At 46.8% G+C, this 72,089-nt stretch overlaps 1 long non-coding RNA gene across 1 annotated transcript; it reads right to left on the bottom strand.

The window, feature by feature from the left end:
- Positions 1-3,449: 3,449 nt before the first annotated feature.
- Positions 3,450-53,129, bottom strand: LOC109283907 (uncharacterized). The gene is made up of 5 exons (XR_009460508.1): positions 53,020-53,129; positions 48,634-48,667; positions 13,052-13,137; positions 4,742-5,278; positions 3,450-4,559 (listed from the first exon to the last, which is right to left on the bottom strand). It is a non-coding gene; the product is annotated as an uncharacterized LOC109283907 (long non-coding RNA).
- Positions 53,130-72,089: the final 18,960 nt, after the last annotated feature.

The following is a 72,089-nucleotide window of genomic DNA, read 5'->3' on the forward strand; positions in this document are numbered from 1 at the left end:
CCTCCCTGAACCTAGGCCTAGCGAAGTTTCTCCTGAGTCTGTCCTGAATCTCGGTAGGGGAGTCCTGGTCCCTGCACAAGAAAATGGAGGCAAAGAAATTGTTAAAGAGGTCTGCTTTTTCCTCTGGTACAACCACCAGATTGCCAAGCATATCCTGCAGGGGCCCCACATTACCCGGTGCCTTCTTCATGTATGTATGAAAGGATTTCATACGTGTATTTAAAAAAGGACTTTTTGTTATCCTTGATGCTAGCCCTAGTTCCGTATCTGCCTTAGCTTTCCTAACAGCCCCCCCTACAGACCCGAGTGGCGGAGGTATTTTCCTTTTTGGTGATGGCCCCTCCCTTCCACTGGGTGTACGCCTCCTTTTTGGCAACCAGGCATTCCCGAATGAGGAGGGGTGGATGTCGTATACCTGGACTTCAGGAAGGCCTTCGATACGGTATCCCACCCCATACTGGTGAACAAATTAAGAGGCTGTGATGTGGATGACTGCACAGTCCGGTGGGTGGCGAATTGGCTAGAGGGTCACACCCAAAGAGTCGTGGTAGATGGGTCGGTCTCGACCTGGAAGGGTGTGGGCAGTGGGGTCCCGCAGGGTTCGGTCCTTGGACCGATACTCTTTAATGTCTTCATCAGCGACTTGGACGTGGGAGTGAAATGTACTCTGTCCAAGTTTGCAGATGACACAAAGCTATGGGGAGAAGTGGACACGCCGGAGGGCAGGGAACAGCTGCAGGCAGACCTGGATAGGCTGGACAAGTGGGCAGAAAACAACAGGATGCAGTTCAAAAAGGAGAAATGCAAAGTGCTGCACCTAGGGAGGAAAAATGTCCAGCACACCTACAGCCTAGGGAATGACCTGCTGGGTGGCACGGAGGTGGAAAGGGATCTTGGAGTCCTAGTGGACTCCAAGTTGAACATGAGCCGGCAGTGTGACGAAGCCATCAGAAAAGCCAATGGCACTTTATCGTGCATCAGCAGATGCATGACAAATAGGTCCAGGGAGGTGATACTTCCCCTCTATAGGGCGTTGGTCAGACCACAGTTGGAGTACTGCGTGCAATTCTGGGCGCCACACTTCAAGAAGGATGCCGATAACCTGGAGAGGGTACAGCAAAGGGCAACTCGTATGGTCAAGGGCCTGCAGACCAAGCCCTACGAGGAGAGACTAGAGAAACTGGACCTTTTCAGCCTCCGCAAGAGAAGGTTGAGAGGCGACCTTGTGGCTGCCTATAAGTTCATCACGGGGGCACAGAAGGGAATTGGTGAGGATTTATTCACCAAGGCGCCCCCGGGGGTTACAAGAAACAATGGCCACAAGCTAGCAGAGAGCAGATTCAGGCTGGACATTAGGAAGAACTTCTTCACAGTTCGAGTGGCCAAGGTCTGGAACGGGATCCCAAGGGAGGTGGTGCTCTCCCCTACCCTGGGGGTCTTCAAGAGGAGGTTAGACGAGTATCTAGCTGGGGTCATTTAGACCCAGCACTCTTTCCTGCTTATGCAGGGGGTCGGACTTGATGATCTATTGAGGTCCCTTCCGACCCTAACATCTATGAATCTATGAATCTATGAATGCCCTTGGTGAGCCAGGGGGGCTTTTGGGCACTCTTGCCCCCTTTGCTTCTTGTTGGGATTGTCACCCCTTGGGATCTGAGTATTGTCTCCTTAAGGAATGACCACTCATCTTGGGCACCCAGTTCCCCTACTCTCCAGGACCCCAGTGCCTCTCCCACTAATCTCCTCAACTCATTGAAGTTGGCCCTCTTGATGTCAAGGGCTCCTGCCTTGCTGCAGGCCCTTGACACCCTGTGGTGAATGGTGAATTCCAGCAAGCGATGATCGCTATTGCCCAGGTGGTCGAGGACCTGTAGTCCCTTCACCAGGTCGCCACCTGTGGCCAGGACCAGGTCCAGCAGGGCATTCCCCCTGGTGGGACTGTGCACTTCCTGGGTTAAGTGGAGGTCCTGTATTTCAGCAAGGAATCTTCATGAGCAGCCAGATCTGGCTGACTGCTCCTCCGAGCAGATGTTCAGGTAATTTAGATCACCCATGACAACTACATCCCTTGCCTTAAGTGCCTCCACCAGCTGACCCGAGAATTTGCAATCCAGCTCTTCCCCTTGGTTGGGAGGTCTATAGTAGATCCCCACCGTTAAGTCCCTTTCCCCATGATCCCCCTGTATCCTGACCCAGAGCACTTCAGCCTTCCCCTCCTCAGACCCCATCCTGCTGGTTGAGGATGTATATTGGAACAGGAAGAGATCACCAAAGATGAATATACCTCCTCTGCTCGTGCTTGTAGGGAGGCAGTTAGACGGGCCAAAGCTACCATGGAGCTGAGGATGGCAACCCAAGTAAAAGACAACAAGAAATTGTTTTTTAGATATATAGGGAGTAAAAGGAAGGCCCAGGGAGGAATAGGACCCCTGCTAAATGGGCAGAAACAATTGGTGACAGACAGGGGAGACAAGGCTGAACTCCTCAACGAGTTCTTTGCCTCAGTGTTCCTAAGTGAGGGGCACGACAAGTCTCTCACTGGGGTTGTAGAGAGGCAGCAGCAAGGCGCCAGACTTCCATGCATAGACCCTGAGATGGTGCAGAGTCACTTGGAAGAACTGGATGCCTTTAAGTCGGCAGGCCCGGATGAGCTCCATCCGAGGGTGCTGAAGGCACTGGCCGACATCATTGCAGAGCCACTGGTGGGAATATTTGAAAGCTCGTGGCGCACGGGCCAAGTCCCGGAGGACTGGAAAAGGGCCAACGTGGTCCCCATTTTCAAAAAGGGGAGGAAGGGGGACCCGGGCAACTATAGGCCAGTCAGTCTCACCTCCATCCTTGGCAAAGTCTTTGAAAAAATTATCAAGACTCACATTTGTGAGAGCCCGGCAGGACAAATTATGCTGAGGGGAAATCAGCACGGGTTTGTGGCAGGCAGATCGTGCCTGACCAATCTAGTTTCTTTTTATGACCAGGTTACGAAATGCCTGGACACAGGAGTAGGGGTGGATGTCGTATACTTAGACTTCAGGAAGGCCTTGGATACGGTATCCCACCCCATACTGGTGAACAAGTTAAGAGGCTGTGACTTGGATGACTCCACAGTCCGGTGGGTGGTGAATTGGCTGGATGGTCGCACCCAGAGAGTCGTGGTGGATGGGTCGGTTTCGACCTGGAAGGGTGTGGGCAGTGGGGTCCCGCAGGGTTCGGTCCTTGGACCGATACTCTTTAATGTCTTCATCAGCGACTTGGACGAGGGAGTGAAATGTACTCTGTCCAAGTTTGCAGATGACACAAAGCTATGGGGAGATGTGGACATGCCGGAGGGCAGGGAACAGCTGCAAGCAGATCTGGACAGGTTGGACAAGTGGGCAGAAAACAACAGAATGCAGTTCAACAAGGAGAAATGCAAAGTGCTGCACCTAGGGAGGAAAAATGTCCAGCACACCTACAGCCTAGGGAATGACCTGCTGGGTGGCACAGAGGTGGAAAGGGATCTTGGAGTCCTAGTGGACTTCAAGATGAACATGAGCCGGCAGAAGCCATCAGAAAAGCCAATGGCACTTTATCGTGCATCAGCAGATGCATGACGAATAGGTCCAAGGAGGTGATACTTCCCCTCTATCGGGCGCTGGTCAGACCGCAGTTGGAGTACTGTGTGCAATTCTGGGCACCGCAATTCAAGAGGGATGCGGATAACCTGGAGAGGGTCCAGAGAAGGGCCACTTGTATGGTTAAGGGCCTACAGACCAAGCCCTACGAGGAGAGACTAGAGAAACTGGATCTTTTCAGCCTCCGCAAGAGAAGGCTGAGAGGCGACCTTGTGGCCGCCTATAAGTTCATCACGGGGGCACAGAGGGCAATTGGTGAGTATTTATTCACCAAGGTGCCCCCGGGGGTTACAAGAAATAATGGCCACAAGCTAGCAGAGAGCAGATTTAGATTGGACATTAGGAAGAACTTCTTCACAGTTCGAGTGGCCAGGGTCTGGAACGGGCTCCCAAGGGAGGTGGTGCTCTCCCCTACCCTGGGGGGGTCTTCAAGAGGAGGTTAGATGAGCATCTAGCTGGGGTCATCTAGACCCAGCACTCTTTCCTGCTTATGCAGGGGGTTGGACTCGATCTATTGAGGTCCCTTCCGACCCTAACATCTATGAATCTATGAATCTATGAATTGCTCTTTGATGTAACACATCCACCCTTCCTCCCCATTCTATCCGGCCTGTATAGTCTATAGCCCCTAATGTTAACTGCCCTGTTGCGGGATGAATCCCACCAGGTTTCTGTGAGCCCTACTGTGTCCGGGTTTGAACTAGCTATCTGGAGGGCAAGTTCTTCCTGCTTATTCCCCATACTATGAGCATTGGTGTAGAGGCATTTAAGGCCTTGAATTGGTGCGTGTGCCACCCCCTGATTCCCAGGACTATCTGGACCCCTGTTGCTTACCTGGGTACCCCTTGTGCATGTCACCTGTCTTGGTTGGAAGGTGTCCTCAAGTCCTCCTGTGGCCCAACCCCCTGGCGAAGCTAGTTTAAAGCATGCCACACAAGATCAGCCAACCTGGAAGAGAAGACACGCTCGCCTTTAGGAGAGAGGTGTAGCCCATCCCACCCAAGTAAGTACCCTGCATGAAAGTATGAGTCGTTATCCAGGAACCCGAGGCCTGCCTGGTGGCACCAACTTTATAACCACTGGTTGACCTTTCCAATGCAGGCCTCATGTTGCCGTCCACACCTACTCACCGGGAGATTAGAGGAGAATACCACCTGTGCCCTCGTCTCCTTGAGCTTGGCCCCCAAGGCCTCAAAGTCCTTCATGATGCAGTCTGGGTTGCCTCTGGCCACGTCATTTGTTCCCACATGGATGAGAACCATAAGGTACTGGTCTGACGGTCGAATGTAGGCCAGGATCCTCTCTGTGATGTCCTGAATCGGAGCCCCAGGCATGAAGCAGACCTGTCGTGCCATGGGGTTGGGTCGGCAGATGGGTCCCTCTGTTCCCCTTAGGATGGAGTTCCCAATGATGAGGACCCAGCATTTCTTCCTCCTGATAGTCCCTCTATGCACCGTCTGTGTCTTACATAGAGTGGCATCATCCCCGCTGGAGGCATCCCCTTTGTCCTTCTCTGCCACAGCTGCCAGGGCCTCGTATCTGTTCCCCACTTGTACCTGGGGAGCCTCCACCATGCTAGCCTGAGCAGCCCTGGATCTGGTGGACACCTTCTGCCACTCCTGTGTTGAACACATCTCCTGGGAGGACTGTACACTGGATGACTGGTCCTGCAGTGAACAGAAATATGAGTCAATTTTGTCCTCTGTAGCCTGCTCACCTCAGCCTGGAGCTCCTGTACCTGCTCCTCCAGAGCCCTAAGTTGGGCACAGGAGGGACAGGCAAGGGAACCACCAGGCCCACCCCCCTCCCACCGGCTCTGGAACCCCACCAAGCCTCCCCCATAGACATGGGAGCAAGGGGCTACCGACCCTACCAGGAGCTCCGTCTGGGTGGAGGCCTCAGAAGAGCCCAGGGCAGGTGGTGCTGCTGGGGTGGGGCCCCTAGCAGCTGTGTTCTGCGTCCGCATCATGTCCACAGAGCTGAGTCTACTACTCTCACTTGTTGAAGGCACCCTTCTGGGCTGCTACCGCTCAGGCTTGGTGGGCTTCTACCACTCCGTGCACCATTCCTGCCACTTTCTCCCACCACCAGCACACCCAGTTGCCATCCTGCAACCTTGTGACTCTGCTCCAGGGGTAAGCTAGCTATTTCTGGGGGTCCCAGGCCACAGGAAGGCGGTGGGGATGGTGCACGAGATTTTGGAGCTTACCTGCCTCTCCTGTGGGGGGGTGGGGCAAGCTTCCAGGACTGCTCAGCCTGCTGGCAGCTCACCCCCTCTCCCACTGTGAGAGAGGCAGGTAAGCCCACTGTTTCAATTTAAGGAGAACTAAACCAAATTAAACCCCTGTCGCATGTACAAGCACCCAAGACTTTTGTCTCTTTATCCTGTGCCTTGTCCCCTAGCACAAACTCTCCTGGTAACTTTCTTGGCTTTTTGAAGGAAAACTGTGGGCTGTAGCAATTTTTATTAGAACTTTCTCAATTACTAACTTTGCTATCTCCAAGGACTTCAGGGAACAATAGTGCACAAGCAAGAAGGTGGATTGAGTGCTCTGACACATCCTTGCTATCTGTAGTAATTTCTGTAGGTTTATTTGTTTCTTAAGTTTACCCTCCACCTCATTACACAAACTAATATTCACCAGTGAAATCTTTAAACGTGCTCTTTCAGAGAGTGCCATCTTTGATTTTATGGTATTTCCTATAAATTCTCAGCTGTGTTCCTTGTGAGACAGGGACATACTCAGCCAAAATGCGAGTAATAAATTATTCCCACTCCTTTTCATTTCCTTGAGTTTAATTTAACAGTTTGGCTAATACTTTTACAGAGAACATATATATCGAGACCCCTTTGTCTGTGAAATCTGTGCTGTGTAGGTTTTATTCAAATATTTCCAAACCAGAAGGGACCATTAAGTCATCTAGTCGTATCTCCTGTATTCCACAGGCCATAGAATATCATCCAGTTACTCCTGTATTGAGCCCAAAATGTTTATCTGAGTCACATATCTTCCAGATAGGTATCCAGTCTTGATTTGAAGACTACAAGAAATAGAGATAAGCCCCACTTCCCTTGTTGTAATAGTGAATTAGCATTACTGTTATCAAGGTGAGCTTTCCCCCCATGATTTGAATTTGTCTGGCTTTTTATCTTCCAGCCATTGGCTTCTGTTATGCCTTTCTCTGCTAGATTAGAGTTTTTAGTACCTGTTAATTTCTGCTTGAGGTGGTACTAATTCATGATTGTCAAGCCACTTTATAATCTTCCCTTTGATAATCAGATAAACAGATTGAGTTCTTGAAGTCTCTCACTATAAGGTATTTATCATCCCTCAAATCCTTTCTGCAGCTCCCCTCTGCACCTTCTTGTCTAATATGTGAGTACCAGAACTCCATGCAGCATTCCATTATACCACACTACTTGGATTATTGTATCAGGGTAGTTCTCCACATGCTTAGCTCACAGCAAGTTGCCAAATTAAAAACCAACTGCTCAGGTGGCTGTTGCAGTTTTTAATTCAAAGGACCCCTTTTCCATTAGTTGGAGTACCTCATTGTTCCCTCACAGTTTGTTGTGGCTGTATATGCCACCGGCTACTTCGCAAGTCCTCATCTTTGCAAGGTTTAAGGGTATCTGGGTGTTGTTGTACAAAGTTAAAATCATCTCCCTACTCCTAATCACTGCTTCCTTGTTTATACACCCAAAAGATCACATCAGCTATTTTTGGCATGTCTATTTTAGAAACCTTAATCTGCAGAGGTGGCACCATCTGTTTTTCATACAGATGGGCAAAAGCCATGAAATATAACATACAAAGTCTTATCGTTTCCATGTTGCCCTATACAGGATATTTTAGGTATGTAGAATGAGAAATGTTTTTATACAACTCTGGTTAAAAATTAGATCTGATGATCCCATCAGTGCAAGCAGTCTGCACAGGCATGCTCTTCAGACCCAGAATCTGTGCCCTGGACTGTTAAAGGGCTTTGGTGACATCACAGAAGTAGTTACAAGGGAGTAGGGGCTGAGAGTCCTCAGAGCACTCTGAGGAAGGCCTCAGCTGACGTGGGCAACTGGTGGGTGCTGCCTTAGTCAGGGGGGGCACATGCCCCCCCTACAACCAGTCCCGCCAACCAGGGGGTATGCCCCCCAGGCGATCTCTCTACCAGGGTGGGGGGGGGGGGGAGAAGCAGTCCCCCATGGCCAATCCTGCAATGCCTGATCACTGCAGCCACTTCTGTGAGTGGCAGCGATCGGCCAGCATTCGATGGGAGGGCACCGGTGTTCCCTCCTGCCCCCACTGCCCATAACCTAAGTGGAAAGCATGGCTGGTCAGGGGGTGCACTGGCGCTCTCAGGGGGTGTACACGCACCGCCTGTGCATCACCACTGTGGGCTGAGACTCTCATGTCTCCTTTCCCCAAACACCTGCTGGTTTTCTAGCTGTCCTTCTCAGTGAGACCTCTTCTCCATCTTCTCTCCATTCTTCTAAGTGCCACCACCTCTTTCAATCCAAGAACCAGTGGCAAGTTATGAGGGATCTTGCTGGAATCTAAGACATCCTGCTAGCTATTTGGTCTATAGAGGATCTATGCTGAAGGCTGAGATCAAGACATGATTCAGTTTCTTTCAAAATGGCCAGATAGAGGGATAGCCGCCTTCTTAAGAGGGAGACATCTTAGAGTGGGTCATGGACTGAATTTTGGAGAGAGATAGTACCATCCCAGAGGCCCACTTTGTAAATGGGAAAACAGAATCCTAAAGCAATTAAGCAAGTTGCCCACAGTCACAGAGGATCTGTGGCATAGCTGAGGAATGAATCCCAATGTCTTGATTCTCAGTCTAGTGCCTTAAACATAAGATGAGCCTTTGCCTGAGATATACAGACTCCAGTTTTACAATGACTGTAGATGCGAATTGTGCACCCCATACGCACATCTGAAGTTCCTAATTAATAGCTCCATTCAGGGATAACAGCTGTGATTTTTGTAATTGCTGGGGGGAGGCGGGGGGAGGGGGGCAAGAAGAACCCTGGAACACCAAATCTTGTCCTTATTGTAACAAGACATAATAGAAAAAATGCAAGATTACTTAGAATATGTCATAGATTAGTATGCTTGCCAAGAACTGAAAAATATTTCTGTGTACGGAAATTAAAGCTCATTTGAAGTTTTTTTGTTTATAAATTAAATGTGTGTGCTGACGATAACCAAAGGGAATGGGATGTCTGTGAATTTAGTTATGGTGCGAGAATCTGCTTCTGTTCCTTTCTCTCATTTAAATATTTATTATTATATTTCCTGAAACCAGCACATAAAAAATTACTGTGGGATTTATTGCACTGAAGTGAAAAGGGAATGAACAAAATGCTGCAGGGCAGCCATGGAAGATTGTCTCAGTGTCACTAAGAGTTAACATGTTTATTTTAATTTTATTGATGATTTTTCTCTTGCCTAAATGTCAAGAATAATATTAACTGCCTCACTTCAGGCACCAGATTTTGCAAGCTAAGAAGAGGCCTCCTTCTCCCTCTGCTCATACAAACTCACTTTTAGGCATTGCTCTCTAATTCTGTTACACTTCTCAGCGCATATCTTCATGTAGTATAAGTTGGTGTCACCCAGTGAAGCTTCTCTTAGTTATGCCAACTGAAAATTTCGCCCTATGAATCTAATTTACCAGGACTGATTTTTGGATGGCTACATTAAATGAATGCTGTGTATGATTGGACTATGCGTTATTACATTGAATCCACTACAAGAAAACCACAAGATACCAGGATTTGTATCTGGCTGCATTTAAGAGTGTGTGTTGATTAGGGTGACCATATGGGACAATGTGAAATCTGGGACACTGTCCCTCCCCCGCCCCCCGCCCAAGTCAGCAGGGCTGCTGCCAGCAGAGGTGGGGATGGGACAGGTGGTGCAGCTATTATATTACTATTCAGACAGCTAAAGGAGTCAATGGCCTATTAATGACCAATTGTTCTTTACTTCACAGGTGTTAACAATCATTTCCCCTTTTTAATGGTGATTCCACTAATCAAACTAACCCATTTTAGGGCAATTTTGCTGTCTGCTACGTCTTCTTATTTCAAAGCTTATCCCTCTCCATCTCTCTGCCCCGCATACCATGCCTAGGATGCTCATTTTAATTTTCACTGGCCAGCCAGGACCAGCCTCCAAAATCTGGGACTGCCCTGGCCAAACTGGGACATATGGTCACCTTAGTGTTGATTATCAGCAAAACTCTATATCAGCAAATTCCGTTTTACTATAAAGGGACTGTGTGAATCATGTTTGACTTTATTTACTAATGAACAAATGAAGGCCATTCTATTAGGCTGACAGGTAGCCAAGCCATACAAACAGACTGTAGCAGGCTGGGTGACATCCAGGATGTATTCACACAAGAATGTAACTTCCTAAGCACTATGACATTTGTTAGAATATTATAGGCCACAGGTATTGCATCTAAATTTGTTGTTGCAGATGACAGCCCAAAGCACACTTCTAAAACATAATAGTTGCTATAAGTATAGCAATGATGGTGGGACAAGCAAAAGATAGTACTTTGTAGTAGAACCACTATAAAGGTCTATTAAATACCAGTATTTCAAACCTCTGCACCATTTCTAGAGAATGATAGATCTCAGTCTATCAGTCAGTCTTAAGTGTCTGTAAGACGCACTCAGTAACATAACATTGAAACACATAGGGTGTCTTTACATGTCAGGGGGTCAGGGTGTGGTTTGGTGTGCTTTAATTAGAGTGGCTCTCTGGAGCTACTCTAATTAAAGCACCATCAGCATTTTATGTATTCAGTGTCCTGTGCTTCAAAATAGCACCAGGGACATTTTAACTAAAGCTCATTCAACAAGCTTTAGTTAAAGTGCTCCTGCCACCATTTTGAAGTGTGGGGATGCTGAATACAAGAGACTCCAAGGCTGCTGGAGCATGCGAATTAGTATGCTCGAGCAGACTTGATTAATGGAGTCTGCTCTGTATAATGCCTAACATTTATACAGTACTTTTCATCTGCAGTTCTCATTGTGTTTTATAAAATAGGTAAATAGCACCTTTTTTTTACAGATGAGGAAAATGCCTTGCAAGGACATCAAGTGACTTACCAAAGATCATGCAGACATAATAAAGGTAAAGACAAAAGAAACATGCAGCTCAATGAAGTTCAAGTCCAGGACCCTCACTACGAGGCCACATTGCCTGCATTATGCTAGTATGTGTGGCTTTATCTATTGAAGATTGGTTTTCACAAAGAAATGTTGGTTCCATGTTATCTTTGATGGTCTGAATTCTACAGATGAGGAACCTCAGTTGAAAAGTCCCTTTCCTTTTTCTCTCTTGAGAAATTCACCCTGGAATCCATCAGTTTTAACACCCTGTTCATTGGAGTCTTCCTTCTGGCTTCTCTGACACCTGGGGATCCACTCTCTGTCCCTCACAGGAGAGAGATCCCCCTCTACCCCCTGGCTGGGCACAGCAAGTTCCAGAAAAGTTGCAAACCGCCTGCACCAGCCACAGCAGCATCTTTTCCTGAACCCCGACTTTGCTCCAGGTACCTTGGATGCTTGCAGAAGCTCCTGCAAAAGTGCCTCACAACCCCCACTCTTTTCCTGCCCACCTCCATCAGCAGCACAGGCTATTTGTTTCAGGGCAAGCCACTCTGTGGACTCCATGTGGTGAATCGCCACCCCCTGAAAAGCAATCAAAGGGGTAGGGATCTGCTCACAACCAGCCCAGGAGTTTTCAAAGAAGCCCAACCTCCAGGTCTCTCACATCCTAGGCAAGTGTTCTAGCCATTAGGCTGGTATTCAGAAGGTAAACACCTCCATGACCACCTGTTCCTCTGGCTGTATTTTTGAATGAAAGCAAATGTGGTTGCTGTAGCTTGTGCTGAACTCAGTGCAGCTGGTGCATGTGAGGCACATTTGGAATATACTTAGAACAATGGCCAGAGGGGCCTGAGCTACTGTTTCAGCTTTTGAACCAGGATGGTGCCCCTGGCACTCAACCTTGACCCATGCCTCTACTTGGTGTGCCAGGGGCAGATGGCAGGGGTGCTGTGGCGGGCCTGATCCTAGTTGCTGGCAGCAGGTGAACGTGCACCTTTGGGTGCATGCTGGGGGAAGGGCCAGGGTTATTCTGCCCTGTCCCCTTCCCTGCCATGCACCCTGAGGTGCATGTGCAGCTGCCACTGGCCACAGAGCCCAGGCTGCTCACAGCAGGCAGTGGGCAGGCTATAAACAGCTGCACCAGTGTCCAGAACCCCAGCACCCCCACTCCTCTCCCGCTGTCTGCCCAGAGGTCCACTCTAGACCCCCAGTGTATCTGTCTGCTGCCTACCACAGCTGCCTGGGCCCTGGGCAGCTGCCAGGCTGAAAACAGCTGCACTGGTATCCAGAGTCCTGGCACTGGCTCTGTGGCAATGGCGGCTACACGCCCACCTGTAAAGGGGAGGCTGGCCAGGGTCCACCCAGCCCAGCCACTGCAGTGTCAGTGCAACTTCAAAGGCAACTCCCTGAGGGCCTGCTTGCTCCTTTCTGCCCTGATGTCTAATTATAGTGCAAGCCAATGAGTGGTTGGGCTGCTCCCCTTGCAGGCTCTGCCGAGTGAACCAGAGGGGCCAGGCAGCAGCAACAGCACCCAGCAGAGGCAGCGGGCAGGGTTGGAACCTCGGCAGCTGTGCCCACTCTGCCCCACCTTGGGTTTCAGCCTCAGCTCCGTCACCCCCCTGCCACCCCACATCCCCCAGGCTGAGATAGCTGGCTCCTAGAAAGGAGAGGAGTGTAGCGCAGCCCACCTATGCAGTGGTCCCTGCCAGGGCATGCAGACATGGCAGGGTATGGGAGCAGCAGCTGGGAGGCTGCAAACAGCTGCACCAGTATCTCGAGTCCCGGCACTAGCTCTGAGGTGGCAGCTGCATTTTTGCCTCCATGTGGACAGTGGGGGAGAGGTTGGGATTGTGCTGCCCTGGGCTCCTCCCCTGCCATCTGTACTTGCAGCTGCTGCCACCAGGGAGTCAGTACTGGGGCTCTGGACAGCAGTGCAGCTATTTGCAGCCTCACAGTTGCCTGTCACAGCCGGCCCAGGCTCTGAGCATCTGCCACTAGCCATGGAGCCTGGGCTGCTTGCACCCTCCTGGCTGCATGCTACAAGCAACCCAGGCTCCATGGCCAGTGGCAGCTGTCCAGAGCCTGGGCCAGCTATGGTGTGCCAAGCAGAATGGCCTCATGTGCCATGTTCTGGCATGAGTGTTGAGGGTTGCCAACCCCTGACTTAGAGTGTTGCTCAAATGTGTCACCTTCAAATCTCAACTGGAGTGCTTGAGACTGTGAGCTGAGCTGGCTCTATTTTGCTGATGTAGCAGAAGGGCAAATAAACTCCAAATGCTGTAAGTGTTGAGTCTCTGTGGCTACATACCTTGCATTTGTCCTGGGAGAAGTAATTTTATCTCTGGATAAAGTGCAGTTGTTCAGATGTCCATGTCCATTGTCCTGGGACAGATCCTAAAAAGGTTCATGGAATAGGAAGTATTAACAGTTTGTCTTGTGACATCATGAAATGCATCTGAATGGCTGGCCTGGGACTGCATCATTGAATCAATGGCAGAAAAGCAGCAGTGCATTCAGCTGGTCAGTAAACCTTGATTGGAAGGGCAATGTGTGTCCATGCCAGTCCTGGGACTTTTCTGTTCTGGCACAAATACAGGCACAACTTTCCCAGGACAAATGCAACATCTGTTCCTAGCCTGTGTTCACAAGCACTGATGAAGCAGCAAGGATTTTCCTGCATTCTGTTACTAAAACTGACATGACTTGTTAGGGAGGAGGAGGAACAAAGTGCAGCATGTCCCTGAGATGTTGTAGGAAAGGAGCAGCCTGCTTAGTGAACTGTTGAATGGCATGCATCCACAACCACATAAATGAGCAGGAAAAGATGTGCCAAATGAATGGAGATGGCTGTGTCTTCTGTCAACTGTAAATTCATTAAGCCAAATCCTCCAGTGCTTTGTACAGCATGTGGTTGTTCATCCCACTGTAGATGCTGCTACCAACTCAGGGAAGCAGCAGCTTTTACTCACTTTGCACAGGCCCAAACCACTCTACTGGGTGCAGAGCATTAGAAACTGGCTCATATTGGGTCTGATTTTCACTTCACTTGTGCTGACATTATGTCAGGAGAAAAAAACAACAACAACAACAACAACACAGAACTACACCAGCCTAATTGAGACTAACCCTGGATTTCTTGCAGATAATGAATGCTTTTTAAACCACAGACCATAGCAGAGACCTCATCTGCTCTATCCACTTTTAATATGGTAATAACTCGTTTGCTTTCATTCATTATTTTATACGGAATCTGTGGACAGCAGCTTCTTACCTAGGACTTACATGCATTGGAACCAGCCTTCCTTGCTACAAAGTTCCTAGCTTACACACAAAATTCTACATTTGTCACAAGCATTCGCAATCAGTGTGTTTATATTCTTCACATTTTGGGCCCTGAAAATTTTTTGTCAGGCACATTTATTTCTAGTGACAAAATGGGGTGGGAAATGTACTATTCTGGGACCTGAGCTCTGAATTATTGTAATAAAAATGTGACGTGTGACAAGTGCAGCCTGGTGACTGCCTATAATTAGGATGTGGGGATCTTGTTCACACAGGATGTTCTCAGTTTGTAATACATTTGTGCAGCCGGCACACCGCACCTTCATTCTGGTGGTGTCATTCAGGAGGATGTACACTAATTGGGTTGGGTTTGGATAACTTGTTATCCTTTTGTGACTGTTTTGTCCTTCCAAACCACTATTTTTGCCAAGGAACTTATGACAGGACCAAACCCTAATGCTGTTGGGTGGATGACTGCTATGTGCATTAGCAGCAAAAAAAAAAGTTGTGCACTGCAGACCAGAATGTTGTATAATTTGGGTAACTGATAGTGTTTGCTGAGCCTCTGGAGGCTGATGGAGAAAGCCTTATGGAAACGGTCAAATGTTGCACTAATTCACAAGAATGGACTGCAGGCTGTTTCTGGAATATTAGTGAACCCAGCTTTATTTGTAAATTACTACTATTTATTTATTAATTAGCTGTTGTTTAAATTTAGTAAAAAGAAGCCATACATTATTCAATCAGAGCCAGAATTTGGCACCCTTATACATATTGAGTAGCACCGTACTTTGTGAAAATATTTAGCCTTTAATTTGTATACAGTAAAATCCCTGTTATCCAGCATGAGTGGGGAATGCTGGGTGGTAGTTATATAAAAATTCTGGTTATCTGAGGCTGATAATGCGGAGCAGGGGGCGGGAAAGAGAAGGGGGTGGCAGTGGCCACACGCAGAGTGTGTGTGTGGGGGGGGGGGGGGCAGGATGGCGATGGCAGCTTAGGAAGACGTGGGAATGAGGAAGACTTTGGAATGAAGCAGAGAGAAAAAGAAATCATTTTCTTATCCCACTCCATTAGACTCTGCTGCTTAAAATTCAGTCACCAAAACTGCTTTTCCTTTTTTCCTTTTCTAATTTCTCTCCATTTTTTCACTCTATAATTTATTACATCTGCTCCCTGCCTTTAATCTGGTGAAAGAAGAATTGGTATAAGTTCTTCAAACCAGTGGAATTCTTTCCCCACAAAAGGAGAACTGCTGAAAGATGTCAGTACTATCAGCAAGTCAAAGGGTTTGTTGTTTGACAAAAATCTTTGATTTATTTATGGATCAGAAGATGCTGGTATTGTATATAGGGTGGTTGTAGCCATGTTGGTTTAAAGGACATTGGGAGACAAGGTTCTTTGGACAGATGTGATATCTTTTATTAGACCAACTAAATAGTTGGAAAAATTGTCTTTTGCAATTTGGGGCACAAATGCCCTTCTTCAGGCATAGGGAGAGTCTGTTGGTGTTTGTGTCCTTTCCTCAGTAGAATAGAAGCCAATATGCAAAATACAGGCCTGTGAAAATGCAAATTCATGGCATTGAGGATATGAGGGAATGGGAAACAGTAGGTGCAAGACAGGCGGGACACCTATTGTCTCCCATTCCCTCAGATCCTCACTGCCATATCTTTGTATTTATACAGACCTGTATTCTGCATATAGGCTTCTATTCTACTCAGGAGCACACACAAACACCAACAGACTCTCCCTACACTTAAAGAAGGGTGTTTGTACCTCAAAGCTTGCAAAGAACAATTTTTCCAACAATTTAGTTGGTCTAATAAATGATAACACATCTACCCAAAGAACCTTGTCTGGTATTGTATGTACATTTTAACAATCAATGTATAAGCACTGCAAAAAATGTAACATGTAGAATATTTTTTTCTCCTCCCTGAATTGCTGAAAATGTTTTTCTGTCACTCAGTCATATTGACAGAAAAATGTCGATATTAGTGAAAATTCCAATAGATTCACTTGGATGAAAGGGACCTATGGGTAGTATCAACCATTGCATGAACATGAGCCAGCAGTGTGATACTGTGGCCATCAGGGCAAACAACACGCTGGCATGTATTAACTGTTGCATCTCATGCAAAACAAAGGAAGTGATATTCCCACTGTACTCTGCACTGGTGAGACTGCAGCTGGAGTACTTTGTCCAGTTCTGGGCACTGCACTTCAACAAGGATGTGGAAAAACTTGAGAGGGTCAAGTGAAGAGCCACCCATATGATCAGGGACTTGAAAGACAAGCCATATGAGGGGAGGCTGCGGGACTTGGGTCTCTTCAGCCTACAGAAGACAGGGCTGAGAGGGGACTTGGTAGCAGATGACTGCTACATCAGGGGAATACATCAAGGGCTCGGTGAACAGCTGTTCACCAGGGCACTCCTGAGGAAGACCAAGAGCAATGCATACAAACTCCTGGAAGGCCACTTCAGGCTCACTTCCAGGAAAAACTCCTTCATAGTCAGGGTGTCCAGACTGTGGAATAAATGACTCCACTGGTGGTGCAGTCACCTACCTTGGAAATCTGCAAAAGGAGATTGGACAGGTGCCTTGCTGGGGTCACTTGACCCAGCTGTCTTTTCCTGACAGTGCAGGGGGACTGGACCTGATGATCTACAAGGTCCCTTCCAGCCCCTAACAATCTATGAATCTATGAACATGTAGTGCAGGGTTGCCAGCCCAAGACAACTTTTTTTACTGACAATCTATAAACTTCTTACTGACGATCACACTTTTATACTGACATATTTTTACTGACATAAGTTTTATACAATGTAAATGCAACCCTTCTTCTAGGCCCTGAACAAGGGCTGGGTTCAAATTTAGGGGTTTAACACCAACCAGTGTAAAAAAAGTATAGTTGTCAGTAAAAAAAAAAATCTTGCAGATTATCAGCAAAAAATTTCTTGGGTTGGCTACTCTGCTCAACTGCAGCAATGGGTTTATGCTGTGCTGCCCCCCCCCCACACCTTATTCTGCACCCCCCCATCCTAGCATGGACCCCCAAAGAAGAATTACTTTGCCTACTTGTGACTCAGCAGTGTTACAGGTAGGCAACCAGATACAGCTGCAGGGGCACATGTCTGGAGAAGGGGGGGATATGGAGACTTGGAGGCTCCTATAGGCTGCAGAGCCCTGAGAGACTGCTCCATGCAGCGTGGTATGCTCCTGAATAGATACCGAGTGGTGCTGTTGTACTCTGTCTGTCTTTCAAGGCTTATCTCTATTTTTTTTATGACAAGGGATATCTTCAATCAAGCTCTGGTATCTTAGTCTTTTCTATGGATGCCTCAGTTTTTGTAAGGCCTTTATGGACAGGTATATTTAGCTTGCTTTTATACAGTCTGTCTTTAAATTCATAGACATTTTCTTAATGTGGTGATCCAGCTAAGCAAGTTTATTAGTTCCTTTCTCAGGGGTGCTAACCTGCTTTTCAGATTATTTTACTTAGTGATTGTAACAATAGCTAGATTGTGGGGAATCTTCCCTGGTTTTCTGTGTCCTTTCAATCACAGTTTAGACCAGGTAAATTTAATACCAAGGGAGGAGCCTCAAGCTGTTATAGTTAATTTCTTCTGGGAATCAAGGGTTATGTCAAAGCTTGAGCAGTACATTTTTAACTACTGTGGTTGTTACAGCTGCCCTACATTGCCTTATAAACAAATTCAAATGTAGCACTATTTCCTTTATGTTTGCAGATTTTGTTTACACAACAAAAACTTACTTAGTGTGGCTTAGTTCCAGGTGCACCTGTCCTAGATGACTTTAGAATGGCAAATAAATGCACACTCTTAATTAAAAACTAAGTGAAACTAAATTTGGGAGAGTATCTATCATCAGCCAAACACAAAAGTTCCTGCCCATGAAAATAATTTTGCAAAATAAATAAAACATTGTGTATTTGCGTAGCCCTGGAGAAATAGTTTGAACAAGCATAAAACAGGGTTTAAAAGGAGGCATGACTTTGAAAACAATACAAATACGAGGAGCAGCCTACATGTTCAAGGCTAGCAATTTCAACTGCTCTTCATACCACACACACTCAAACACTCTCCCCACCATCGTGGCCCTATTTACACTCCAGGCCACATGATATTCCCCCCAAATAGTTACAAATGTCAGCTACATACCAGAACTGAAGTAAAGTTTTACCAATACATGTGTACAACACAGGTATGGTAACAGGGAAAAAAACAGCACTCCTGTAGATAGTCTATCCAAACCAGCTGCGGCTAACTCCTATCTGATAACGTTTCCAAAAAGAACTTATTTATTTGTGCTCTTGCTAAATTCCATTAACTACCACCCTACAATTTCAAGCATTAAGACTACCAGATGAAAAATGTGCACAATATTTTGATTTGGGCAATGAGTTGTTTGACAGAGCAAAGATTAAGTTTCAGTTCCATATGTGATCAGATGCTCAGGTGATGGATGTGAGATAAATATGTTTATGGACAGATACAGATACGCCTTACTAGGCAAGTAGTCTCATAGCCAGTATAGTTAGTGTGATACTATGACTTGAGAGGAAGGATGGTCCCTTAAGATGACTAAAATGTGAAACTGTGGAACAAGAAACATCCATAGACTGGATTATATTAACCATGCTTTCAGTAGAGACTATAGATTCTTTAATTCAGGTATCCTTCAAGCTGTTAACTGTTTTGTTTATCCCTATTGTTCTTATCAACCTACTTTTTGATTCTCTCAGCAATATCCATCCCCCTGAAAGTCTGTTCATAGCATCTGATAAAGTAGACTGTTGCTTCCCTGAACCAGTTGGTCAACACAGATAACCACCTCTTTTCTCAATAGTAACATTTCCAAAGCCAGGAAGCAGCATTGTAACACTGATGTTAATGATGCACTGCTGGCTACCCTAGAAAAATTCTGGGTTTACTCTGCAGATGTCTCCATTCACACTGCAGAATATACAGAGTCACTAACCACTGATACTCTCTCAGAATCTGATCCTCAATTGATGTAAATCAGCATTGACAAAGTTACTCCAGTTTATGCCAGCCTTGGATCTGACCCAAGAAAGTTTGCACTATTTAATTCCAGTTCACTGCAATGATAGAAAAATGAATCTCCATAAAATATTGCAATGTGAATCAGTAAGAGAGTGGTTGTCACTGGCAGAGAAGCATGGTAGTTTGAGAGTAGAATCAAGGTCATTTGCTGGCTTATGCTCAGAGAGTTGACATTGGCTTTTATCCTGACAATTGGGCACTGATACATCAACCATCTGTTATGGTTTAGACAGGATTCTGTATGATCCAAGATGACAAAGAATTGGTAGCATCAGTTGTAAATGCATCCATCGTATTTCGTGACATTGTTAGTATGTTTATGAAATTTGTATGGCAGCCAGTGCACGGTTCAATAGAATAAATGTTGTGTTTGACAGGTACAATGAGGTTTCTATTAAAGCTGGAACTGGCCAGAAGTACATAAGGGACACTTGTTTAATGAAAAGGGTATCAGAAAACAGAATTCATGTCCCTGCCAAGCAACTGGACGAATAGCTTTGTCCTGAATAAGAAAAAAAAAAAGCAGAATGGGCAAAAGGTTTATTTGTGAACAACTAAAGGATACTGTCATTTTGTCACAAAAAAACTCATTCATTTTGAGGAGAGTGAATTCCAGTGTGCTAGTCTAAAACAAGGTATTAGATACCAATAGTCCTATAATGAGATATTATCTTAAGCCATGTTTACACTGGTTTTCGCCTGTTCAAGGGAAAAACATGTAGTTATCATTGTGATGACATACCTTGGTGAAAGGATATACAGTAAGCAGAAAGGTCTTCAAGAAAGAATATAGGAAGTATCATCCTTGACAGAAATTGCCTCACAACAGTGCCAATTTTGATTCCAAGGGCAAGGCCTGCTTCAGCACATCAAGAAAATTAGCTGTGTTAACTTGCTTCTGTAGATATCTGTTGTTCAGTGGTAGATGACATACAGCTGTTATGGAAAAGCACCCATCTTTGCTTGGGTGACAGCGCATTCCACTAAGCTTTGATAGTTCAGACTAGAAAGCCCTGGTGATTATTCATATGTTTCATTCTCTTAAACAGGGATATCCAAAATAAAAGATCTAGTGCAGGTTTGGCCAACCTGTGGCATGCTTACCACAGCTGTCACAGGCAGTCTCTGTGCATGGCACGTGGCAGATCAGAGAGGGGGTTGGTAGCAGAGTATCAGATAGAACATGGAGAAAAAAGCAAAGCAGTAGATCAGGCAGGGAGTACAGACAAGTAGCCTAGCAGAACAATTATAAGAAAACTAATAAAATGCTTAACCTGTAAGTACAATAAGTAAATATGGAACTATGCAGTACTAGTAATTCATACAGAAAGAAGAACAGCAGATTGGGTAGAAGATTGGAGTGGCACTCTGGGAAGGCCTGGGGCTTAATTTATGTCATGGCTGCCAAAAAGGTTGGCCCACGCTGATCCAGTGCTTGTACAACATAATGGCAAAAATGTAACCCAGACAGTAGGCCAGTCAAATATATTTATTCTATTTGCCCAATTTCTACAGCGGTCTGTCAGGAACTTGGACAGCAGAACTGAATGCTACTCTTGGACTTTTCTAGGAGCCATGCTCTTAGCATGCTAGCCAAAGTCATCACCCTCTGGCACAGGTGTAACACCTGTAGGATAGTATACTTTGCATCACCTAGCCAGTTTGTGGCAGGAGGGAGGTAAACTGACTGTTTGTACTAATAGGCAAGTGATATTTCTTGTTAAAGGGAAGCATCTATGGGAGAAGGCCACTGTCGTGTCTCAAGCTATCATGGTGTATAACCATTTTTTGTCAAAATTCTATCAGATCCATTGCCACAGCTGGATCACTGAGTAGCAGGAGTGGCCAGGAGTGCACTGTTGGTTACAGCAATTCCTCTCTGATACACACTTCATAGCAGCCATGCCTGCCTTTGGCACTTGGATGGGCCATACCAGGCTCTTCAGCTCTCATCCTTTGGCTTTGGAAAAGTCATAACAGCAGAGTGGCTTAAACATATTATCACAGTCACATCACAGAATCACCAACTATCAGTGTCAGAATTGGAGGTCATATCTAAAAGAGAAACCTGAACCTTGCCTGTTCTCAGAAGAGGAATCAAGCTGTGGAGTTACCACAGCTTCTATATCATGTCTCCTCCAGTGGAACCACAGCAGGTGTTCTGTAGCAAGGAAGAATAGAGCAGAACCTGAGCAATTTTAGCTGAAACAACATAAGACGAAACAAATTCAAGCCTGGGTGTCAACATTGTGGCTAACAGTTCACAATTAGCTGTAATAAGTAGAATGGGCCTGTAGTTGTTGTGATGCCTATAATATAGCACTCCCCATATTTCACTCATTAGGATTCTTCTAATCTAAACAATCACATTGCTCCTTAAGGTCCATCTACAAACCCTTACACTCATAATTCCATTTGCTTCAGCGGGATGGTCTGTGGAAATAAACACAATACGTAACACTCTTAGTAAGAACAGGTCCAAAAATTTTAGATAAAACTGCTAAGAATTAGGGATGTATGAAGCGGGCCCTATTTGATTCAGATTCAGCCTGAATCAGGGACAGTGATTCAATTCATTGATTCGGATCACTGTCCCTGATTCAATTCAGCCAAATCCAAATCTGAAGATTTGATGCCGATTTGGAGAATCAGCAATTTGGATATAGACACAGCTTTAAAAGTTTTTTCTGCATACCTTGAGGTACCAGGTGCGGTTTGTGATCGCTGCGATGCTGAGGCACATGGAGCGTCCCACAGGAATGGCGGGGGGGAAAGGAGGGGTGGTCCTCCACGCACCGCCTAGCAGACTCAGAAGTGGACTGGAAGTATTTCTGGTCTACTTCCAGGTCTGCTGCCGAGCATGCTGGGGAGCCCCCTGCACTCCTGTGGGACATTCCATTCACCCCAGCATCACAGCATTCACAAGCCCCTGCTACCTAGAAGTATGTAGACATAGCTTTAAATGTTTTTTCTATGTCCAAATTTCTGAATCTTTCCTAATCTCTCCGAATTGATTCAGAGGGTTCCAATTCAATTTGAAGAGATTAAAGGTTCCTATGATACAATTTGGATTTGGAGATACGGCCACCGAATTAGATAATTAGATAAGCATCTAGTTGGGGTCATCTAGACCCAGCACTCTTTCCTGCCTACGCAGGGGGTCGGACTCGATGATCTATTTGGCTCCCTTCCGACCCTAACATCTATGAATCTATGAATCTATGAATTAGGCCGAATCTCTGTTGAATTGAATCAGGGACCAAAGTTTCGCACAACTCTACTAAGAATCTCTCAGCTCCTGGCATTATACCACTGTGGAGAGACTCTTTTATTTCATGGATTTTAAACAACCTGGCACAAGAAAAGAAAACCTTTCCAATACTCCTGCTAAATCTGAGTAGCAATTTCACATCCTTTGGTTTCTAATCAAAAGAGCAAGTGTTTTGTTTTATATGAACTTCTCAGAAATAGTCACTGGCCATAATATCTGGATCACTCACTTGCCATCACAATTGTCATGCTGATTAAAACTCAGCCTCACTGATGCCTGGAGCAGGGCAAAGCAATCTGTGGTTACAGTCCTGCTGGAGAAGGAAGGCAGACTAGGGACATATAATCTGGCACCTAGGAGAGTTGCATTCACTTCTCTGCTCTGTCACAGACTTCCCATGTGACCTGGGGCAAATCACCTAGCTTCTCTGAACCTCAGTTCCCCATGTATATGTAACCTTGCTTATGTTCTGTATATATGACTATGGTTCTGTTCATGGGCAGATGTAGGATTTTGAAAATAGGCATTGCAGATGGTATGGTCCATAGCTGCATGGAATACAGCACACTATACAACTTCAGAATTTAGTGGCATCCCATTTAAAAATAGAATATAAATATAGTATGAATATTATAATATAAGCATTACATTCTTGTGATATTAATGAATTGTCATGTAATAGACAATGTAACATAAGTAAAATGGTCACCCCTTCAGGCTGCTTTCCCAGCTCCGCCTGGCCCAGTATGTGTTGGCTTCCAGTGTGGCACCTGGGCATGGGTCCAGGTCACTGCTAGGGACTAGGAATCACCGGGCCAATTTCTGGCTTTATTTTCCCCAGGTTATGATACCCCCTGAACTCCAGGCCTGGAGTACAGCGGTCAGAGCCTGGGACCCAGTGGGCAAGGATGAGGTTGGCACGTGAAGGGCACTGAGGGAGTCAGAGGGACAGACCAGCAGAATGCATGAGGGTCAAGGCAGGGAGAGGAGGGAGGAGGACCAGAGTGGTTGGCACTGTGGAACCCTGGATAGATGTGGTATCAGACTAAAATTCTTTAGGTTACAGCACTTTATCAACCATCTGTACCATATCCCATTGCAAATCAAGATATGCTGCATTCCCCCTTGCATCCCAGTCTCCCCTCACTGTGTGGCTTGCTTGCCTCAGTTTATGCTAATCTGCTATAGGCAAGCACCAACCCAGCCCCATCCCTGCGCTGTCACTGAGAGGAGATAGAAAAGTCTCCACCTCCTCTCTGCATGGCCAGGCAGCGGGTGAGGGAATGGAGCCCCGGTGCCATGCAGTCCCTCCCCCCAGATTAGTGGGTTGGGTTTTGGGGGGGCAGACTGAGTCCCTGTGGCAGAGGGGCTCTGTTCCCCCATCCCCAGTTCCTGGCATGGTGAAAAGCTGGGCCAGGCAGCCCTCTGTTGCAGCTGCTGGCTGCATCTGTCAAGAGGATGGGGCAGGGGGGAGAGAGCCCCTGTGACACACAAACCCACCCCCAGATTGCTGGGTTGAGTGTTGTGGCGGGGAGGGGGGAGATAGGCAAGGTGGGCTGCTCTGTGGCACTCCGCATGGGGCCAAGCCCCACCCTCCCACCTGCAACCACTCTGCACTCCCGCCCTGCACTTGAGCCTACAACCACCCTGTGTTCCTGCCTGCACCTGCCTTGGCCCCAGCCAGTGCACACAGCTTCCTGGCAGGGAAGGCACCCACTTGGCTGCCTGCAGGTGGCTGCTGATCGCACTGGGTGTGATAGTACCACTGTCCAGCAGAGAGCACTTAGGGATCGTTAAAGTGCAATTAATCCTTAAATGGAACATGAAATGCGAACACAGACAACTCTGTCCTAAAATAAAAGTCTAACTTTATTAGCACAACAAGTATTATCTTAGCAGTTTCTATATTCAGAGAGAGAAAAGCACATAGTACAATGATCTCACCCAATCCCAGATGTTGCTTTGCTCAACAGAAAAGACAGCCACTCAGTTCCTAAATCAAAGGTGCGTTGTTGGCTGGTGTTACCAGATTTGCCCATCACTTTGGGGTGTGCTCATTTATTAGGGTTACGTTTCTGAGGTCTCTGTAATTCTATCAATGTGCTGCTTGTGTTCCTTGTGTTTCTATACGGAGCTGTATCTCTCCCTTCTGCAAGTCCTCACCCCCAGTGGAGCTATCCTGCAGGACTCAGTTTCAATGGGGCTGGGTTCCTCCAACCACCGAATCAGTCAAACACATATATACACATACACACACAGATTAACAGGGCATGCCTGAGCCAGGCCTGGTTATTCAGCATTGACAGGTTAACACCCTAATATGCCTTGAAATCAGTTCATTGGGGCAACAATAAAATACAGACAGACACAATCACACTGGTTAACCAAGCACAGCTGAGTCAGGCCAGATTATTCAGCATTGATAGGATGACACCCTCATGTGCCTTGAACCCAGTTCATCCCTTATTTCAGCAGGACAGTGCAGTTAGACATACATACTCACACACTACCAGAGTATGTCTGAGCAGGCTGGGTCTGATCAGCACTTTCAGCTGATACCCTCACGCTCCTCAAACTCAGCATGCCCCAATCTCTTGTCACAATAGTCCTAGTAGGAACCCCCTTGATGAGCAGACTCCACCATAGTTTTAGGCATTACAGGGATCTTTGGCTTAGGTAAAAGAAGTGTTGCTGCAGAGCAAATGGGGGGATCGAGGGGAAGGAAGAGTAAGTAAGGTTCAGAGAGAGTATAGCAACCAGCTTGACCATAGAAGTTATTTATTGCCAAGTATATGAACTTATGATGATACCAGTAGTCATAGCCATATGAGAGAAACAAATAAAACATGGTCTCTCTGCAGTCAGCATATTGACCATTAGGGCTGTGCAAAACAGCACTGTTTCGTTTCAACATCTGTTTTGCCATTTTGAAGGGACAGTATTTTGTTTCATCATTTTGTTTCATTTTGAAGCACTGCTCTGTTTTGTTTCATTGAAACTGCTTTGCTGTTTCGACGCGTTTCAATGTTTCGCCCATAAGCTACAATGGGGAATCATGAAAATGCCTAAAAATTTGTCATTTCTTGCCTGATTCAGATGACAATTGCGGGGATGGTAGTCCCTTCTGAGGGCATGAAGCCTGCTAAGTTTCAATGAGATAAGTGCAGAGGTTTCTGGGAAACTGCACCTCAAACACTTCAAAGCAATACTCGTGACACTTGCCAGCAGCGGCAGCCTCCTCTCATCCGGCATGCAGATCCAGAGGCCTGCACCCCCGAGAGGGCTCTGGGGCTGTGCTGGACTCCTCCCAGGGGTGTGGGCCCCAGGATCTGCATGCCGGATAACAGGAGGCTGCCACCTGGGACTGGTGCTGGGCGCAGCCTGCATCCAGTGCTGGGAAGATTGCTGCTGCTGCTGTCCCCAGGCAGTAGTGGCAGCCTCCTGTCATCCCACATGCAGATCTGGGGGCTCACAGCCCAGGAGGAGTCCAACAGTGGTGGGAGGGCAGGTTTTCATAGATTCATAGATTATAGAGTTGGAAGGGACCCAGTGGATCATCGTGTCTGACCCCCTGGCCCTGGCAGGAAAGAGGACCGGAGTGAGACAACCCCATCCAGGTGATTGTCAAGCCTCCTCTTGAAGACCTCCAAGTTAGGTGACAGCACCACCTCTCTTGGAAGCCCATTCCAGACTCTGGTCACCCTTACTGTAAAAAATTTCTTCCTAATGTCCAACCTAAATCTACTCTGTCATCCTAAATCTGCTCTCCCTAACCTAAATCTACTCTCCCTAATCTAAGCTCTGTTTGGCTGGTGGAGCCAGCTGGAGTGCAGCCCTGGCTCTCCCTGCCTCCTGCTGCCGGGCTGCACTCTGACTGGCTCTGCCAGCCCCATGGAACTCAGCCCGGCAGTGGGAGGCAGGGGAGAGCCAGGGCTATGCTCTGAGTGGCTCCACCAGTCCCATGGAGCTCAACCCGGTGGCAGGAGGCAGGGGAGAGCCAGGGCTGTGCTCCACCTCTGGCTACTGGGCTGAGCTCCGTGGGGCTGGCAGAGCCACTTGGAGGGCAACAGTGGCTCTACCATGCCTCCCACCACTGGGCTGCTTCAAAACTCAAAATGTTTAGAAACTTTTAAAACATTTCGAGTGTCCTCATTTAGTTTTGCAGCTGTTTAGAAGCTTTTTGTCTCATTTCAAGTTTTGAGCTCAAAATGCCTTGAAACAGCTTTGAAATGAAACACTTGGTGAAATTTTGTACAGCCCTCTTGTCCATATTACGTTCAACAGACCCATCATGAACACACCTCTTAATTTGGCCTTTTCCCAGTGTGTTACTTTGGGCATTGTCCATTGGCCTCCTTTATTACCTTTTATTAACATATCCAATCATTTAATCCCTCTGATTCAGCTGGTTAATGCCAAGTTCAGTTAATTTGAGCAGCTAGTAACTAAACTATTACTATGTTGTACTAGAAAAACTTTGCAGAGTGATAGAAAAGGAACGAAACATCATGCGAGCAAACTCAAGGCCATAACCTGCTTGCAAGAGGTAAGGCCAACTGAGACTGCAAACACCAGCAAAAGGAAAAGTGGAGATAACAAGGAGGCTATAAAGAACTTTAGGCTGAATATAAAAGAAAACTTTAAACAATACTATAATTCACCACTCTATAAACAGATGCAACTTTAAAGCATAAAATATGGCAAGCTACCTTAACAGGTGGACAAAGTAGGTGAAAGGCAGCTGGGTGCTAGAGCCCTGCACCCTGGGGCAGGAGCCTCTCCCACTGCTCACTGCTGCTTCCCTGGGAGCTGTGGGGAACCCCACACAATGCAGCCAGGCTGGCCAGCTGGCTGCAGCCATCGCTTCTTCTGCCCAGCACAGACAGAGGGGCTCAGGCATCTTCTGCCCTCTCTACCCACTGCTGCCCCCACTCCATGCACTGCAACCTCCCCCACAGTAGGAGCAGTGCTGGTTTTGGCTCATGGCACACAGCCTCCACCACAGCCTGCAGAGGAAGTTGCATCATACTTTGATTTCATCAGTGTGCTGTCATTCATGCCTTCTGCATGCTTGTATGTTTAAAACCCTCTCAGGAGAGATCCCCGTGCTTGTGTAAATGTCAGTAAGGCTCTTGTGATTATTCCTTGTGAGATGAAAGGAATTGGTAAGGTGACAGTCTAGTTTTGGTCTGTTATCACCCTAACAAGAAGGCCACAGGGCTAGCAAGAGGTAGGACAGAGAGCCCTTCCAAATAGGTTTGGTTGTATTCTCTTGAGGACTTCATGGCAAGGGAACTGCGGCAAACTGAGCTGTCAAGACATCCTCTCAGAGCTGTCATTGTGGCAATCTCAATCAGAGGAGAAGGTTCTCTACTGGTGCTCTCCATCAGATCAGAGACTTTTACCAGGGAGCCAATAAAACACAAAGCCTGGAGCTGCCCCCCCTCAAACACAGGTCCCTGCCAGCAGCTGGGTAGGAGGGGAAGGAGGCAGGGGTCGGCCTGCTCCAACCTTCCCTGGAAATCCCCACCTTCACCTGGCCTCCATGTGGCAGCAGCTGCTCATTGGTCCCAACTCAGTTGGGCTGTGAGCAGGTGAACTGGCATAGTATGATCCATTGTGGTCCCTTCCGACTCTACAATCTATGAATCTATGAATAGTAGAGTCAGTCAGGGCTGGCCTTAGGGGTGGGTGATCATCCAGGGTGCCACCGTCAGAGGGCACCACATGCACATGCACATGCACACGCACACGTGTGAGCAGCCTGCACTCACAGTAGTGCCATGACGAATGCTCTCCCCCCGCCCTGCCCCATCAGCCAATTCCTACCAATTCAGGACTTTTGCTTCAATTTTCACTAAATGGCCTGAATGCCAGGACAGCCTACGAAATCTGGAACTGCCCCAGCCAAACCGGGACTTATGGGCACCCTATCTGTGGCACAAATGAACCCTGACAGTGGATATCCCTGTCTAACTCTGGCTGAGCTCTTAAAAGCTCTATTCAGGTGCCCATTAATTAAGATCTGACTTGTTGTGCCATGTATTACCTGTTTTATTGGCTCCCTGATAAAAGCTTTATCCACCCTATAAAATTCTCTGGCATCCCCATTCTACTTAAAATAAATAAAACTAATAAAAAATTGTGTGCTACTCAGTTATATGATTTTTCATAATCAAGGTTTTAAACTGCTACTTTCCTATCACTGCAGTATGTTAGCATATCTCTGATTAGCCTCAGTGTTTCTGTGATTCTTTGCCCTGGCATTGTATATGTCTAATTCTCATTTATTATCTTCAGCAAGGTATTCCATAATCTGTGCCAATGTCTTTGCCAACAGTTTGTAATGTGTGTTTAACAGCATGATCAGTCTCCAGTTTTTCTATAGTTCCTTCTCCCCTTTCTCAAACAGTAAAACCACTCTTCCTTTTGTAAACTCTCTTCCCACTGTTCCTCCATCTATAATTTATTTACAAACTTCCACTATGGTTCCACTTTGCTCTCTACTTCTTATTCTCTTGATAACCCTGCCCAATCCCAGAATTTTGCATAAAATTCTATTGGCAGCCCATCTGCTCCTAGTGATTTCCCATAAGGCACTCCTCTGCCTTCTTTACAGTTATCTCTGGCTCCATCCTCTTTCCTTCCTCTTCTTCCACTTTCTTCACCACCTCTCTCAGGAACTCTTCCATTTTCCTTTTATCTGTCACCTTCTGTTGGTATAGCTTTTCACAGAACTTCCTCACTGCTTCCAGGACTTCTTCCTGTGGCTCCATCCCCCTTCTTACACCATCTGCAGCAGTCCCTTTGCCAATTTTACTCTTGCCAAAAATACTGGGACTAGCCCTCAATTTATTCTGTTCATGGCACCCATGCTAGAAACTTCTTTTCCTGTCATCTCTGTAAACCATTCTTCCAGTGCTTGTTTTGCTTCTTTTATCTCTTCCTATACTTGCTGTCCTTCTATTGCTTCCTTTAAGAGCCACTGCAGTCTTCCTAGCAGCTTCTTCTTCAAAACCTTCTGCTCTTCTCTTTGCTCATTGTCAGTCTTTGTATCTAAAAAGCTCCCCACATCCCTCTCTTGATCATTTTCCACCACTCCTGCTTCCTTGTAAAATATTTCTTCAGGGTCTTCCATCCCTCATATGCTCTTATATATCCCTGGTATGGTTCTTTCTCCTCTAGCAACCTTACTAGGCTTTGTATTTTCCATATCCCTTTTTCTCTTGCTAGCCCCTTGCCTATCCTCATCCCCACCTTCAGCATTTGTTGATCACTGAAAAATGTATTTGACACTTCTTTGCTTTCTACTTCCCATTCTCTTGATATAAAGACAAAATCAATTCTTGACGGTTTCTTCCCCCCACTCCTCCTGCTGCCTTGCTGCTGTTGTCCTCCCATCACTCAATCTGGGGTGGATCCTAATGATGAGCATGGTGAAAAGTGCAACTCTCCTTCTGAGTCTGTCCCCTTTCCTCCGCTCTCACTTTTCCTTGTCTTCTTTGCCTTTTCTTCTGAGGCTTTTTCCTTTTCCCTAACTGCTTTTCTGGACTCCTCTTCTGCTCCATCTCAAAACTCTCAGAGCTTCCCTCTGCCCCATCCTTGTCCGTGACTTCTTACCCTTGTGCTGCTTCAATCACCGACACCTCTTCCTGTCCCCCTGCTTCCTCTCCCTCTTATCCCATCTCCTCCACCATCTCCATTCCTTCTCCCTCCTCTCCTTTTTTCTGGCTCCTCCTTCTCCTATCCTTGCTGGGGCATCCAGACCTTGTTCATGAGAGACTTATTAAGTTACATTCTGAATACATGCCCCTGCTTTCCACGTAAGTTGCATTTCTGTGCCCCTTTGCATTCCGCAACTATTTGCCCACATATTTGAACCACACCATGTGTGGGCAGTTCATTAATAGATGCCCCTCATCCCCACATTTGCTGCATTTCTTTGGCTGACACTGGTATATAAAAAAGCCTCTCTGGGGTACCAAAGTTTTTATGGGTGGCAACTGCTGTATGCCATCTGGGTTCCCTGCATCTCTGTTTAAAATCACCTGTGCTCACCAGGCCCCCATCCATATGCCATATCTCTCTCTCTCACTTTTTCCACCCACATCACCTTTTCACAGTGCATCTCCATCCAGATTTTAGTATCCTTCCTCATTACTTAGTCTGAGAACATCTGTACAATAGTCACTCTTTTTCTTGCTATTTCAGCTGCTATGAATATCAGCCCTTTTAACTCCTCCCTGCCGCTTTCCTCCTCATATTTCTTCCAGAATTTGTTGTATCCCAACCCATTCCAAAAGGTAAACTCCCACACCTTCATGTTGGAGAACACTATTAAGCTATCTAAATCCTCTTCATTCACCTTCAATACCCTAAACAGCAGTTATTCCAGAAATTGATACCTGCTGATTTCCAGCCGTGCCTCTGTCCCTTCACTCACCAAGACTGCCTTTACTAGTAGTCTGTGACTGTCTCTAGATCTTCTTGTTGCCTGCTTTCTTTCCTTCTAGAGCATTGCCCACTGTCCTACTCCTCCCTGCACCGCACCGCACTGTGCTTTGCTCCAACACTTCTCGTTCCTATCCCCATTTTCACCCGCAATCCTGTCCTCCATCTGCTGCTGCAGTCATTGTCTTCCACCACCACCTCTCCACAGTTGTCCATCCATCATCTATAGCCTATCCGTCTTCCACTGCCATGGTCTGTCCATGTCTGAGTCAGCTGCCGTGGCATCTGCTCGCTCCAGTTTCAGGTTTTTCATTCTCCGCCTTCTCTGTCACCAATGCTTTAGGGATACCACCCCCGTCCCTCCCCCCACCCTGATTTTAACCCATTGGGCTAAGAAGTGGTCCAATGATGGGAACCTACCACTAGGCTAGGCAAGGGGAGCCCATCTCAATAAAATATAGTGTCCATGTTACTCAGTCCTCCTCAGTGCTGGATTTGTTTTCAACTCATAGTGAGCCACTACACTGAATACATTTTGACTTCCTCTTCACTCCCGCAGCTGAGCAACACCTTTCTTTCCCGCTTCCAATGATTCCTGGTTCTTCACCAGCCTTAAATGTCTGGCAAACATCACCAAATGTCTTTGTAGATGGGAGGCTCTGTCAACTCCTCTCTCCACCCATCGCATATGATTGGTGTGACCATGCCCTCCATGAGGTGGAGCTGGACTAGGCAGCATTGTGCCTCATCTGCATATAAATTTTTGGAGGATTCTACAACTCATGGCAAGAACACCCAGTTCTAGTCATGAATTGGGTGCTAATTAGCACATGGATCCTTTGTTGAGGGTATCTAGAGTATACACACATACTGAGCAGTGCTAGGCTGTGAGGTCACTATGGCTTGACATGCTGTTGACTCTGCTGGTGCCTAGCCTGATAAGCTACAGGTTAAATCATGAGCCTTTTTGCTTTGGACAAATATCACGCATAGGTTGTGCTATTTATAAGCAGATATAAAAGTACTGTTCAAAGTGCTTGTGGAATACCCGTGCTAAAACTTGCAGCACTTTTCAAAAAAGTGGTTATTAAACCAAGTGGTTTTGGTTATTAAACCAAAAACTCATTCTTTAAATGTGTAATTTGATCTATGCAATTTCTTAGCTTCCAACTTTAAAAAATGAGGTTATACAATTAAAGTCCTCAAACAATGCAATATAACATAGATGACCAGCCATACTGTCTGAATAAAGAATACTAAATAGATTAATCATGAAGTTCACAAACACCTGTAATCTGAAAATTATTAATTCAACATGTTTGCCAGCTACTTTGAAACAATATATTCAGAGCAAATCAAGATCAGCTGATGAACCATTCACCAACAAAAAAGAGGAGGCTACATTCATAAAGCTCTGTGTTCATATTGCATATTTCAAGCAGATGTAATTACCATCCGTCCTGAAAGCAGCATTTATCTGTTGAAGTTATTTTCAGCTCATGGAGTAGAATATAAGTAATGGCAAGCAGTAAAATATTAATTTTATTCTCATTCCTCAATAATGCTGAGGCTATAACTTGCATAAGGCAAAGCTACAAACATAAAAAGTAAAGAACCTTATTGAAATCTGTCAGATTATGAAGCAGGCTCCCAAGGGAAATGGCAGAAGCTGTGTCAAGAGTTCCCTCTTGACTGGGAAATATACTGTATAGAACAATCCTACACTGTTATAGGTTCATAGTTTTGAAGGCAGGAAAGAACCATTAGGTTATCTAGCCTGACCTGATATATCACACCCACAGAATAGCACCCAAATAGATTTAATTGATTTTTTCTACCTCTTGCTTCTACTGTTCTTTGATTTTCAGCATCAGACTCAGAAGCAGCTGTTTAGCTGTTCCTAGCTGCTGTTTCATGTTGGTGGCAGGTTGAAAAGCTGTATTTCCTGCTGTTTTCCTTTTTCTGCTTTCATTTTGTATGGAGGAGAACAAATTGTATATTTTTTTTTTATCAAAAGAGGTCATCTTAAAAAGTTTGTCATAAACTTTTAAAGTTTACAAATTAGTTCACTTGGAAATTACCCAAGATGAGAAAAAGAATAGAGTTTAAAGTGTATATATATAAAGGGAGATTGGAATAATCAGGTGCCAAAATCCGCATATTTCTCTGGCGGTCCATGGGAAACAGGAAACCTGGATCCCTGGTAATAATTTTGTAGCTGCTTCCTATCATACCATTAACTGGAGGTCCCTGTAGTTGGAACCCTGTCAGCTGTTCAGAGCTCCCAGCTGGTGGTGACCACGTGTACCCCAAAACCTGGGAGTTCCCAGTTGACAGGGCTCCCAGCCACAAGGGGCCCCATGCACTCCCACAGCTGGGAGACCACAGCTGCTACAATCTCCCAGCTGCAGGGGAGCCCCACACACCTGACTGCAGCTGCTATGATCTCCCAGCTGCAGGGTGCATGAAACTCCTCCAGAGCTGCGAGATCAGAGCAATTGCAGTCTCCCTGCCACAGGGACCCTGGGGTGCCACTGTGGCTGGGAGTTCAGATTAGCTGATTGGGCTCCCAGCTGCAGGAAATACATAGGGTGGCCATTGGTTTTATACAGGACCATCCTTTTTTTAAACCCTTTGTCCCCTGTCCATTTCTAAATGAGGGGGGAAAACCCTCCTGTTTTTCAGTTCATTGGTGGAAATACATGTCAATCAGTTTTCCTCAAGATTTTATTGGCTGTGCCTAGAGGTAGGGTGGCACACAGCCAAGAAGAACAGGGTTTTGAGCCAGCCAGGGAGGGAGGGAGGTAGCTTTTTTGGTGGTTGTCTCGCTGATTGCTGCTGATTGGCTGAGGGGATAGAGGATCCACCTCTCACCCCTCACAGCTGCATCCCCATGGCTGGGAGCCCCATCAGCTGACCTGGGCTCCCAGTCATGGAGCTTGTTCCTTGCTGGTGCAGTGGGCACCTGGGATTGGACTCCCCTGCATTGGCACTAAGGCGCAATCAGATCCACACAATGACATCTCCAATAGCAACTTTACCTGCATGTGTAGAGGGGCCTTAACACTCTTTGCAGTATCTTAGAAATAATATCTTCATGATATTTTTACTACTAGTTAAAGCCATTATTAGACAACATTAAAACTTTGTATCTGAACCCATTTGAATTTCAGGGAGCTCTGCATTTTAATCCTAAAACAAACATTTTCCTTGTGGTGCTTTGTCAAAGAAGAGGAGGCCAGTTTGTCAGCACTGGTTCAAAAACCTAAAAAATCATGAGACTAGCTCACAGAGAGAGATTTTCCAGCACTGGGAGCAAAAATGTTACAAGACAGCTTGCAAGAGTTTTGCCCCAGTGCTGATGCAGTCCCAGGCCTGAACTGATGCAATCCCATGCCTGACTGACCAGGATCTAAACAGTACTTCATTTGTTTACCATTAATTCATAACAACAATTCATCACAGTTATGCTTCTATAATTGATACCATGGGAGGATCTAGGATTTAGAAAAGTGGGGTGCAGGTGATGTGGCACATCATCATATAGAGCATGATACACATTTTTCTCTAATTAAAGAGAAACTAAAAGATTTACTACTATGCTTGGGGCCTAGTGCTGTTGATTTTAATAAAAAATATAACTATTGCAATGTGCAGTACTTTGCTAGATTATATATTAAGTTTAAAACCCCCCACACAAACTAGGCAAAAATAGTCAAGAGATATTGGGCCATTAGTCCTGTAGTCATTACAGTTAAACGTACGATGCTTATTCAGATTTGTAAAACAAAATCTAGTCTTACTGAACATCTTGACAGTGCCTCCAATAATTTACTGTCAATCATTTCACAAATTGAACGGCTGTGCCACAGACAATTACACAGTCGTGTGGGTGGCAAATTGACTTAAGGGTCGTACCCAGGGAGTGGTGGTGGATGTGTTGATACTGACCTGGAAAGATGTGGGCAGTGGGGTCCCCCAAGGCTCAATCCTTGGGCCAGTGCTGTTCATTATTTTCATCAGTGACCTGGATGAGGGTGTGAAAAGCACTCTGTCAAAATTTGCAGATGACACCAAACTATGGGGCAAAGTAAGCACAATGCTGGGAAGAAACCAAATCCAGGTGAACCTGGACAAGTTAGAGAAGTGGGCAGAGAACAATAGGATGCAGTTCAACAAGGACAAATGCAAAGTGCTGCACCTAGGGAAAGGGAATCACCAGCACACCTATAGGCTGGGGGATGACCTTCTCAGCAGCACAACAGTGGAAAGAGATCTTGGAGTCGTTGTTGACTCCAAAATGAATATAAGTCGTCAATGTGATGAAGTAATTAGCAGAGCTAACCACACTTGTTCATGCATTAGTAGGTACATCATGAACTGGCCCAGGGAGATGATGCTTCCCCTCTATGCAGCACTGGCCAAGCCACCGCTGGGGTACTGCATCCAATTCTTGATGCCACAATTCAAAAGGGATGTGGACAACCTTGAGAGGGTCCAGAGGAGGGCCACTTGTATGGTTAGAGGCCTGCACGGAAGGTCCTATGAGGAAAGGCTGAGGGACCTGGACCTTTTCAGCCTTCACAAGAGAGGGTTGAGGGGAGATCTTGTGGCAGTATACAAATTAACTGGGGGGTGGGGGGGGGGAGGAGGGGGGCAGAAGGGAAGAGGAGTTGCTCTGTTTACCAGAGCACCCCTTGGAATAACCAGAAACAACAGCCACAAGCTGATAAAGAGTAGATTTATGTTGGACATCAGAAATAACTTCATCACAGTGAGGGCTGCCAGAATCTGGAATGGGCTTCCAAGGGAGGTGGTGCTCTCCCTTACCTTGGGGGTCTTCAAGAAGAGACTGGAGAAACACCTTGCTGGGGCCACATGACCCCAGCACTTTTTCCTGCCACTGGCAGGGGGGTCAGACTCGATGATCCATTGAGGTCCCTTCCAACTCTAGCATCTATGAATCTTTGAATCTTCACTGACTGGCTTTCTTGTATGCATACCAGCCTCTGGCTTCTTTACTATTCATTCCATCTAGGAAGAGCACACACCAACTGCAGATGCTTCCTCAGCCTGATGAATGGTATTTATACCTGAAAGCTTGCAAAGAAGACGTTTTCCAACTATTTGAGTTGGTCTAATAAAAGGTATCAGATTTACCCAAAGAACCTTGCCTGCCTAGTTTGAATTATAGAATATCAAGACCATTCAAAAAGATCTTTAACACTTGTCAAGTGCAGAGAGATTAGAGGGAATCATATAGATGACAGTGGGTGCATCTACATGAGATGCTTTACTTGAGATTAGAGCTAATTACTGTGAAATAAACATCACCATCTACATGTGCAGACACTTAATGTGCAGTAATTGGCTCTAATCATGAGGAAATTTGCTACCTGCAAACGCAAGTAGCATATTAACTCTTGATTACTTACTGTTTAGTAGTGTATATGTAGATGCCTGACTGGGAGCACACTTGCTCCTGGTCAGCTGGGCAGCAGGGCATGGGTGATTGCTCCCTGCCCCTGGGAGCTGCTTTCTGCTGGGGCAGGCTCTGCCACCGGAGCCTGGGTGGGACAATGTTCCCCTGACTGAGCACCAGGGAGCTCCCAGCCCCCAGTCCAAGCAGGGCCAGGGCTGGGAGATCCTTATCTTCTAACCTGAGCTCTGCAGTCATGGGGCCCAGGGTGGGAGATCCTTCTCTCCCACATCTGGCTCTGTGGTCATGGACCAGTTCTGGGAGATTCTTCTCTCTCAGCACCAGACCTGCTACCATGGGGCCAGGACTGAGAAAGAAGAATCTCTCAGCTCCAGCCCTATGACCATTGAGTTGGTACTGGGAGATAAGGATCTCCCAGTGCCAGCCCTGCTAGTGCAGAACTGGCACTGGGAGATAAGGATCTCCCAGCCCAGGCCCCACAACTGTGGAGCTAGGGCTGGGAGATAAGAATCTCTCATCCCCTGCTCTGTGATCATAGAGTGCGGGATGGGAGCTCCCTGCTTCTGGGGCAGGGGGACATTGTCCCCACCCAGGATCTGGTGGCAGAGCCTGCCCCCACAGCAGGCAACTCCCAGGGGCTGTCTCCTGTCCCCATGCTCCTTTCCAGCCCCTAAGCTAGCACCCAGAGGGAGCCTAGAGCTCCCCTGCAGGGGGCCAGTTCAGGGCCAGTGGAGGCTGAAGCAGATTGTTGCCATGAGCATCAAATCTGCTCCCATGTCCCTTCACATGTAGACACGTGCCTGAAAGAGTTTACTCTAGACTAATTTACTTTAGAGAAAAACTGCTCCCAGATTATTTGCACATGTAGATGCATCCAGTGAGTCTTGAAGTTAATTGAATCCATCAGTCCTGCTTGAATAGAAATGTTGCTGCACCTCCCAGGGAGTTAGTTTTAAAGTTTGGGTGAAGCAGGAATCAAAGGGGGTATGCAACTGGACCACTGCACCCCCCTGGATCTACTCCTGTCTGACACAACCTGTTCATACTCATAGTCACTGCTAACAGACACACAAATAAACCCGTTACTTTTGTTGGAGTGTCTGGAGGATGTTTTTTCCAGAATATCTTCATTCTCTTTCCTTGAACCATTTTTAATTCAAGACAGAAAAGAATAGAAGAAATGCAAAGGAATGGGTAAAAAAACCCAACCTATCAAAGTCCAAAACCAGTGTGTATATTACAAAGTATGCTGGTTTTCTAGCAACATGAATAAACTCCTTGAGCTTTTCTGTTGTGTTCCATAAATGAACCAGTGTGTCCTTAACTTCACCACTTTATGGTCTACGCAAGCCATTGGAAGCCTGTTCTAAGTTAACTATAAGAAGGATCTCAGTATGAGCAGCCATGTCCTGACCACCTCTACTAACTGCACAGCACCTTAGAAGTCCTCCTTCATTCAGTGTTGTTATTTTATTATTATTGTAGGAACTCTGTCCACAATCAAAATCTTGTTATGCTTCATAACGTGCAAGCTCCATCTTAAAGAGCTTACAATCTAAATAGGTAAGGGACCCAGGATGGGGAGGGGAGACAAAGGTGCAGAGAAGTCCAGGGACTTGCTGCCATGTCATTAGCCAAGCTTTGCCATGTCATTAGCCAAGCTAGGAATAAAAGCCTGACCTCCTGCTGCCTCATCCAGTGATCTCTGCACTATACTTCATTACCTCTTGTCCCAGAAGCATGGTCAAATCTAAACCCTTGTTCTGCAAAATCACCCTTTACCTAGCCCTGTCCATGCCTCCATTCAGTCCAGTTTAAAGACAGCCCACTAAATTGGGCCAGAAAATGGATTCCCCATGCTACTAGAAATTCTATCAGCTTAAAATTGCCTTGTATCAGGATGAAAAATTGAAATCACAGAATCCTATACAAAAAGAAACATTGTGTGTGCATTAGTTGAAAAAATGTGTTCATTTAATATAATAAAAGTCAAAGCAATCAAGTCTAAGTGAAGTATTCTGACCATTTTGTTTCATTAATGTTTATTTAATTTTTCAACTGAAAATTAATTGTAACCCTGTTGGGGTATCTGTGTTGTGTATGTTAACTTGTCTGTGACTCTTATCAACATATCTCCATTGGCATGCATAGTCAGATAATTAGGAACTGTGTCCCTAATCTATATATATCCACTGGTATGCACAGTTGATGCAGTAAGAACCTTTTGGTTGCCTATACAAAAGGACAGAGGCTGCTCCAACGTGTTGCAATTCCAGATTAATTGAGGCTGCTGGAGCGTGGTAATTACTGTGCTCCAGCAGACTCCAGTCCTCATGCTGAAAAATGGTGGCGGGAGCACTTTAACTGAATCTGATTTGACGAGCTTTAGTCAAAGTGCCCCCACTGCCATTTTTCAGCACAGGGACATTGATACATGTGATGCTTTGGGTGCTTTAATTAAAGTGGCTCTCGATTCCTGCCCCCCGCCTCTCACAGCATGTATATAAATGCCCATGGAGCCACTGTAACTAAAGCGCCCCTCCACCCTCGGGCACCCCTCCACCCTCGGGTGCAGATCTTTTATTTGTACAGGTTGTTGGACTTTATCTTTGAGACCCCTTCTTTCAAGGCTCTTAACAAGCTGCCCAGCTTGGGCTAATTGTCTAGTTGGCTTCACCTATCTGGGGGCTCTGACTGACAGCCCTACCCCACCTAATGAACCAGTTGGCCACTGTTAGGGCCTCCTGGTTACCTGCTGAGGAGAGAAGTCTCCCCCTTTAATTTTGTTTGTGACAACAGGCTGCAAACTAGCCAACAGTTCTTCTGAAGGTCTGCTCTGATAAGCCTCTCTAATTCTGTGCTTCCTTGGTTTTCTGACCCTCCTTGGCTCTGGTTCTGGACTCTGGCTTTTTGCATTTCCCCTTGGATCTGGTAATTTGGTTCCTGATTCCTGACCCCTGAGTTGGCTGGTGTTTTTGACTCTGACCCTGTCCCTTCCACACACAAACATCTCTAGCTTTGGTTGTGCCTTAAGTTCCAGCTGGCTGACCCACCAGTGAGTAGGCTGAATCTTGAGAGCTGCTGGTGCTTAAGCTAATAATACATGGGGAATGCAGCAGCTTGAGTAACTGTGCTACTCTTCTCATCACTCTGGCTCATGTGATGTTTCACAGGATGGGGGTCCATACTAAGCAGAATAACTTAAGTACAGTAACAGGCTAACTTTTGCAATGCAGACACCCCTTAGAGCTGATGACTGATGAACTGTAGACATCCAGTCTCAGTGCCTGCATATGCCAAGAGGAGAGTGCTCTTGGCTGCCACCCAAATCAGAAGCTGCTCAGCACTTTGTAGGACTAAGCACCAATGAAGCAATATATTTTTCCGCTTCTCTTTAAACTGTGCTGAGGTTAAGCTGCCTCCGAGGCAGACACACTGTATAGATTCTCATTTTGTTACCATGACAACAAAAAGGGGTGCTGAGACAATGAATATGTCTCATTGATTAGGTTTCTCCAATCGGTGTCTAGCCATTCTTCAGTCTATGCAGGAGTCAGGGTGGGAGATTTATGGTGGAGACTGTGGAGTCCTGAGCAGTCTTTTAGCTTGTATTCTTTCTGCTCCAGTAGAGCCAGGGGCTGAAAATCTAAACTTAGCAGTCAATGCGCTAGGTGGAACGCTGTGTCTGTGCAGTTATACGCCAGTCAGTGAGATTTAAGCTAACAGAGAAATGCGTGCTAGCACCCTTTCTTGTGGGCATAATGAAAGTAGGTATCTCGCTGTGGATCCAGATGCATGGGTTTGTGCCTCCCTTCCAGTTGTGTGCCAGAGGCTGCTCCCAATCAAGTCACCTTGTCATTCGGGGGGGGGGGGGGGAATCAAAGGCCTCTGGATGTGTTGTGTTTTGTTGGCTATGGAAACTGGTGGGCCATTCCTATGCCAGTCCAGTGGGCTACTAGGCTTGAAGGGTCCCTTGATGTTGACACCCTTGCTAGATCAAAGAATCACATAATTAGGCTGGAAGGAGCCTCAGCAGGTGATTTAGTTCAACTCCCAAGCTCAAGGCAGAAGTATCCCTGTCTAAATTGTCTCAGCTTAGTGTTATTCTACAAAGGCTGTGGACTCTCCATCCATCTTTGGAAGTTTTTAAATGCAGGTTAGACAATTAGTCAGCTTCAGAGTTAGGAAGTTCTTCCTAACATCTAACATAAATCTCACTTGTTTGCAATTTAAGCCCCTTACTTCTTGTCCCCTGTAAAAGGAAAGAGCAATTGATTGTCATCTTCTTTATAACAGTATGTCCTGGGAGAGAAAAACAAAACCACAAGGAGGGTAAAACAAGGAAAAACTACTTACCTTCAACAGGAGCTGCAAAACAACAGAAACAAAAGGAGAAGCCTGCGTGGCTCATTAGCCATGCTTTTATTCAGCTGAGGCCGGCCAGTGACGTCACGAGGAATCCCCATACGGCGGGAATAAAAGAGCCAGACAGATGAGGAGAAGAGGAGGAGAGGAAGAACCCAGGGAGCGTGGGGACATCAGGACCCTTCTGGGGTTATCACCAGGAAGAAAGAGTGGTGAACAGGGAACCAAAGGAGACTCCTGACGCCCGGCACGGCAACAATGGTTGGAATCAGGCCGCCAGTGCCAGAGGCGAGGGGGAAGCAGCTCTGACAGCCAGCAAGAGTTCTAACAGCAGGAGAGACAGAGGAGGACGCATGGGAATCCTCACCACAGGTGGGAGTAGTGAAGGCCGGAGGAAGGAGGAGGAGCTCTACCCAGAGAGAGAGCACCAGCGGAAGCAGCCAGAGGGACTGCACAGCACTCAGGGGTTGATTCTGAATGTGAGGGAGAACCGGCCACTCACCGGGGAACGGGGAAGCCTCCAGATAGGAACGCTCCAGAAAGCAAAGGAGCAAGATAGCCCAGGGCTTATAAAGTCAAGGGAAGGAGGAGAAGAGAGGACCCGAGCAGGGGTTAGCTCATAGCCAAGTTGTAAGGAGCTCGGCACCCAGGCTTTCTGAGGTAAGAGGCCTGGGAAGGGAGTTGCTTCATGTTCTTTCTTTTCAGTATGTTTCTTTGAGTTTCCCCAAGTAAAGGAGTGGAGGAGTAGGAGAAGGGGCGAGGAGTGGGAGAGATGGTGCAAAATTCATAAGATGGCCCATCGAGCTACGGTCAGAGGGGAAGCTACTCCCAGGATAGGACGGACCCCACGAGTAAGACCGACAAACATAATGCGGGACAGAATAAGCCAATCAGCCTCAGAAGTCGGTATCCTGCAGAGGTGTTAAATCGTGAGGCTTGGCGGTAGCAGAGGAAGAGGTACAGGGTCACGAGCTCAAAACAACTCATTGAGGTGGCATGAGGACAAGGTGTAGGGGTGGCGAAGCCCCACTAGTGACCACCGGGACATCTGTGCCGTGGAAGACCCTTGGGATAGCCAATCCCCCTACTGAGAAACATTCAAGTCGTGGCAGGCGAGATAGGGGAAAGCTTCCCAAGGACGGAACATCGGCACGGCACTTTTCAGGAGGCTGCAGGGCATACACCCCTCTGTGTGTGAGCCAAGGTAGCACATGACCAATTACTTGAGACCTGGCGGTCACACAGTCCCTTTTGTATTTGTATTTAAAGACATATAGCAATTCTGCCTTCAATCTTTTCTTTTCTAGACTAAAGTATCTCAATTCTTCCAACCTTTCTTCATACAGATGATTTATTGACCTCTAACAATTTTTGTTACCCTGGTCTGGACTGTCTCTAATTAGTTTTTTTTTTAAATGTAGTGCTCAAAACTGGACACAGTATTCTAGAGCTGAATAGAGTGGAAGAATCAAGTAAATGAAACAGCTTTCAGTGATTGAAGTTATACACTTAAGTCTTCATAGAATGGGGGCAACAGTGATATTTTTTCCCAAAAGTGGGAATTTCATTTATGAATTTTCCATATTTTTATCAGTTCTACAAGCCAGCTTGTTATAATATTGTGTGTGTGTGTATGTGTATGGTGTGTGTGTATTTGGCATATAATGTTCTAGTATTTTATATGCTTACATAACTATCAATGACAACTATTTAATGCTGTTCTTAAAAGTAAAAACCCCCTATTATTGGTTAAAACGTTGAGAGAAAAATTTGACTTTTTTCTTACTATACTGACACACACTGGCCTACTCTTAAAATTTTAGCTCAAGTCTCAGGCTGCTTGCAGACATTAAAAAGAAAAACAAACAAAAAAATGCACTTACCAGAAGAAAGCAGCACGTTACTTTGATCTGGCTCTGCAGCATCTCTATAGATTGGGTGCTTCAGTGGCACTTTTTTGGCTCTTTTATCTAAAGCTGAGGGAATTGGCTATTAGATAAAAGCACCAAAACAGCCCCACTAAAGCACCCTTTCTATACGTACATTGGGTGACCTGGGTCCAACTAATGTGTTGCCTCTTCTGGGCTTGGTGCAGGAGCACATGGAGTTTAAAGTAAAGCGTCAATTTTATTTAAAAATTTTTTTAATGTTTGCAAGCAGCCTCAGTGTTTTTCTTAAGGCCTCAGCTCCAAATTGAAGTGATTGCATGAAAATCTCTGTCTACAAGTTGTTAAGTTTCTAATCACTTTCATTAAGAGAAAATGTGACCTAATCAGAATGCACACAGAAGTTTCAAGGCTAAGTGGGGAGGAAAGGAAAGACCCTTCCCCCCAATAAAAAAATTAAAAAAACCTTAAGATTTTTCTGCCAGTCTCCCAATTTGGGAGAGAAGAATCACCATTTCTGAATGATCAGTGTTGGCAGTATTGATTCTGCCTATTGAAACTTGGATAAGCAGAATTACTGTTTTCAGCTCTCAGTTCCTTTCCACAAGCTGTCACCATATGTTGTGAATTGGTACCTATCTAGACTACAGCAAGATAAGGTAGAAGAAAGGGGGGAAATTTGGTTTGTATCAGACCTGATTTTCAGGAGCTATGGGGTGCAAAGAGTCTGAGGAAAATTAAGGGTTGTTGGGAGAACCACTTGGCCACCTCCAGCAGGGCAGCCAACTTCTTGGCAACAATAGACAATCTGTTTCTGACACAGGTTGTGGAAGGGCCTACTAGGAGTTAGGCCACTCGGGATTTAGTGCTGACCAAGGGGGTGGACATCAAAGTTGACCTGAGGATTGGTGGTACTTTGGGCAACAGTGATAATGACCTGATAAGGTTCACCATCTACTGTAAGAATGAGAAATCAGTCAGCAGAGCAGAAGTCCTAGACTTCAGGAAGGCAGATTTTGGCAAATTCAAGAGGCTAGTTGCTGAGGCCCTCTGCAACCAGCAACTGAATGATTTGGGAGTCCAGGATGCTGGTGCTTCCTTAAGGAGGCAATTCTCAAGGCTCAAAAACAGGCCATCCCCACACAGAAAAAAGTGGGAAAGGAGCCAAGAGACCCACTTGGCTGAACGGAGATATTAGGGAGCTATTGAAAAAGAAAGAGGACTCATAAGCAATGGAAGAATGGCTCAGCAACCAGAGAGGAATACATCTATATTGTCAGGGCCTACGGATAAAAAGCACAGAAAGCCAAGGGAGGCATGGAAATCAAGCTGGCAACTGGCATAAAAGACAACAAAAAGTCCTTCTACAGATACATAGGGAGCAAGAAAAAATCAGGATCCACTGTGGGACCCCTGCTGAAAGGCACATTTGATGCCTGCGAAAAGGCAGAACTCTTAAATACGTACTTCACATCAGAATTCTTGAAATCAAATGAGGGCCATTCACCTGACTGGAGGCCTAGAGGACATTGGGAAGACAACAGATTACATGTAATCAGTCCTGAACAGGTGAGGGATCTCTCACAACACTTGGTCGTTTTCAAGTCTGCTGGGCCAGATGACCTGCACCCAAGAGTCCTGAAGGAACTCGTTGAGTTTATAGCAGTGTCACTGGCCAAGTTGTTTGAAGAGTCATAGAACTTGGGAGTGGTTCCAGACAACTGGAAGAGGGCCAATGTGGTGCCCATCTTTAAGAGAGGGAAGAGGGATGACCCTGCAACCTACAGATCGGTCAGACTGACTTCAGTCCTGGGTAAAATCTTTGAAAAATTTGTTAAGGAGACCATCAATTACAAGATGGTAACCAACGGGGCATTAAGAAGCAACCAGCATGCCTTTGTCAAGGGTAGATCATGCCTGACAAACCTAGCATCCTTCTATGACCAGGTAACTAGCTATCTGGATGAGGGACACAAGGTTGATGTCATTTACTTAGACTTCAGCAAAGCCTTTGATTCTGTCTCCCACAAGATTCTCTCAAGGAAGCTGGAGGGTACTGGGTGGAACCAGTCTACAGTGAGGTGGGTGGACACCTAGCTTAAAGGCCACTCCCAGAGAGTTGTAATTGATGGGAAGGCCTCATCCTGGAGGGCCGTCTCCAGTGGTGTCCCCCAGGGATCAGTGCTTGAACCCGTGCTCTTTAATGTATTTATTAAAGACTTGGATGAGAGGTAGAAAGCTCGATGATCAAGTTTGCGGATGATACCAAACTGTGGGGAAACACAGGCAAATCAGAGGATACGGTAAAGATCCAGGACAACCTTGACAGACTGGACTCATGAATGGAAAGGAATCAGATGAAGTTTAACAGGGAGAAGTGCAAGGTCCTTCATCTGCGTAAGAAGAACCCTCATCATAGCTACATGATGGCTGGTAGTCCATTGGCTGGCACAGCATCTGATCGAGACCTGGGGGTCACAGCTGACCAGAAGATAAACATGAGCCAACAGGGTGATGAGATTGCCAGAAGGGCAAACAGAACTCTCATGTGCATCAGCCGATGCATGGTCAATAGATCCAGGGAGGTGCTCCTTCCTCTCCATTCAGTGTTGGTGAGGCCTCAGCTGGAGTATTGTGTCCAGTTCTGGGCACCACACTTCACGAAGGATGTGGACAAGCTTGAGAGGTTACAAAGAAGGGCCACCCATATGGTTAAGGGCATGGAGGATAGGTCCTATGAGGAGAGACTTTGTGTACTAGGCCTGCTCACTCTGAATAAGGGAAGACTGAGAGGTCACTTGATAGCTGCCTACAAGTACATTGGGGTGAGCATCAAGATCTTGGGGAGCAACTCTTCAGGGAGGCACCTCAAGGGAGGACGAGGACCAATAGGCAGAAGCTAACAGATGGTAAATTCAGGTTGGACATAAGAAAAAAAGCTTTTTTTCAGAATCTGGAACACAATCTCAGCAGAGGTGGTGCAGCCAGTCACCCTCCTTGGAGGTGTTCAAGATGAGGCTGGACAGGCACCTTGTCAAGCTCATCTGAGGCCAATAATTTCCTACCTACGGCAGGGGACTGGACTTGACGATCTTACAGGTCCCTTCCTATTCTATGACTTTGATTCTATGATTCTGTGTTCTATAATAAAGGAACTCCATTTGGATTGCAAGAACTTGAATCTTCATTAGAAGAGCTGCGTGCTCAGTGCTCCTGTGTGCAGCCATGTGTTGCAGTATGTGCTTAGAGCTATTGTGAAATTCTCCAAGCACATGGAGCTTCCTGCTGTCCCCATCCAAATCATCCCCACTACAACTTGTGTTCCAACCTGCAGGTTATTATACCATTTGCCCATTCACTCCTGCTCTTTGTCCTCCAAATCCAAGGGATTAGGCAATCCAGCCACCTCTGAGCAGCTGAGTGCATGCCTAGTACTGCTCTGGCTCTTTGTTTTGGCCATGTTTCCTGGCATATGCTTAAGTAAGACCACTCCAACACAACTCCCTTGTCTCACTACCAGGATTCGACATGTGCTGAGCTATAGCAAGGGTTATACTGCTTTTCAGTAATGCTTCCAGGTTCAGCCTGCAAGCAGTATACAGAATCCCTGACTGCCCATCAGGAAACACATACATATGTGTATGCCACACATGTACAAAGCAGGGGCTTAAAGAAGGACAGAGGCAGAAAGCTGGAAGTGAAACAGAATTCACAGTTTAATGATGTTCCCTAAGGGTCTAACCCTGCAGAGTCCCAGGGCCCCAAACCAGCAAGGCACTTAGACACATGTTTAATGGTATGTCCCACTGATTTTAGGGGGAGTTGGGGCTCAACACCTCGTCGGTTCCCTTTCAGTCTCAGCTGTGCAGTAAAAGGAGTGAAGTGCTCTTGTCTTGGTTTGACTTTTAAAAGCAGAGACTAAACCCCATGTTTCCTGCTAGTTCTGAGCTTAGTGAACTAAAAAGTATAAGGTTAGATCCTGACATCCTTTCTCATGCTGAGCTGTACCTGACTGCAGTAGTGTAGCTAGGGGCAGGTAAAGGGGCACCAGCCCTGGATGCTGACTTAAAATGGGTGCCAGAATGGTGGCCCCCTGAGGAGTTTTTGCTGTGGCAGTAGCAGGTCCACACCACAGCAGTGGCAGCTGGGTGTGAGGATACCGTTCTGCTGTGGCAGCTACTGCTAAAGTGACAGCAGCAGCTAGGGTCTTTGAGAACCCAAGACATTTAAGCCTGACCCTCCACCTAGGGTGACCACCTATCCCTAACTGGGCAGGCAAGTCCTGAACTGTGAACATCAAGTCCCAGCACCAGGTTGAATGACTGGAGTAGCATTTGTCCCAGATTCCCAGTATAGTGCTGGGAATTTTCTATTTACCTTGGGAAAATGCAGAAAGCAACAGGCTTCCGCTTGCAGGCTGACAGAATTCCAGCCTGCAAGGGGCTGCTTGGGGCTGGCAGGAGTGGGGTGCAGGGGGTGCCACGTGTATATTTGCATATGCACACATGCAACTAGACAGCAGTGGAGAGCAGTTCTCTGCAGATATGTCTATGGGGAGAGGAAGGGGGCATAGGGAAGGGAGGGCACAGGGCAGATTGAGGCCCCCACAGTGAGGAAGGGACAGGGCTGGCAGCTGGGGGAGGGGTTTGGGGTGCCACCCAGTGAGGGTGGTGCATGGGGCCCAGAACTGGGATATGTGACTGTGGGACCCAGCCCGGAAGTGGAATGGAGCCATGGGCAGCTCATCTGAGGGGAGGGGAAGGGGGGTATGGGGAGCATATGCCCCCCAGATTTGTGTGTGGGGAGGGGGCAGATGCAGGCTGCTCACTGCAGGCTCAGGGCTCCTGCCCTGCTGCCCTCCCCCTGGGGCTTCCGCATCCTAGTGGGCAAGACCCAGCATGGAAGGGCAGAGAGCCTCAGTGCTGCTGCTGCCACGGGGGAGCACCACACCAGCCGCACCACCATAGCGAAGCATCCCCTGCCTACTTGGCAGCAGTAGGGACAACAGCACGGAGTTGTGCTCCCTGTTGCTGCTGGGCAGACAGAGGGTGTCTTGCCATGGAGGTGTGGCCAGCGTGGGGCTCCTGGAGGGAAGGTAGCGTGGGGTGGCGGAGTGCCCCAAGCCCACAGTAAGCAGCCCACATCCTCCCATGCCCCCATAGGCTCGGCTGAGTTCTGCTCCAAGTGGGAATAGATGATAAGGGCTTGCTCAGGGACAGCTAACCCCAGCAACATCAGGGATGCAGGCTAGAATTTACCCTGAGGGTCCATTTGGCAACTGGGAAGGCTAAAATGCTCTTCTTGTTTTTAGTGTGCAGCCTGAGACCAAATCAAAACCATGCACCTGGGCCTGGTCCAGAGTTCAGTGCAGTCAGCTTTGGCTAATGCTGACAGATGAAGATTCCATGTTCCCATCCACCTCTCTATGAGTATAAAAGACTGATCACTGTATGCTTTTCTTTTTGCTATCAAGAAAATATACCAGGGCTGAATCAATTAAGGTGATTTACTAATGTTCATTAATAAGCTTTATTCTGAAGTCTCTTAAAAAAGTATCTTTAATAAAATCCTCTTAAATCCCAGAAGAACTGTATTGTTAGACTGGACATTAGGAAGAACTTCTTCACTTAGACTGGACATTAGGAAGAACTTCTTCACAGTTCGAGTGGCCAAGGTCTGGAACGGGCTCCCAAGGGAGGTGGTGCTCTCCCCTACCCTGGGGGTCTTCAAGAGGAGGTTAGACGAGTATCTAGCTGGGGTCATTTAGACCCAGCACTCTTTCCTGCTTATGCAGGGGGTCGGACTTGATGATCTATTGAGGTCCCTTCCGACCCTAACATCTATGAATCTATGAATCTATGATGGTAGAGTATCCAATGCACCTGAAGGCATGCATAGGATATGTGGTGGTTTAACACCAGCCACAGATTTAAGGGACAGGGCAAAATAAGAGTTTGGGGTCTGTGCACCCAAACATCCTAGGCCAGATGGTGACTGGGCAAGATTTCTGATCTTTGCCCAGTTCCAAGAGCGCTGTCTGAAAGCCAAAAGGCATTTAGTAAAGCAGGTACAGCTATTCAACACAAGAAGAAGTCAGACTTACGTGTTCTTTTGGACATCATCAACATGCAGCTTCCCTGTAAAGAAGAAAAAAAGTACATTTGTGTGTTAATTGGAAATCTTTTAAGGAGAAATTTCTGCTGTATTTCTCAGCAGTCAATATGTCTGAATACTCTGACAGACAAGAAGTGGAATTGCTTCTTACAATTGCAGGGTCATGAGCAGCTGATATTTAGAATACATTTAAATACACGGAATGGAAAAAGGAAAATTAGCATGCGGTGTTCTGCTTGCTACAGTGAGTGTGATACATTAAGTCAGACATTTTCTGCAACACTGCAGCATGGAAAGGCATTTGATTTCTTTGTTGAAGACCCTAGAGTGGGTGATGCAACTGTGCAGCTTTGAATAAGCGATCAATATGGATGAGTCGGGAAGACAAAATGGTACGTGGAGCTTACAATTTTACTAAAGAGAGGTAACCTAGAGTAGCTACCAGAAGTTCCTGTGAAGATTACAAGTCACAGTGCCTTTTGGTGACTGCATATGTGACACAGCCCTTCAGTCAGCTGAACCCCAGACTCCCGGTGGTGGTCTTCAGCACATCTTGCATCTCTCAGGCCCCCAGCCATCATCGTTCCCTGGGCAGAAGCTCATGGTACTTTATATCAGTTATGTAGTAATTTCTGAATATACCAGGCTTCCACAGCACCTGACAAGTTCCCTCCTCTTCAAAGATGGCCATCTGGCCAGGTGCTGAAGGATTGGAAACTAGCTAATGTGGTCCCAATTTTTAAGAAAGGGAGGAAGGAGGACCCAAGTAACTATAAGCCTGTAAGCCTCACCTCGGTGCTCGGGAAGATCTTGGAGAGAATCATCAAGGAGCACATCTGTGGGGGGCCTGCAGGGGAGATCATGCTCAGGGACAGTCAGCATGGGTTCATCAAAGGCAGGTCCTGCCTGATCAACCTGATTGCCTTTAATGACCAAGTAACTAAATCCTTGGATGATGGGGTCGCCGTGGACATAGTCTTTCCAGACTTTAGGAAGGCCTTTGACGCTGTCTCTCACCCCACCCTCATCAATAAATTAGGTGACTGTGGCATTGATGCCTACACAGTTGGATGGGTAAAAAATTGGCTGATGGGGTGCACCCAGAGAGTAGTGGTGCACGGGTCGTACTCAACATGGCGAGATGTGAGCAGTGGGGTCCCCCAGGGCTCGGTCCTCGGGCCCGCACTGTTTAACATCTTCATCAGCGACTTGGACGAGGGGGTGGAAAGCACGCTGTCCAAGTTTGCTGATGACACTAAGATGTGGGGCGAGGTGGACACACTTGAAGGGAGAGAGAGGCTGCAACTAGGTTTAGACAGACTACAAAAGTGGGCAGATGAGAATAGGATGGGGTTCAACGTAGACAAATGCAGGGTGCTGCACCTTGGGAGAAGGAATCCACAGCATACATACAGGCTGGGGAGTTCCCTTCTTGAAAGCACAGAGGCGGAAAGGGATCTTGGAGTCATTATTGACTCCAAGATGAATATAAGCTGCCAATGCCAGACCACAGCCAGCAAGGCCAGCCATACCTTGTCATGCATTCAAAGATGCATCTCAAGCTGGTCCAGAGAGGTGATACTCCCCCTCTATGCGACATTGGTCAGGCTGCAGTTGGAGTACTGCATCAGTACTGGGCACCGCACCTTAAAAAGGACGGCCAGCCTGGAGAGGGTTCAGAGGAGGGCCACCCATTTGGTGAGAGGGCAGCAGGACAGGCCCTATGAGGAGAGACTGAGAGACCTGAACCTGTTCAGCCTCAGCAAGAGGAGGCTGAGGGGGTACCTGGTGGCTGCCTACAAACTCCTCAGAGGAGATCATCAGCAAATAGGAAGAGCCCTTTTCTCCCTAGCACCACTGGGGTGACGAGGATCAATGGTAATAAGCTTATGGAGAATAGGTTTATGTTAGAGATCAGGAGGCAATATTTTATAGTTAGGGTAGCCAGAATCTGGAAACAACTTCCCAGGGAAGTGGTCCTCACCCCTACCTTGGGCAAATTCAAGAGGAGGTTGGACGATCACCTGTCTGGGGTCTTGTGAACCCAGCATTCATTCCTGCCTGTGGCAGGGGGTCAGGCTAGATGATCTGTTCAGGTCCCTCCTGACCCTAGCTACTATGAAATGATGAAACTATGATAGCAAGGATATCCCCAGGGGGTCCTCGCACTTTTTTCCCCAAGGGTGGAGTTTTGGCTCTAACCTCTCAAAAAGTTCAAATTCCACCTAATTTAATCTAATCAGATAACGAATGTTTTCACAACCAACTGTCTTGTTTACAAAACAAAACAAAGCCATTTGACAGCTGTCCTGTATGTCTTCTCTCTTCAGAATTGGCCAGCTGGATCCCCAGAGGGAATTCCCCTCTGCTTACTCCTGGCACCCTGAGGCCCAGTCCTCCCACCTTCCAACCTGAGTGTCAAGCAGAGACAATGTTCACCCTTTGGCTTTCTAGATATCAGCTGTCTTGCAAGGGGCCTGATCCTTGCTGTTGTGGAGCCTCCCCTCCCTCCTCTCCATGGCTATGGGGGAGCTGCTGGCAGGCCAAGCAGCCCCAGTCCTTCCCTCCACAGTGGTGGCACCCTCTCCCCTGCCCCCCCAAGGGGCTGCTTGGGCACTAGCGAGCTAAGTATTGCCCCAGCTTTGAGGCAGCACCCAGCTCCATCCAACTGTTTCCCTAGCCTGTCCACTGGAAGCCCACTGGGTGCTGCTCCCTGGACAGACTCAGGGAACAGTTGAATTGAGCTGGGTGATACCTCTGAGCTTGGTCAGCACCCAGGCAGCGCCCCAAGGGAAGAACAGGGGCCCCCCACAACTCAGGGGCCACTCGGCCTGCCAGCAGCTCACCCTGCAGCCATGGGCAGGCTCTGACTCTGATGGGAACAAGAAGGAGATTGGGCCCCTTGCCGTAATGTGATGGAAAAACTGAAATGGTTTAGTCCTCAGGGTTTTATTCTATGTCCCACCATTTCAATTTACGGTGCATAGAATTAAACCTTGGGGATTAAACCCCCATCATGTGTACAAGTGCCCATTTAGTCTAGAAAAGAGGAGACTGAGGGGATTTAATAGCAGCCTTCAACTACCTGAAGCGGGGTTTGAAAGAGGATGGAGCTAGACTGTTCTCAGTGGTGAAAGATGACAGAACAAGGAGCAATGGTCTCAAGTTGCAGGAAGGGAAGTTTAGGTTAGATATTAGGGAGACTTTTCTCACTAGGAGGGTAGTAAAGCACTGGAACAGGTTACCCAGAGAGGTGGTAGAATCACCATCCTTGAAGGTTTTTAAGACCCGGCTAGACAAAGCTTTGGCTGGGATGATCTAGTTGGGGATGGGCCTGCCTTGAGCAGGGGGTTGGACTAGATGACATCCTGATGTTCCTTCCAACCCTAATTTTTTATGATTCTATGATTTTGTGATTAAATCTTCGGCAAGGGAGAATCTTCCTCCTTCCTCGGCCCCACTTCCTCAGCAGTCAGGTGTTGTGGACCCCCCCATCCTCCCATCCCCCCCAGCATCACCCTAATTTCCTTAGCCAAGGGAGGTATTAGAATAACTCATTCCTCATTGGATTTGTCTTCTGTGATGACTGTAAGCTCCCTTGTTCTCCATATGCTGAAACAAGGGAAGCAGTGTTTCTACCACATCCTTCTTGGGGCTTTCACAGGGCTGCTGGTACCACTGTCATCTTTTAGTTTCTCCACTCCTAGATGGCTTGTGCTTCACAACACCTCAGCTCTGCCTGGGGGTACCCCCTTATGGCTGAAATCTCAGCTACAGCCATGCCCAGCTCTGCCTTTGTTTCCTTGGTAAGGGAAAATACTGAGCTAGCTTTCCTAGCCAGCATAGGGACTGTGGAGTGCCAGTAGTGGGCGCTTCTGAGCTGAGCCACCCACCTCACTGTGCTCGACTACCTTCCAGGCTCCGAGTGCCTCTCTGAGGCTGCCTCACGTCTGGCTGACCCGCTTCCTGGAGCATACCCGCTAGCCTGGGAGTAACACTGCCACCACCCAGGGTCTGGGGTGATACGGGCTCTGTGCCCCCTGGGAAATACAGGCCTAGTAGCCCTTGAGGGTACTCGACCCACTTCAAGAACTTGGGGTGCTTCCCTCAGTCTGAAGCACAAATAGTGGTCTTCCTTAGTCAGTCAAGCCAAGGGGACCCCAAGGCATAATCTAGACCCACTCCTAATAAGTCTCCCATGCTAGGTACAAAGGAGAACTTTATTGGTTACAAGGAGTAGGTTTGAAATAGGGTACAGGGTAAAGCAATATCAGAAAAATCCCATTGAGCAAACAGGGTGGCTGGGTAGCCTTTGATCATGCATCTGAGTTACTGCAAGCTATATATCTAGTTAGATCTCAGGTGGCTTACTCACAAGTATCATCCAGAAGCAGGTGGAGATTCCCTCTGGAGGCAGGCAGTTCACTGATCATGAGTTTCAAGAAAGAGAGCAGGTTACAGATGGTCCAGCTCTTCTCTCTCTGAGTTTTCATCATGGCTACTGCTCCTCCCCCTGGGCAGTCCTTAATTTATATAGATTTTATGACCTCATTTACCTGGTCCAATGGAGACCAGCACCTGTTGGCTGCCAGCCAACCAATTTGAAATGCATCATGAAATGCCGGGTAGACTGGCATTGCTCAGAAGAATAGGGAGCCCAACCCCCTCACCCAGGTATGTGATGCCAGTCACGTAGCCAGAGGGAGCAGGTTACCCCCCTCCCTCAGGAATGTATCCAGCTCAGGTTACAACTCAAGGTTACCTAAAGAGCCCATGGGATGTCTGCCCTCTCTAGGGACTATGTTAATCAAATTGTCACATAGCAGAGTTTTTGGGGAGAGACAGAGATGACATTCTGCCACAGGGACAATAACCTTCCCTACTCACTCCTGACTCGCATGTCTGTTCACAGACTCTGGAAAGACAATTTTCACTGAATGGCTCTTTTTCTTGGTTACAGGGGGAAGATTCCCTCCTCCACTTCTCTCTGTCAGCTGCATGAGGATATCATACTCATTTGGTTCTGCAGGCCAAATGCATACCACAGGGCCTACAACTGGCAGCACAGGGCTGGACAATTCATGAGCAATGGCAACAGCATTAATCCCCATGGCTACTGGAGCTACTGTTTCAGCATGGCACTGGAACCAAAAGAGTTAATGGTGTTGCCCCTTGCCTCCCCATTTTTCTCTGCTGATGATCTTAGTTACTAGGGGTGACTGAAGCCCCTGCTTTCAGTGGCAGGTAAGTGGGGATGAGCAGCATCAATTCCTTGGATTCTGGAGCCACACTGATACAGCAGCTCCAGCAGTTGTAGAGATTAACATTGCAGTTATAGCGGCTCCAGGACCTGTGGTGATGAGTCCTGTGGGTCAAATCTGGCCCATGAAGATTGATGGTCTAGGCTACAAGAAGCCCTGTGGGCTAGGTGACCCACTTCCATGGGCAAGACAAGATCTGGCCCACAGACCATGAAACCCCTGAACTACATCATTTGGATTTATATTATATTCCCAGCTGTATTAATCTAATTGGATGCTGGTGTCCAATCCAAATGTTCTCCCCTCTCAGGATCAATGGCTGGATTTTGTCTTGAGGATATAATATTTCTAAGCATTCTATCATCACACATCTCTCCTAGCCCTCCTTCAACTAGCATTCCTAGCCCTTCCTGTGTCAGCATAGACACCGGAGCTGTAGGCTGTGCCATGCATTGTGCCCTTACTCTAGCTGTACACTGTCTTGTCACCAAACTGGGTTTCAGTTCATGGGATTTGTTTGGAGGAAACACAGTCCCTGAAGCTTCTCCCCCCCAACACCTTCCCCTTGACTTCCAGCTTGACTCTCCACTGGGAAACAGCTGGGTCACTGCTCAGGAGGGTTCTGCCTGACTTATATTCAGGTATTTGGGGTGTAAATACATCATTTATGATAGGTGAGCCAGCTTTGTGACTATCCTGTCCATAGACTCAGGACATGCTTTCCCTGCTGTAATGCCCAGCCTGGGCTGACTGCTGAGAAATGGGCCCTAACCCTTCACTCCACCCCAGGCATGCCAAAGTCTGAAAGTAAGGTGATATAGAGTGGCCTTGAGCATGTATCAATATGTCTGCCTGAGACAGAGCATGAGAGCAGTGCTGGGTATGTGTTCAGCACTGCTCTCAGGCAGCCACACTCCCTCTTTTCCAGGATTTGCCTTGCACCTTGCACTAAACAAAACAGCAAGTAAAACTGTTAGCCTTCTCCAAGCAGTAGGAGAGGCCCTTCAGCTCTAGCCCAGGACCACGGCATGGCCCCTTCCAAGTAGCAAGCTTATTTAGATTACAGTCCACTTCCCAACCACACATACTGCTCCTACTAGTGCTAGTGGGATACTCCCTCATTAGCTAACCCCCTACAGCTGGGCTCCTACAACAGGGCTGTCTGCTCTTTCTTAAATGCCCAGACCACACTGTTACACCAACCTTCCAGAGGATGGCATAAAGACAGAGTGGGTACAGGGTCACACTGGATCTCACTGGATGGACGGGATAACGGAAAAAAATTTGACTATTTTCTAAGGCATGATACAGCCACAAATCATTTCACCTGCTATTCATGCATTGGCATCAGAAGTGAACAGCATTTGGGGATATTTACTGAAATGTCAGTAAAAGTTTTTTCACTAAAAAGAGCTTCACTAGGAACAAATGAAGATTGATAGATTTGTCTGCAGCCTGCACGTGGAATAGAGACAAGTGAGACAATGCCTTTTGGAGCTGTGAATTGCTAAGAAACTCCAGAAATGTCTTTTAGTAAAGGAATGAAAAGCACTTGAACATGTTTGCATGAAGGCTGTGCCTGCACCCTTCCTATCAGTGTTTGGGCTGGATGTTATGAAGCTGGTGGTGGTCTGGGGATTACAGTTCAAACTCTGCTTCTTATTAGGTATCTGTTCTTTCCTGTCTGACTTAAAGCAACCCTGCCCACACGAGGAGAGGTTTCTGTAGGGATTTGAGCATAGGTGCTGTTTTCATTCATCAGGCTGTCTTGTATTTTTGCAGTGCTGATGCTGAATTTTGTACATCAACCTGTTCCATTCTGTTTCAGAATTTTGTTCCATCTGTCTATTTAATTCATACCCTCCCTTTCTTGTTCACCTCTAGCTATAATATCTGGACAAATTCTTGCATGTGTTTCTGAAAGAGGGAATGGGGAACAAAAAGCTAGGTCTTTTTATGTCAAAACGGAATGGACATATTCCTAGAAGCAACAGGCAAAAGTAGCCTGGGTACATGATACCCAGATGCCAACACACAGGGAGGTGGGGGGGAGGGGGGGGGCGCAGCCAGACCCTTTGTGTACACTTGTGTAGCCCTAAATGTACCCCATATCCAGCACCCGGTGCAACAAGGGTGCAGAAGAAGTTGGGGGAAGAACTGCTTTGGGACCAGGCTTGGGTAAGGAGGCAGCCCCTTTGGGAGGCCTGAGTCTGGAGGTACAGACCCCCAGACTTGTGATGGGGAGGCAGGCAGGTTCACTCTTGCAGACCCTTGCATGAAAAGATTTCTTGTCCCAACCAGCAGCGCCCCATGGAACAAGCAACAAGTGCCCAGAAAAAAGCGGGAGGCTTTGCAAGGGAGGCAGGCATAACTGCTTATTGAACTCAACCCTCCCCCCCACCCCCACCCCCAAAAAGAAACCAACAACCCCATGGCTCTCAAGCAAAGCCGCCAACAATTACCCCCCCCCCAAAAGCAACCCGGCATGACCCTAGAAAACAAACCAACCAAAATATCAACTCTTGTCCTAAAATGCCACCTGGTAGTAAAGTAGTACTGAACGGGCAGGAGGGTAAAATTGTTCTGATATGCCCCCTAGCGCATTTTACTAGTTATAGCATAATAAGCCATTACATGATAAATCACATCCATGTTACTGAATTAGTTGTCATAAACTAAGAAAGGAAAATTAAACCAGGAACATTTTTAGTGGGTAAATGCTGATTATGTCCTAATTCTTCTTCTTGTTTGTTTGATTGTGGGTATAAATTTCTGATGGCTCACTGGCTGCCATGAAGGACACTTGTATTGCTTTTCACATAATTTGGGCTCTTGTGCCAATTTTATACAATGTGCAAAGTTATGTGCATCATGGTATATATCAAATGGCTCAAGATGACCCAGTGTCCCACTTGCATTTGCCCTGCTTATGCTTCTAAGTAGGATTGCGTATGGGCAGCTGAAGGCAGGATCTGGGTCCCATATAACTGTGTTCAGTGTTGTGCAAGAGCCCAGGCCCAGTTCTTAAGGACCTGCAAGTCCAATCCTAAGATCCTTATGTAAAGACTGTTTGCACTGATGCTAATGTGAACCTGGCCCAAGTCAAGACAGGCTCTTAGATCTGCTCAGACTACTATATTAGGGCATAGACAGAAGTGACATTTTTCTTGTGCAGTCTGGCCCCTGAAAGTGGTGTACAGCTGTGACCTAGCATGCATGGCTGTAGAGTGCTTTTAAAATGGCCAATTGCATGAAAATTAACCCTTATCTAATCAGGTAACAGATTAAGGTGCTGTGCTTTGGAGTACCTTAGGGAACTTGTGTTCCTTTGAGAGTTGATTTTTTCATGCAGGGGCAGGGCTGTCAGTGGATAGGGAAGGAAGGGAGCAGCAGCTGGAAGTGGGGAGGGGCAGGAAACAGAGCCCCTTGCCTTACAGCCCCCACCAACTATCCCAGATGGGATACTGGGAGGAGCCAGGCTGGGCCAGGCCCCTGCAAGGCATGGGGGCTCCAATCCTGCATCCCCTACCCCCACCTTCAGCTCCAGACAGGTCTCTTGAGAGTGGAAGCAGGTAAAAATCTGTTGGGTCAGGGGGAGCACTCTAACTCATGATGCTTTATATGAAGCGTGATGAGTTAGAATGAGGCCCTAATGTCTGTCAGTGCCCATAGTTGCAAGTGTAGCCTTTTTCCTCATTCATGAATTGCACATAAACCTGTCCCAGTTTCTAAAAATGTAACTTATTAAACCGAGTGCTTCTGTTTCTTCATACCAACAATCTGCAGCACCTGGGCTGCTGGAGGACTGCTCCCTCTGCTGTTTGCAGGGTGAGAAAGTTCTCCTGACCCCATATGGTCACTTCTGTACCTTAGTGAGTGGCCTGATCATTTTGTAGAGAACAGTAAACAGGCCCCAAGTGATCACCCCTAGGGAACTCTGCAGAGACACTAGCTGATTTCAGTGGGAGTTGGATCAGGCCAGAGAATTAGGTCTGCAATTAGTAGAGTATGCCCTTCGGATATAAAGTTTGGGGCATGCAGTCATTCATGCTGATGTTGATTTGGAGATTCTCAGATTCTTCTGTGAATGCCTGAGAGCAGTGGCCAGGTTGTGATCAGACTGTGCTCCTTCCTGGGGAACCAGGGAAACGCAATACTGCCACTCCCCATCCCACATTGGTGAGCAGGAAAGTATAGTTCAAACCACAAAGGAACCATTAGTCCCTGTAGCCTGACCTGCTCTGTAAGGCAGGCCATAGAATTTCTTCCCATTAACCCTGTATTCAGAACAATATTCAACCAAAATATATCTTACAACAAGACAGGAAGTCCTGAACTGAAGCTATTAAAATGGGAACTCCGTTCCTCCCCTCAGCAGTTTGTTCCAGAGATTAATGGCCTTCACTGTCACAAATGTAGTCCTATTTTTAGTTGGAATTTGTCTGACTTCAATTTCCAGCCACGAGTTTCTGCTGGGCCAAGATTCTGTGCCCCGAGAGGGTTGGTCTGTATAGCAGAGCTGGCATGGAGAGAGAAGTGTGCAGGGTATGGGACTGGCACAGAACACACTCTGCATCTTGATTTAGTTTCTGCCATCCTCCTGGGGAAGCCCAACTATACATTGCTTTTTTGTTCCAGGCTTGTGGCAAAGTTGCAACTGAGTCCTGAGGGTCTATCAAAACTTGCCAAGGTCAGCACAGAACTTGCTTGGAAGGCAGCACTGCTGACACTTGTCTTCCTCTGTTGAGGTGATACGTAGCTGCTTAAATTTTGTTTCTGTTAGGAAAAATTACATTTTTGACCATCTCTGCAGTTAAGGTGGAGAGTTTGGGTGTTTTTTTCTTTCTTTTGTTTAAAGTAGGCATGTGCATCCTGAAGTAATAGGCTGCACACTGTCATGCTCTTTCCAAACCAACTTTCATATATAAGAATGTGAGGTATCCAACCACAGCATGAGTCTGTCTCTTTGTCTGCTCTGGATATAGCCTGATACCTGTAGTAAAAAGCTTTTCATGAAGCCCTTCACATTATGTTCAGTTCCACTGGAAGTCCATGCCCTATGGATCCAGACATATAGGAATCGTTCTAAAAATGAGTCACCCATATTTCCATTCAGCACCATCCACAGCTGTAAACCCAACTATTAAACAGCAAAATTTGAATGCAGTAAAAACAGAACTTCCATTATGGACTCCCCGCATGTGCTTTTTTTCCCCCACGTAGTATTCAGATTTCACTAAGCTTGTGCAGGCAAACAAACACGTCATAGCTAATAAGCCCTGCATTTGTTAACTATGCTACACTTGCCCCTGAGTTACAGTGAATAAATCTAAGTCCATTGATTCTAATGGGTTGTGTTCTTTTAAAAGAGCTGAAGATCTAGTCCTATTAGTTATGCATTGGTTTCCAAGATTGCTTTTCAAGATTCTCTAGGTTCAGGAGGAGGAAATGCCCCTATTAAACACTTCTGAATTTTCCAATAAACCAAATCACTGGCCATGAAAAATTCTGCCAAATGCTTCGTGTTAAATGTTTTATGGCTAATAAAGCAGTAAAAAAACCCTCTGGATGTTAAATATTTTTCTCCTCTCATGAGTGCAAAAGCAGACAGTTCATGTGATAAAAATCTTCCTAGATGAATCACAGTTTTATTCATAGATAGCAACTTCCTTCCCCACCCCAAAAAGACCTTAGCAACAAAGAAATAGTGAAATCCTAGACCTTTTGAAGTCAGTGGCAAAATTCCTATGATTTCAATAAACCATAGTTTCACTCAGTGGTCTAACCACCAAACTACAGGTCAGGCATTATCTTGTACAGAAGTACATTTCTTTATGGGACTGTTCTTCAATAATTATTTATTCATGCATTTTTTCCCTGGATTTCTCTATATAAAGTATTTTATCCCCTGACATAGATGTAATAGATTAAAGTGAATGGACGGAAACTGCAACTGGCTTTGGATGAGATTTGAAATAACCTGACTTTAAGGGTTGTCATGACCCAAAGGTCTGATTTTTTGTGTGTGCTTCGGCACTAAGAATTATCCCCGTAGGTTTACAGCTTCATTGCACGGAGGAGTTCTGCTGCACAGAGAACCCGCGTGCAAAGGAGTGTTCCCGCCATTTTGCAGCAGTCTTTGCAGGGTGCATTTCTTTTGCAACACAGAAATGCACGGTGCAAAGGAGTTCCCGCTTGTCGTATGCAAATTCGTGTCCCGCTATTGGCTAGTGCTAAATTATTCACACGTGGCGGCTAGCGATTGGCCTGCTAGCCGTATAAGAGGCTTGAGCAGTTTCTGCCCAAGCCAAAGAGGATTCCGCATCCATCTCGTGGGGACTCTGGGTGTATGCGGCAGGGTAATAGAAACCCTGTGCGTTGCTCAGAGGAGTTTGGCGGCCTGATCCACCGCCCACCTCTTCCCGTCTTCGAACAGAGCCTACTATAAGACTTATCGATGAGTTTTATGCGCACTTGTCCTGGACATCCGGAGTTCTGTCTACGTGGAGCCTAGCAAACTCCATGTGATTGTTCGTGTTCTGTCTGCGTGGAGCCTAGCAAACTCCACGTGTGTTCGTGTTTTCTGTTGTAACCGCAACTCAAGCAAGTTCTCAGCCTGCACCGCGACCATCTCGGTGTAAGTAAACAATCTTAAAATCAACCGTTACGTGTCTGTGCCTAATTCTAGCTCGGCGCCCACCCTCTCCGACCCGGCCTGCCCGGGCTGCTGGCCACAGCCCGCATGCAGAGCGACGAAAAGGGCCCGGGGCCTGACCCGGCCCGCACAAGGGTGAGCAGAGGATTCAATATATTTATATCTGTCAACAGTAAAAATAAAGATAGGTGGATATGGCTGTAGTGATAGAAGTTATAATTTAAGCATGATCCCTAACTAAGAAGACTGAGTGGATATTTGGGAGATGGTCCCTCAGTTAAGGAGCTAACCAGTCAGTTGGAGCAGCAGTCGGACTAAGGCAGCCAGACAGATTGACTCTGGGTCAGAGTGGGGCTGGTGGGTAGGAGGGTGGCCAATTGGACTCTGCTGCATGTGCTGCTTTACCTTGTGTAGGTACCTCACAGGTGTCGCTGCAGGGTTCCTGCCTGTAGAGACTTCCTAGTAGGGCTGTGCAGAATGGCACTGTTCCATTTCAATGGCACAGTGTTTCGTTTTGAGTTTCATTTAAATTCGCAACCGCTGTTTCATTTCATTTCATTGAAACCGTTTTGCTGTTTTGATGCTGTTTCAACGTTTTGCCCATAGGCTGTAATGGGGAAGCATGAAACTGCTTATAACTTTGTCAATTTCTTGGCAGATTTGGATGAAAACACCAGGGATGGTAGCCCCTTCTGGGGGCATGAAGCCTGCCAAATTTCAAGGAGATAGATGCAGGGGTTTCTGGGAAAATGCATCTCAAGCTTCTGACAAGCAAAACTCATGGCATGTGTGACTGTGTGTATTAAGGCACAGCTGTTTTTCCATCCCTCCCCCAGAGCACTGGGATTGGAAGGGACCTCAGGGAAGGATCACAGTCACTGGCCAGCTACACAGTCAATATCAGAGCAGTCCTTCCCCCCTCTTTCCCCTCCCTCTCCTTACTTTCTGTTTCCCTGCAGGCAAGCCCAGCTTCGAAACTTGAAACATTATGAAACTTTCAAAATATTTCGACTGCCCCCGTTTCATTTTGAGGCTGTTTTGAAGCCTTTCATTTTGTTTTGATTTCACTGTTTCAAGCTCGAAACAAGTTGAAACAGAGTCGAAACAAAACACCCAGCAAAATTTCGGACAGCCCTACTTGCTAGTGCCTGTACCCTCTGTCCCCTCCTCCCTCTCAGTGTTCTCACCTGCCACATCTTCATGTAGACTCAGTAGGAGAGGAAGCCTGAAGGGTGAGGCATACTTAAAGGAAAAGGCCTGTGTCTAGGCCAGAGCTCCCTGGCCCCATCCCTCTTTTACTTTAGTGAAGGCTTCTAGCTCAGGGCCCACTATTCAGGGCTGCCAGCTCCTGGCTTCAACTTTGGTAACATTTTGTGACTCCTGGGTTCCAGAACTCAGGATATTCACCATGTCACATGCTAGTAGTCCAAAATTGTACCCCAGTCTTTATGCTCTGTCTGCCCTGCTGAGTTTTTATTTTGGGCTGTCCCCAGTCATCACTTGGGTGAGTTGCTGCAGTTCTCTGGGCCTTAGTTCTCACTTTATAAAGGGACTTGCCACCCTTCCTTCCTGTCATGTCTCTTGTTCCCCGTAAATATGGAAATGCTCAGGGACCTGCCCACCTCCCCATGTAACTTAGGGTAGCTCCAAGGCTGCTCTATCTTATACCCGGCCACCATGTAAGCTCAGGAAATGGGAGATGATCTGTGCTCTCATCATGTCCCTGACATGGAACAAAGAGCCCAACACCTTTCCCACAGGGGTTGGAAATGCACAATGAGTGAATTTTCTTGTAGAGAGTCAATTCAGACAGCATGGCTTTACCCTGTGGTGGATTTAGCTACAAAAGGAGCTTGTCTAGGACAGCATCCTGTCCCCAGCAAAACTCTGAGACATTCATGACCTGGGGCTTGTTCTATACAGCCATGCTTCCCGCAGCCTCCTCCTGTTCCTGTTTGGGAGCACCCAGTGGTTTCCAAGCAGCAAACTGTGGCTGGTCTCCACTGGTTTATCTTGCAGTCAGAGCTCCATGAAAATTATGTTTCTCTCATATTCATTTGCTCATGCCTTGGGCTGTTATCCCGGTCCTACTCCCCAAAAGTTCTGTAAGTGAAAGAGGGAGAATTTAGCAGGGCCATGGTCTCTGCTCCACTATTCTATAGTTAGGAGAAAACAGAATATGAACAGGAGAAGGTGAGTGGTGGTTGTGGTGGAGACTGATGGCTGTGGATATTGAGCAGCTGTAAGAAAAATGATTTTTTTGTGAGTGCTTTGGGGCAGAGACTGGCCATGCTGAGTACAATGGGGACCCTGATCTTGGCTGAGGTCTGTGAAGCATCCGGTACAACAGGGCTCTGATCTTCTCCTCTGACTGGGACTCATGTGGGGTGGCACAGATTGGGTTCAGTGCCCCAGTTGAGCATCGTATTATCTATGCTCCAGAACAGTGATGGCGATGGGACTGGTATACGTGAGGGGAAAGGAAGTGGTCTTGGAGGCTGTGGCATTTTGGGACCCCCTCACCCTTTGTCTGTTGGTTTATGTCCTTGCTCCCCCAAATGCTCTACCCTTAATTGCTTGAACCTACTCCCCTCCCAGATTTGGAGATGGAACCCAGTAATCTTGGCACCACTTCTCCTCTCCCAAGATTACCTTTCTCTAGCTCATTTGTCACTGATGGCATCAGTGCAAATTGTCAACCCATCCAGACTGGCCCTGGCAACTATCTCCACCACAGCTGAGGAGGCTTTGCCCTCCTGATGTCAACTGGCTGTACTGGAGGAGTCCTTCCTCCAGCTATCCTTTCTTCCATCACTGCCATAGAGACAGCCAAGACAATGCCAAGTGGATTTGGCCATGGCCTCCCATGAAGGACCAGGAACTGGGTGAGAGACTTGGCTGGACCCAAGAGAAAAGATGGGGCTTGGAATTGTGGGCTTATGGGAGAGGCAGTGAAATTAGGTTGTAATTTTTAAAGGGGGTTCAAAATACTCCATGAAAACCATAATGTGGGATAGGTGCATAGGGCCAGTGCCACCTGACCCACACATCAATTTGCCCTGGAGTGTGGCGGACCCCAAACAGCATAAAAGATCACAACAGCAAAGAGTCAGCTATGAGGAAGCAACCTGGAAGAGCAGAGGGGCAGCTGCATGGCTGGTTGCAGTCTCAGGGCTGATACAGGGAGCAGTGAAATAAATAACCAGTTCATCCCATCCTGATCACTCAGTGCTGAGAAAGATGTCTAAATGATGCAGGTCATCTTCATTATAAACTTAGGCAAATATTAGAATGGGGGTTGTAGTATTGCTATAGGTGGAATGACTCAGGGATTTGCTTGACAAGAACATTTATTGGACCAGCTACAAAGTTGGGACAAGAGGCAGATATGTTTTTGGGTACAGGATGCCTTTGCTAGACGCAGACCTTTCTTGCCCACCATCTTTCCTAACTCTCTCAAGATCAGTAAAAGATATTTCTAAGCACATCCTGCTCCTAACATTATAATTCACACTTAATAATACAAACAACTGGATGTAACAGAAAGTATACAATGTTGTGATTGCTAAAGGATAACACTTCAGCGGTAATCACTAACATGTGATTAAATGTTGGCTATTAATACAGATGACATAAAGATATGATAATGAAACAGATCTCACATCTCCTTTATAAAATGCTGTTGTTGTGTGTTCCTTTCTGTTTTCTTGGCTTGCCCTGGGGAGAAGATGAGGACTAATTCTTTTGGTGAAGGGATCTGCCTTGCCAGCCCTCTCCATGGACTGCCACCTAGATGGGGTGGAGAGTCTTGCATGTATTGATGACCTTAAGAGTTACACTGTCAGGAGTCTTGTACTCCAGTAGGGTCAAAGATGAGGTATCAGATGAAGAGCAGTCCAACACAATACAAAGACATCAACAGAGGAGCAGGTAGATCTAGAAGGCATACTTCTCAATGGCTGCAAAGGTGGATGAAGGCTGTAGTGGTAGAGTAACTCAAGTTGTCTTGGATCTCCTTGCCACTGGACACAGGTTTCTCCTCTGCCAAGATCTGTACAGTTCTCAATGTGCAACAGCCTCCTTATGTAAAACAAGTCATGCCCAGGCATCTCCCACTGTTGCAACATTACTACAATAACCAATACCAATACCCAGAACTTCTACAAAGTACTGTGGTGATAGACAAGGGATGACAGAGACAGATGAAGTGATCTCTGGAAGTTCCTAGTCACGGATCCATACACAGGTGGCGATCGTATGATGGTCAGTTCACCCTTGATATGGGACAGGAGGGTAATTTGGCAGCTGTGATCATAACTGAACAGTCCCATTTTACCTTACATGACTGAATAGCAGTTTCCAGGGGGATCTCTCTAATCGGGATTGGAACACAAAAATGTCTTTTGTATCCTGGAATGTACGAACCCTACTAGATGACCCGAACAGTGACAGACCCAAATACAGAACAGCTATTGTTGTCCAAGAACTCTCACAATATAATATTGAAATTGCTGATCTCAGCAAGACCAGATGTTCAGACAAAGGCCAGGTGAGTGGGGAGGGGAGTGGCTATAGATTCTTTGGGAAAAGGAAATCAGCAAAAGACAGGTGAATACATGGTGTTGGTTTTGCCATTAGGAAACAGATTGTCAGCTGAATGACTGATTTCCCTGTTGGCATTAACGAGAGCCTCACAACTCTCTGCCTCCAACTGACCAACAATTCATTTGCTACAGTCATCGGTGCATATGCCCCAATACTCACTGCTGAGGATGAATAGAAAGAACAGTTTTATTCTGACCTTGATGAAATCCTGACTATCATCCTGAAAGAGGACAAGATCATCCTCTTTGGAAACTTCAATGTGAGAGTTGTCCAGGACTTTAACATGTGGAGGCGCACCATTGGGAAGGAAGGAGTGGAAGGGAAAAGCCAATTCCAACAGGATCCTTTTACTCAGTAAATGTGCAGAGCATGACCCTTCAGATCTAAGAGGGGAGAGTCCACAAGAATTTGGTTCATACACAGCCTTGATTGCACTGGAGAAGCTCCACATGTCATGATGGTCAAAAATTGTTGATTTCTTTCATGTTCTCTTTCGATCATTTGTTTTTGATTTCTCAAATCTTCCTTTGGGCTTCAGCTTTAAGCCGTCAAAAAGTTCCCTGCATCTGACTCGGTGTAGGATGCTCTTGCCCAATACAGAAAGCTTTTCTTTTCCAATCAAGAAGGGATTTGATCTCAGTATTGTTTTCATCAAACCAGTCCTGATGGCATTGGGTGATGACGCCAATTGATTCTGTGCAAGCCTCGTGGCTGGTTTTCTTTAGAACTTGACAATCTTCCTCAACACAAGTATTAACACTTTCAATCCTAACATTGGCCAGTTTCTTACTGAGAGGTGTTTGGAAGCCTAGCAGTGTCTAGGGCTCTAAAGGCATTTGATGTTGTACTGTCTTTGGACTGATCTGGGTTGCTTTCAATGTTTCAGCACAACCCTGATGGACATGATTAACCCACTAAATGATGATCAGTCCAACAGTCATCAGCTCCTCTCATGACATGCATGATATGGACATCTTTTAGATCATGGGCTTTTATGGTAACATAGTTGAGGAGGTGCCATTGTTTTGAGTAGGCATGTTACCATGTTGTTTTGTACCTGTCACATTGTCTGAAGATAGCTCTAGGCAGGCCTGGGACAGAATTAGAGGGCCAGGTGACCCAGGCAGAGGCTCAAAAGCCCAGGGCTTAGCCCAGAAGAGGCAGTCTGGCTGTAGGAGCTGCAGAGCTCCAGGGCAGAGCCAGTCTAAACAGCCTGGAGACAAGGACACCCTGGGGGTAAGGACTGTGTACCACAGAAGGGCAGAAGAGACTCTACATTGCAAGTGATGTGAGATAAGTACATTGTACCTTTTGTGTTACCCTGGGGTGAAAATTAACCCTGACAGGGGAGCTTGCTTTTGGCAAACTTGTTGTTTGAGAGTGGATGCTCATACTTTGATTTACATTTGTACCAGAGGTTCAGAGTGTCTGTAAGGGGTGGATTGGAGGCCACTGGGGTGCAACAGAGGCACTCAGTTTACAACACTCCTTGGATCCTGGAGCCCTGAGGTGTTGCATGTGGTCAGTAGCCCAAATACGTTGCAACAGGGAGGATTGTGGCTTGTCAGAGAACTGGGTATCTGGCCACAGGACTGGGGGGAGTAAATACAGTGCCCACAAAGGGGGCATACCTAGGGGCCAAGTGGCCCAGAGCCCGCAGAGGGATGAGCTGGAGCTGGAGCCTGAGAACCTAGGATCCTGGTGTGGTGGACCCTGGGCTGCAGGACCCAGCCAGAGTAAAAGTGAGCCAAGGCTCGGAAGGGACTTAGTTTGGACAGGGACCCACCCCAAACTCCATATCTGCCTCCTGTGGCAGCCTCCCTATGAACCTGTAGGCAGGTTCATAGGGAGTTGTGGCAGGAAAGATAACCATGAGAGGGCAGGACCTAGACAGCCTGGAAGCAAGGGTGAGGAGGTTGGAGCCTGAAAGCAAGCTGCGTTGGGAACCTTGTGGCGTCAGCTCAGAACTGTCTACCTTACAGCATCCCAGCCAAGTGTCTGTTTAACCTGCCCTTGAGAGTTTCCAAGGATTGAGATTCCACAACTTCTCTAGGTAGCCTGTTCCAATGCTTAACCACACTGATAATCAGACAGTTCCTCATAATCTCCAACCTGAATTTCCCGTTGCAGCTTGAAGCCTTTACTCCTAGTCCTCTCCCCTACAGCCGCAGAGAAAAACCCATCTCTATAATCACCTTTCAGGTATTTGACGACTGTTATTATCAGATCCCGCCTTAGCCTTCTCTTCTCCAGACTAAATAACCCTAGTCATTGGTGATGTGTAGCGGGTACACGTGCAGTCCCTGAGATTGGCCATGCACCCTCTGGAAGCGCCAGCCGTGAAACCAGAAGTTGCGGTGGAAGTGCACTTCCAGTTTCACTGCTGGCTCGGTGATTGGCTGCTGCCCCCCACCCCCCACCCCCCGTCAGCCATCTGGTGACCCCCCTCAGACTCGGGAGGCACCAGTCACTCATGACCCTAGTTCTTTCAGCCTTTCTCATAAACCTTGTTTCCCAGGCTCCTGCTAATTTTTGCTGCTCTGCACTGGAGTTTTTCTAAACTGTCCACATCCTTCTTGAAATGTGGGGGCAAAACAGGACACAGTACTTCAGGTGAGACATAACTAGTGCTGAATAAAGCAGAGGAATCATTGCTCTTGGATTTGCAAGTGACACTCCGGTTAATACAAGCCAGCATGTTGTTGGGTCTTTTTACAACAAGAGCACTCAGTTGGCTTATATTCAGTTTATGGTCCACCATAACCCCCAGGTCCTTCTCTGCAGTACTGTACCATTTTTTTCCAGTCTATCTGGGTCATTATAAATACTAGCCCTACCCTCCAGAGAGTCCACAATTCCATCTAATGTGGTGTCATCTGCAAATTTGCTGAGTCTGCACTTGATACAATCATCCAAATCACCAATGGACATATTAAACAATACCAGAGCCAGAACAGACCCCTGGGGAGCCCCATTTGCTACCTCCTCCCAACTAGACACTGAGCCATTGAGGACTACTTGCCGAGTACAATGATCCAACCAGTTATATATCCATCTTGCAGTACTTTCATGTAGTCTGTATTTCCTTAGCTTGGTAATAAGAATGTCATGGGAGACAGTGTCAAAATCCTTGCTAAAGTCAAGATATACCACATCTACTGGTCCTCCTTATCCCCAGAACCTCTCGCATTATCATAAAAGAAAATTAAGTTGGTCAGGCATCACTTGCTCTTGTTGAATCCATGCTGACTGTTCCTGATCACCCTGTTCTCCATTAGGGGTGCCTGTAGATGTGGGGGGATGCTGCTCTGATGTGCTGTAATTACAATGTGTCAGAGCAGACTTGATTAAGTGGGCTGAGCGTGCCATTTATCATGTTCCACCAGCCTCTGCATCTCATTTATTCAGTGTCTCTGAACTTTAAAATGGTGGCATGGGCAGTTTAACTAAAGCTCATTTGACAAGCTTTAGTAAAAGTGCCTCTGCTGCCATTTTGAAGTGCGGGATGCTGAATACACAAGACACTGTGGGCACTTACATATGAAAGAGCCAAGTTTTTTACAATCCCAAAGCGGAGACTTTAAGAACAATGCCAAAAATCATGAGAGCTGGCAACAGTGGAGATATGTGGAGCCAGAGAAAAGAGAGCAAGCCGGAGGTGTGTGGTTAAGTGAGTTGGATGAGTCACTAAAAGGAAACAGATCCTGGATTTTAGTCTGGACCCTTGTTCCTAATGTGGTAGAAACTTCCCCACTGTCTCTATCCATTTTATCCAATGTCTAGTAAATGCAATGTATAGTAGTTCTGTTTCATAAGGAGTGCTGAAGTGGACAGTGGGTAATGCCCATGGTGTAATAGTTAGATCACTGTGCTAAGAAGCCAAATAGACACAGGTTCAAATCCTCTCTGGGTGATGGGGAGGTCTGTAACCCAGCTCTTCTGCTTCCTGGGTAAGTGCTTAAACTGTTCTGGTTACTGGGGCTAATGCATGGGAGGGCCCTTTTCCTCAGGCACCTAACACCAGTACGTAGCTGCAAACATGTCCAGTTAAGTGCATAGCCTACTGCAAATACTCTGGGCGTGCACACGTCTGCATCCACACTGCAGAGGTAACAAAATCACAAACTGTGTGTGAGTGCTTATATGGCTGGGTAAGCACCATGGTAGCACACTAAGGGCAATAGGGGCACCTTTACATGTTCTGTGGGGGTAGGGGGCCACTTTAATTAGAACAGCCCTAAGAAAGTACCTTCAGCGACTTGTGTATTCAGTGTCCCGTGCTTTAAAATGACAGCAGGGGCACTTTAACTAAAGCTCATTTTGAAGCACGGGACACTGAATACATGAGACTGGGAGGCTGCTGGAGCGCACTAATTAGCACACTCCAGCAGACCTGATTAATCAAGTCTGCTCTGACATGCTGTAATGTACATCTACAGGCATCCTAAAATCCTGCCCTGTATTTATAATAGATTCTTGTACTTGTAACACCTGAGCACCTGAGTTTCACAATATAATACAGGGTTAGAACTGCTAGTCTAGCTCATGCTCCAGAAGTCCTGTCCTGCCCCCCATTTCTGCCTGCTCCAAGTACAGAGTGGCTTTCTCTGGGTAAGCGGTGTCATTTAAAGTCAGCTGAGCTGATTCTGCATTGTCCTGCTCCTCTTTAATACACAGCATCAAAGAGAAGTAGGGCTGGAAGGGACCGTCAGAGATCATTTAGTCCAACATCCTGCTCAAGGCAGGGTCAGCCCTCTCTAAACAATCCCACAGAAATTCTTGTCTAACCTAGTCTTAAAACTACACAAATCAACACTGTCACACAGGCACAAGACATATTATCCTAACCTATCACCCATAACGCAGGGATACAATAGTGGTCAGTGTCCTGCACCTGCAAGGGTTGCTAATATACACTTGAGAGATCCAAGGAAGAGGCCAAACCCCTGCTGCAGGAAAGCAAAAACCCCAACAATCTATATTGATCTAGCCAAAATTCCTTCCTGACCGCAAAAGTGGTGATCAGTCTGACCCTTGGTGCAGGGGCAAATAGCCAGGAACCCCTGGGTTTTATTTCCAGCAGGAGCATTGGCACAGCTCAGTCAAAATCCCCAGCCTTGGCTGCTGCCAACACCCAGTGCTTCTGTGGAGGATACCTGCCCCCCCAACATACGTGGCAACAGGAGGGGAAAAAGTATTCCTTCTCAGCCTCAGACAACAACCAGCAAAGGCCAGAAGCATGGGAAATACCCAAAGGAGAGCATAGGCATAGCTTTTCCTAGATCTTTCCTGACCAATGCTTATTCAACCTCTTGAACACCTCCAGTGATGCAAATGCCACAACTTCCCTAGGCTGCCTATTCCACTGCCTCGCTGTTCTAATCATGAAGACATTTTTTCCTGATATCCAGTATAGATTCATAGATTCATAGATGTTAGGGTCAGAAGAGACCTCAATAGATCATCGAGTCCGACCCCCTGCATAGGCAGGAAAGAGTGCCGGGTCTAGATGACCCCAGCTAGATGCTTATCCAATCTCCTCTTGAAGACCCCCAGGGTAGGGGAGAGCACCACCTCCCTTGGGAGCCTGTTCCAGACCTTGGCTACTCTAACTGTGAAGAAGTTCTTCCTAATGTCCAGTCTAAATCTGCTCTCTGCTAGCTTGTGGCCATTATTTCTTGTAACCCCCGGGGGTGCCTTGGTGAATAAAACCTCACCAATTCCCTTCTATGCCCCCGTGATGAACTTATAGGCAGCCACAAGGTCACCTCTCAACCTTCTCTTGCGGAGGCTGAAAAGGTCCAGGTTCTCTAGTCTCTCCTCATAGGGCTTGGTCTGCAAGCCCTTAACCATACGAGTGGCCCTTCTCTGGACCCTCTCCAGGTTATCCGCATCCCTCTTGAAGTGCGGTGCCCAGAATTGCACGCGGTACTCCAACTGTGGTCTGACCAACGCCTGATAGAGGGGAAGTATCACCTCTTTGCATCTATTCGTCATGCATCTGCTGATGCATGATAAAGTGCCATTAGCTTTTCTGATGGCTTCGTCACACTGCCGACTCGTGTTCATCTTGGAGTCCACTAGGACTCCAAGATCCCTTTCCACTTGCGTGCCACCCAGCAGGTCATTCCCTAGGCTGTAGGTGTGCTGGACATTTTTCCTCCCTAGGTGCAGCACTTTGCATTTCTCCTTGTTGAACTGCATCCTGTTGTTTCCTGCCCACTTGTCCAACCTGTCCAGGTCTGCTTGCAGCTGTTCCCTGCCCTCCGGCGTGTCCACCTCTCCCCATAGCTTTTTGTCATCTGCAAACTTGGACAGAGTACATTTCAATCCCTCGTCCAAGTCGCTGATGAAGACATTAAAGAGTATCGGTCCAAGGACCGAGCCCTGCGGGACCCCACTGCCCACACCCTTCCAGGTTGAAACCGACCCATTCATCACGACTCTCTGGGTGCGACCCTCTAGCCAATTCGCCACCCACCGGACTGTGTAGTCATCCAAGTCACAGCCTCTTAACTTGTTCACCAGTATGGGGTGGGATATCGTATCCAAGGCCTTCCTGAAGTCTAAGTATACGACATCCACCCCTACTCCTGTGTCCAGGGGTTTCGTAACCTGGTCATAAAAAGAGACTAGATTAGTCAGGCATGATCTACCTGCTACGAACCCGTGCTGGTTTCCCCTCAGCATAATTTGTCCTGCCGGGCTCTCGCAAATGTGAGCCTTGATAATTTTTTCAAAGACTTTGCCAAGGATGGAGGTGAGACTGACTGGCCTATAGTTGCCCGGGTCCTCCTTCCTCCCCTTCTTGAAAATGGGGACCACATTGGCCCTTTTCCAGTCCTCCAGGACCTGGCCCGTGCGCCACGAGTGTTCAGATATTCCCGCCAGTGGCTCTGCAATGACGTCGGCCAGTGCCTTCAG

Source organism: Alligator mississippiensis, chromosome 3 (genome assembly GCF_030867095.1).
Source record: "Alligator mississippiensis isolate rAllMis1 chromosome 3, rAllMis1, whole genome shotgun sequence".
Classification (NCBI taxonomy): domain Eukaryota; kingdom Metazoa; phylum Chordata; order Crocodylia; family Alligatoridae; genus Alligator; species Alligator mississippiensis.